Source organism: Camelus ferus, chromosome X, assembly GCF_009834535.1.
Source record: "Camelus ferus isolate YT-003-E chromosome X, BCGSAC_Cfer_1.0, whole genome shotgun sequence".
Taxonomy (NCBI): Eukaryota; Metazoa; Chordata; class Mammalia; order Artiodactyla; family Camelidae; genus Camelus; species Camelus ferus.
In genome coordinates, this window is record NC_045732.1 from 57,076,408 (window position 1) to 57,148,496 (window position 72,089).

The 72,089-nt window shown below is 35.9% G+C and overlaps 1 long non-coding RNA gene across 1 annotated transcript; it reads left to right on the forward strand.

Moving 5' to 3' along the window:
• Window positions 1-12,265: 12,265 nt before the first annotated feature.
• LOC116662077 lies at window positions 12,266-32,392 on the forward strand. The gene is made up of 3 exons (XR_004318071.1): window positions 12,266-12,439; window positions 18,076-18,078; window positions 32,382-32,392. It is a non-coding gene; the product is annotated as an uncharacterized LOC116662077 (long non-coding RNA).
• Window positions 32,393-72,089: the final 39,697 nt, after the last annotated feature.

The following is a 72,089-nucleotide window of genomic DNA, read 5'->3' on the forward strand; positions in this document are numbered from 1 at the left end:
TTCTGTTGCTCCCTGAGTAAAATAATGGCTCTTAAATTGTGAGGCGAAATAAAGAAGTGTCTTCAATGCATCAACTTCCAGTGGCATTTACTCTTCTATGTTGTGTATTTACATGCACTAGAACTTGACTGCACACAATTTACTGTGTGGATAGAAAACCTACTAAAATTAAACAAGTTTAGTGATTGATACAGAATAAGGGGAGGAGCATGGCACTTGATGCAGAATCTGGAGCTTTTAGTTTTTATTTTCGGTTCTAACTCTAGTTATGTGGTTGTCCTTTGCTTTTATTTTTTGTCTTTTTTTTTTTTCCTTCTAGGTGCTCAATTTTCTGATCTGAAAATGATTGGATCTGAACCAAGTGATTTCTTAAGAAGTTCATTTCCAATAGTACTATTTGATGAGAATAAACCTGCCTTATGAGTAACATTAAAGTTAGAGCTGTATTATTCCTCTGAAAGAAGCTACTTGAACATTTTAATCATAAAATATGCATAGTTAGATCCTTTAGGTAACGATCTCTGAAAACTTTGGCCTTCTGGGACAAACTCTCACAGGATTCACATGAAACGAGTAGCTATTTTGCTTGTGGAAATTTCCAGAAATTTTAAAACAGAGGAAGTAAGTGAAAAAAAAAAAAACAGGAAGAAAGTCAAGATCATGAAATGATGTGAGCATAAAGTCAAAGTTGTGTGTTAGGATATGATGTTCAGTCACCAAGGGAGTAAAGAATGAAGTGAAAAGCCTGAGAGCTAAAGCAACAGAAGCAACTGAGTTCCAAGTTACCTAAGGACATTCCCTGAAGGATGCAATGCTAGGTTGGAAGAATCCATACATTCTACAATTCAGGCCTAAGGCTCTCTGAGAAGTGTTTTCAGCTATAAGCCCCAAGTCCCTGCTTTGCTTTCATCATGTGATAGTCTTCAAATAGCCAACGTATGTAGTCATGGAACGCGCGGGCCCATGCCTCTCTGCTCACTATGATGATAAAAAGCAAGATGCCACTAATAATTAGGCATCCCTAAGAAAATATTTTTAGTGGACAATGGAATTATACCATCCAATATTTTCTCAATTATCCAAAGCTAAATGTAGACATTTCTTGCAGGGATTCCAGTAGCTTCTCTATTCATGAAGCTTATCTGGTTTCTAGAAAACTGTTGTTTTTGTTTGTTTGTTTGTTTGTTTGTCTGTCTTATTTTCATTTTGTTTTTCTGTTAACTAATGAAATCTTTCATATTGGGAACACACTTATTTTTCAATGTATCTTCAAATTAGGACATTGGGAAGGTAAGTAAGGATATTTGGCTGGAGTAGAGAGATTTTTTTATTTTGAAGAACTTACTTTGTGTTTTTATTTCCACATCTTGACATAGCCTTAGAAAAAAAATACAGCATTCTGTATTTTTTACAATAGCTCTAATTTCCTATGATAAATCAAAATAAAATATTATATCACGATTACAAATAATATATCAATTAAATTACTGAAACACAGAGAAATTGAAGAGTTCTAAGAGAAAACATTTAGGGGGCAATGTACCTAAAACAAAGATTTTTTCAGGCTGCAAATTACCAAAAACTCATTTTACTAAATAATACCCTCACCAAGACAAAGTGGATTAGCTGTTCAAGACTCTAATGAAGATAATTTTGTCAAGATCATTAGATGCTCAATAGAGTTTGGGAAGAGCTGTAAAAGAATTGCACCTGGCTGCTCTCATAATGGTTTATACATCAGGAAATGGGAAATGGTGTGCAGATTGGTTACCGATTATTTTCGAAGATTAGTTACAGCATTTGCAGATGCTTTTGAGGCACAATACCAGGCCGAGAACAGGTTCAGCATTGTCTGTTATAAATTCTAGTTTCACAACAGGCAGAGGCCCATCAATTTGTGTCTAATTATGCTCTTCCCTGTGAGATATAAAATACCTCAGGGTTTCTATAATAAAAGCTCATTAAAGTGGATGAGAAATAATTTTGAAACTCTTTCTGCCAGGGCTAATGTTAATACAGATGCTAATTGCTCTGATAGGCCTTTGAGGGCCCCATTTACCAAAGTGCTTTTCTTTTTGGCTTGCCTAGCTTTTGTAGCCACAATTACCTCCTGACAATGCAACTCCTATTGGAAATCTATTTGTTTTCCATTTGCAGATGGAATTGGACAGCTGTCATAAGAAATAAGAGTAATTATGGGATGCCTAGTGTACATGAAAAACAGAAAATATGACTCCATTACAAAAATTCTAAAGATATAAATAATTAAATGCAATGTTTATTCATCATCAAACCCAGCCAAAGACTCTCACAAATTGATTAATTTTAATCAGGTCATCTGAAATCTTGTGTTTTATAGTTTTCAATTCAAGTTAATTATTTCTCAAATGTCTCTTATGTGCCAGGTTCTCTGATAGAGGGACTTAAAGATAAAGAAGATGGAAGCTTGCCCTGCCCTCCTCCATGGAATTTCCAAATAAATGGAAAAGGTAGATAAGCACATAAGGAACTAACACAAGGCAGAGTCAGATAAACATTAAATGTTGTTCTAAACTAAATGCAACAGGGGATCATGGAGGGAGATGTAAACTATGGATGTAGAAAGGCCTCATGGAGGAGGTGGCATTTGAACAGCTCTTTGAGGTATGCATAAAACTTTAAGGTATTAAAGTTGGAAGGAAGGAAAAAGGATTGGCATATGTAAATGCATGGCTACAGAAACAAAGCACATGTTCGTCAAAGAGTGTGGCTGAAGTACTGATGAGTATTTGGAAGACATGGCTTAGACAATCTGATGCCAGAACATGAATGCCAAGCTAGAAATTTTGGATTTCATTTTGCCTACAATGAGGAATATCATTGCAGATTTGTGCTGAGCAGAGTGACAAGTTGGTATCTTCTTTGCTGGCAATGTGTAAGATGTGTTGGAGGAAGAAACGGCTAGAGATGGGGAGATCAATTAAATGGCTATTTAAAGAGGGATTTAAATTAAATTAAATTAAGGTAAAATAATTAGAAAAAATCATTTTGGAATTACTACACACTATCCACTTAGGGCTTCCTTATAGGCTTATAAAGAACCAGGAAGTACTGTTATGTTCATTTCTGTTCATGCTTTGCATCATATCACACATTTATAGGAGTAAAATGATTACGAGTTTCCACCACAAAATCTTGGGAAAAGCTGTGATAATTCATCAGAAACACGTAAAGAATCCAAAACCAAATTCAAAGAAAAATAAACACACAGTAACTACCTATTTCATTTTAACCTAGATTATAAAGCTACACTCAGCTTCTGCTGAAAACAAAACAAAGCAAATTACTTGTTGGGAATTTTTAGGGACTGAATAGTGCCCCACCAAAAATTCATATACTGAAGTCCTAATTCCTAGTACCTCAGAATGTGACTGTATTTAAAGGTGGAGTCTTAAAGAGGTAATTAAGTTTAATTCACTTTTTTTTTGATAGTGGAGGAGGTAATTAGGTTTATTTATATTTTTAAAGGGAGGATCTCATGCATGCGAAACAAGAACTCTATCACTGAGCTATACCCTTCCCAACACCAAGAGGTAATTAAGTTTAAATGAGGTCATTAGGTTGGGCTCTAACCCAATAAGGTAGGTGCTCTTTTAAGAAGAGGAAATTTGGGTACAGATAAGTACAGTGGGAAGGGGAGATGAAGACACAGGGAAATGGTCATCTATGAGTCAAGGAGAAAGGCCAGGAACAGATCCTTCCCCCACAGCCTTCAGAAAGAACCAAAATTACCAACACCTTGATCTTGGAATTCTAGTCTCCAGAACTGGGAACACAGAAATTCCCATTGTTTATACCACCATCCTGTGGTATTTTGTTATGACAGCCTTAGCAAACTAATACAGAAATAAATAGTTTGCTGTAGTTAGTCCAGATAAGGTGACTTTAAGAAACAATTATTGCAAGTCTATAATAATGGAAAATCTGGCTGGACATTTGTGTTGATAACTAGAAAAAGGTTGAACACAAATGAATACTGTGCCACCTTGGCGGCTGTGCAGTTCACCAAGATGAATAAATAATATTATAAAGATGTATGATAATATGGGATTCCTATTTAAGGAGTGTATGCATTTATATATCAAACTTAGCTTGATAAAGGAATTATAACAAAAGCATACATACAAATATAACAATATTCGACAACATAACTGTTGCAGAATTATTAGAATGAAGATCTTTTAGCTGATTCCCAAACTTCAACAAATGTAGTCAACCTATTTTAATTATTGTACTATATGCCAGAGGGACATTCTTAAAACACAGTTCTGGTTATATGTTTTCTCTGGTCTTTATTTTCCGTACATCATCCACTGCTTCCCTTCGTAACGTATTCATCGTGCTATAGGTAAACTCTAGACACTCAGCTGCAAGTTTGAGTAATTTTTTATTGTTTATCTTCTTCCTTCTCATCCCAGGTTCATGTTGGCCACAATTTTTAATGAGCTGCCTGGTTCTCCCTCTTTAGTTCCAATCAATCAGCAATCCTTCTATTTTAGGACTGGCGACTATAACTCATTTAGATTCTCCCAAGATTCTGTTCTCTTATGTCTAGTCCATTAGTCAGAATATGAATACGTATGGTAAACTGCTCCCTAATGATAACCTTCCGACCTGGTTCTAGATTAGCTGGCTGAATTTTCCCTTTTTTTCCCTCACTCTTTTGATTAGATATTTTGGTACCAGTTTCTTCTGAAATTAGGACTCCGGGACTTCTTCAGGTACCATTCTTGAAACATCTAGCTAGACTCTTGCCTAAATCAGAACCCTTTCCCTCAGGTCCAATTCAAAAAGTAAAATTCTACTTATATCGTGACAGCCTTGTTTCTCTGAAGACTCATTTTACCTCATGTCTAAGTTAGTCTAAGTTTAAATACATATTTTGAATTCTGTGGGGCCAATGGGGACTTGCTGTTTCCAGTTAATTAGAAATGGGAGTGAGGCATATACATTTCGACTAGTTTATGTTATCAGTAATAATTTAGGTAGTTTGGATAGCAAACAACAGACATAATGAGTATAGTATGTTTGATGTATTTAATGAAAATCTTTTTTATTTCCAGTAACTCCTGTTTCCTGGTTGTCATGTGGAGCCCACACCCAATGAATCAGTAACAGAATATATTTGAGAACAAAGGAGTCTTTTTTTGCCTCTCAATCTTAAAATAGACTTTTTAGAGAACTTATCAAGAAAGCTTAAATATAAGTACTCTTGATTTTTTGAGAAGCCAGGATTTGTTGAAGGAATAAAAAAAATTTCTATTTCTTCCACAGTTTGGCTTTTGTATATCAAAAACCTTGCTTGGTTAATTCAGATTATAGAATTTTTCCTGTGAATCAGAGTAAAAGAGAAGGAGGATGTTATGTAAGGGAGATACCTACACACTAAAAATTATAAAGTTCTTCTGGTGCTGGAAATGAAACCAGTATACATGTACCCAGTGGAGGTGGATGAAAATCTGAAGGCTAGACTCAGGCTAGAGGCCTTTTCCTTGTCGCCATAATATAACACGTACATCCCCCTGCATACAGTTGTCACCTAAGAAGGGGTAATGTGAAGAGAAGTAGGGTTAGTTGGAATAGAAACTCCTCAAATTTATTTTGCCCCCAAATAACTGAAATGAGTTGAGCATTAATTGAAATGAACTTGAATTTAACTAAACTAAACATATTTTCACTCCTTTAGTTAAGATGGGACTTCAGAGCAGAATGAAAAATCAAAATCAGAGAAAATAAAAAAAGTACTCTTTTGGTACATTTGAATTGCTGTGTGTAAATTTGCCTACACTTCTATGGCTTATGCAAGAAAAGAAAGTGTATGATAATGTATTGGAATAATATTCAGCTAATTCATAGAACTGAAGGAATTGTTAGATAATCAAGACTTGGGGAGAGTAAGAACCAGAATAGTCCTTTGGAAATGAGCAATAGAATTTTCTTTCTGGCTGCTTGTTAATTTTACAATGCTCTAAGGGCTCCCAATCTTTGTGTCTCTTCAGTCCTTAGATTTCTTGGGAAAGATAATCTGATTGGTCTACTCTGGGTTAGAGTTCTACCCTGGGATCAATCAATTATAAAGCACTGTCAAGGAAATGTCATGTACACATGGCCACTGAAGACTTCTCTGTACATTGAAGACTGTTTCCAGAGAAAGAGGATGTTTCAGTTACCTATTGCTACCTACCAAGTTACCCCCAAATTTAGTGGCTTAAAATGACTGCATGGTAACTGGGAAGATTATTGCACTTAGCACACAGGCAAGACATCTGGGGGACTGTCAGAACTCTGGGAGGAATCTGAGGGAGGCTGAAGTTTTCAAAAAGCACATAGAGGTAGATTCAGATACACAGAGGTTTGTGGTGATGATTGCTATACTCTTTCACTCCAATGCTTGTGGGGCTTAGAAAACATGAAATGAACTCTATTAAAGCACTTCATTCTATTTAAACAATAGAAGGAGATCTCAGCCTAATCAGAAATCTGTAAAAAATTACACATTGCAGTGGTTTGTATAATTTTACATTGGTGTGAACTAGATGGCCCCTAAGGTGGAATATAGTAAGACTGTTGGACAGGCAGCAATGTCAGAGCTCACAGAAGCAGCTAGTTGTCAAAAAGTTGCCATCAATGGCCAAATCATCAGTTAAGTGCATTTTATCATTACCATATAATGTATTTGTATGCATCATTACCTTTCCAGTTTAGAGACCTATATGAAAATTGGATGGTTTAGCGCCCCATTCAAAAAGAACAAAGAACGGAGAGCAGAAGCAACTTGCAGTAACTGCATGAGATGTGAAAGTATGAATTTCTTTACTAACAGAAGAACTGAACACTGACTTACCATCCTCTGGACAGACAGTGATCTTTTTCTTCATTAAGAAAAAGGCAACTCATTGTTCTCTGTGGAAATTGGTGAAATATCCAGTTCTGATTGCCAATATTGGCCTTATTCAGAAGTAGAATAAAGCTCTAGAATTTTATCAGTGGATATTAATGACTATGTTGAAAGAAAAGATGCTGTCTTAGACTGCTTCCCTTACAGAGTAAGTGAAAAAAAAAAAAGATTCAAAATACTTAGAGGGAAAAAAACCACAAAACACCTAGCACCTGAATTTTAATCTTATGTACTTGATTCCATAAATATTTATGAAACACCTACCACGTGGCAGACACTGTGATTGACACCAGATAAAGGACAGCGCAGAAACAGCTATAACTTTTCCTCATGGTGCTTACAATGAAAGAGGATGAAAATGTTTTAACACTGTGTTGATCTATCCTTCAAATTCCATATTTCTCGACTGCAGAAGCTATTTGAGTCTTTCTTTCAGGCTCCCAAGTCTCCCTAAGATCACAGAGAAATCTTGTAGTGAGTCAACCAAAATGTAGTGAATAACAGGTCAGAGGATCGACTCCATCGGAATTATCTTGAAAAGCCTTTTAAATTTCAAATTTTGAGTGTCCCATACTTTGAGCCTTCTGATTCCCAGTGTTCCCAGGATTCTAATGTATTCCCAATGGTCCCAGAATGTTCCTTGGGTGATAATGATGCCCAGTAAGACAAGAAAACCAATATTCCAGGCTACTCTTCAAAAGCATACTTTGCTTCAATTCCTCTCTTGATTTTCTTACCAAATATAGTATTGAAGTTTCTTTGGTTTCATTACTTATCAGACTAATGAACACTTTTCTATCTTCCCACTGTTTGAATTTGAGTTTGTCTGTGGGGACTAGCACTGTCGGAATGTAGCAGTAATTCCAAAAAACATTGCTCAATAGAAACTTGTGCTTCATTCCTTAAGGACCCCTTGATTTGGGGCTTTTAACTCATTCTTTATTTTAAACTGAAATATAGTCAGTTACATTGTGTCAATTTCTGGTGTACAGCATAATGTCCCAGTCATAACATATATATACATATATTCATTTTCATATACTTTTTCATTAAAAGTTATTACAAGATAATTGAGTATACTTCCTTGCACTATACAAAAGAAATTTATTTTTTATCTATTTTTATATATAGTAGTTAATATTTGCAAATCTTGAACTTCCAAATTTATCTCTTCCCACCCCCTTTCCCCCTAGTAACCATAAGATTGTTTACTATGTCTGCGAGTCTGTTTCTGTTTTGTAGATGAGTTAGTTAGTGTCTTCTTTTTTCTCTTTTCAGATTCCACATATGAGTGATAGCATATGGTATTTCTCTTTCTCTTTCTGGCTTATTTAACTCTTTCTGAAATGCACACCTGTCTGCCTGCTGAGATCCAAGTTTCTGTTCTGAGAGCCCCATTTTAAGTCCTTACTGAGAGCAAAACAATATGTCATGAAATTGCATCCGGATGACATAGTTCATCTCATCTCTTAGTTGTTAGTGGCTCTTAGGTGCCATAATTTGTTTAATTCTTGCAAGAAGTAAACATTCTGCTATAGTGTCCAAGATTTTATCCTATATCAGAAGATAGGAAGTACTATAGAATAGAGAAAGAATGAGAGTGACAGGGCAGTAGTGGAGTTGGTCAGGGTTAGACCTCACTGAGATGAGAAAGAGAAAGAGTGAGGAAGGAAAATATCTGAGGCATGAACTTTCCAGCTATAGATAATAGTGTAAACATCTTGGGTATAGTTTTCCTGACATGTTCAAGAAACAAGGTCAGTTTGACTGGAATAAAGTGAGAGAAGAATAGAGAAGTAGGAGATGAGGTTAGAGAGATAATGGGGGTCAAATTTTGTAGGGCCTTGGTAGACTATAATGGGGATTTCTAGTTTTTATTCTGGTTGAGTTCAGGAGCCACTGGAGGACTTAGAGCAGAGAAATATCTGATTTATGTTTCAAAAAGATCACTCTGGCCATTAGTTGAGATTAAACTATTGAAAAGCAAATGGGGAAGCAGAGAGGTCAAGTTATGAACCTTCAACAATGATTCATGTAAGGAATGGCTATGGGAGTCATTAGATTCTGAATATATTATAAAGGCCAATACACAGGATTTCCTGATGTATTCTATCAGAAAGATAAAGGGAGGAGTCAACAATAAGCCTGATGCTTTTGGCCTGCCTGAGTATCTTGAAGGATGGAGTTGCCACTAGCTTAGGTGGAGAAAACAGTAGGGTATGGGGTTGGTGAGAAAAGATTCAGCTTTGATATATTAAGTTGGATATGTCTATTAGAAATCCAAGTGGATGGTTGGATATTGGAGTAACAAGGTGAAATATTAGCTCAAATATCTGTTTAGAAATTGGGTAGATAGTAGTTCCATTCACTGATGGAGAGACCAGAGGGGACAAAGCCAGATTGCAGTAGATAGAGGAATAAATGGGAGGTGGCAAAGAAGAGAAAATGTAATTACATTTTAGAAGTGTGGCTGTGATATCAAAGAATGTTTTTTTTTTTTAACTTTTTGTTTTTATTTTGTTTTCTTAATATAGAAGGAAACAGGATGGTTATATGTGGTGGCAAATGATTTATTCCTTTTTCTTTACTACACCATTCTTGAACTTTCACGTTTTATGAAAGGATTTTTGGAATAGTTTTATTTTCCATGGCAATGAGGTTGTTAGAAATGAAGGTCTGAGGGTCAACTGTTAGTACATATGGATCATTCACAAGTCGAAGCCTGCTTGTAACTGCATATGTGATTAAAGTTGGACCACATTTTAGAAACAACTTATACCCAGACTATAAATTAGGTAGGCTAATTGTTGAATTTAAAAGCAATGATTTAAAAGCATTTTATTTGTTGAACTTTTTTTTAAACTAGTCATTGAAATCATTATTTTATTCCATCAGATACTTAGTGAAACATGCACAAATGGAACCTCTAATTGAGTATGTACATGTGATACCTAGGTGATTTGTGGTAATGAGTTTACTGTTAACTAAGTTAATAACAGGAAATACAGACTTATAAAAGCATTCTGGTATAAGGAAAAAAAAAACAGCCTTCTGCAAATGGAACTATCAATCTTTGGGAAGAAGATTCTCTACATCTCACTGCCATCAACCATGCTCTTGCTGAACTTTGGTCATTCAAGTGCTAATTTTATGGATAATTTAAAATGCTAGAGCATTAACAGAGCACTGAATACCATATAATGTGGCTATAATAGCAGGATTCAACATTCCCCTCCTTTCAGGCACTTCTAATCACGGAAAACAGACGGAGGTGATATTACTGGGTGGATAAAGCCCTTTAGTATGCTTAGGTAATGATATATAGACACTCGCTTATTCTGTCTCTGTACAAGGTTAATCCAGGGGTTGAATAATGAAAAGTGGCCATTTTGACAATGGATGTAGTTGATATAAATAATTATTGTATTTTATATTAGACAGTGTCAAGTAGTGATGATTATCCCTACTTTTCCACATGAAGACAGTGAGGCTGAGAATTTAAAAAGCTTATTCAGTTTAAAAAATGTAAGAGAGCAAATATCTAAATGCAAAGTTCCTAGATCCATGTTCAGTATTCTTTTCATTATTCCATTCTGCTTCCGATTGCATTTAGTCCTTTTTATTTACTTAATTATTTAAAGTGTAAAATAATGCATGCTTATGATTAAAAGTTCAAACATCGAGTAAGATATAACCCCAAAGTCAGAAAAAACCCAAATTCCTCACCTTTGCCCCTATTTTTATTCCTTAGAGGTAATTGATCAGTTTCTTGTTTAACTTTTCAGAATTTTTCCAAACATGTCTTCTTTTGTTTTTCTGATACTTATCAGATCTGGATCAGTTTGAACCCTGTGAGAAAGAGATGCAAATATGGTATTATATGTAAAAGAGATTTATTGGGGAAAAACCTGTAAATCATGAAGGGAGAAGGAGGAAAAGTAGGCAAGGAGGGCCTGTATCCTGAAATGTAGGTCTGATATCTGTGAAGATTGGGAAGGATGGGTTTCAAATCACACAGCACAGTTTTAATGGGGGATTCTCAGCTGGACTGATAGGGGATTTTCCAAACAAGAATAGTGTATGAGAGGAATCCCAGATTAGAAGTGGCCCAAATCTAGTCGCCCCCCATCATGCCATCCCAGGGGAAGTGAAGCCTCAGCATGAGTACCACAGTGAATCCAAAAGTTTGGCAGCTGGAAGCTGTAGGTCATCTGGGCTTATTACAGCAGGTTCTCTTGAAGGGAGATCTGCGCAAAAAACCTTTATGGCCTTCAAAGATCACACTATGCATAATGTTCTGCAACTTAGTTTTCTCATCATTAATAATGGTTAACATTACTAAATGTTTATGCATGGACCATGTTTTAAATACTTCACATGAATTTATGCATCAAATCATTACATCAAACCTTTGAGGTCAGCACTGTTATAATTGTGATCCTAATTTTATAGATGGGGAAACTCAGATTCAGAGAGATTAATAAGTAGCTCAAGGTCATATAACTACCAAAGACTCTCCTGACTAATGAGGTGTGACATTCCCCAATATCCAAGATCAGAAGATTGGAGTTTTATCATTGAAAAGTAAGGGAAATATTTATCATTTAACTACTGGTAAAGGAGGAGTATAAAGTTGGTGGTAGTGTTGATTTCAAAAGCATGTATTTATTACTCACTTTATTCCAAAATGATTGCAAATGACTTAAAAAAGAACATGTATAACAAAGAACATGTAAAATAAAACTCTTATTCATCAATCAGAGTAAAGAATTTATTTATTTATTTATTTATAATGGAAATATACTTGACATACAATATTATATTAGTTTTGGGTGTACTATATAATGATTCCACATTTGCAAACTTAAGAAATGATCTCCACAATAACTCTAGTAACTATCTCCCCTCATGCAAAGTTATTACAATATTATTAACCATATACCTATTACACAATACATCCCTATGACTTACTTACTGTATAATTAAAGGTTTGTACCTCTTAATCCCCTTCACCTATTTCTTTCACCCTACCCCTTCCTTTCTGGCAATTTATTGTCTGTGTCTGTGAGTTAGTTTCTGTTTGGTTGTTTGTTTTGTTTTTTAGGTCCCACATGAAATAAGATGATGCGATATTTGTCTTTCTCTGCTAACTGATGTCTCTTATAATACCATCTGGATCCATCCATGTTGTCACAAATGGCAAGATTTCATTTTTCATGACAGGGTATTATTCCAACACACACACACTCACACACACACACACACACACACACACACACACACACACACACACACACAAATAAATTTAAAATTTTTAGAAACTTCTATATTGTTTTCCATAGTGGCTGCACCAATTTCCAATCCTAGCATCAGTGCACAAGGGTCCAGTTTTCTCCACATTCTCACCGACATTTGTCATTTGTTGTCTCTTTGCTGATATCCATTCTTACAGGTGTGAGGTGAATCTCATTGTGGTTTTGATTTGCATTTCCCTGATGATTAGTGATGCTGAGTATCTTCATGTGCCTGTTGGCCATCTGTATGTCTTCTTCAGAAAAATGTCTATTCAGGTCCTCTGACCATTTTTCAAAGGACTTTCTTTTTTGATGTTGAGTTGTAAAAGTTCTTTGTGTATTTTGGATATTAACCCTTTATCAGATATATAGTTTGCAAATATCTTCTCCCATTCAGTATGCTGAATTTTTTTTCTTGATAGCTTCCTTTTCTGTGCAAAAGTTTTTCAGTTTGATGTAGTCCCATTAGTTTATTTTTGCTTGTTTCCCTTGCCTAAGGAGACATATCCAAAAAAATATTGGTAAGGCTGATGTCAAAGAGCATGCTGTCTGTTTTCTTCTATGACTTTTTTGGTTTCAGGTCTTACATTTAAGTTTCTAATCCATTTTGAGTTTATTTTTGTATATGGTGTAAGAAAATGGCCCAGTTTGATTCTTTTGCATGTAGCTGTCTAGTTTTCCCAACACTATTTATCAGAAAAGCTATCTTTTCTTCATTGTACATTTTTGCCTCCTTAGTCACAGATTAATTGACCACATAAGCGTGGGTTCATTTCTGGACCCTCTATTCTGTTCCATTGATCTATGTGTCTGTTTTCATGCCAGTATCATACCATTTGATTACTGTAGCTTTGTTGTGTAGTATGAAATCAGGAAGTGTGATACCTCCAGCTTTGTTCTTCATTTTCAAGATTGCCTTGGTTACTTTGGGTCTTTTGCATTTCCATAAAATTTTTAGAATTATTTGTTCTACTTCTATGAAAATGACATTGGTATTTTGATAAGGATTGCTTTGAATATATAGCTTGCCTTAGGGAGTATGTTCATCTTAACAGTATTAATTCTTCTAATCCATAAGCACGGTATAACTTTTTATTTGCTGGTGTCCTCTTCAATTTCTTTCATAAGTGTCTTATAGTTTTCTGAATACAAGCCTCTTACCTCCTTACGTAAGTTTATTCCTAGGTATTTTACTCTTTTTGATGCCACCTGGGGGGTCCCACGACCAGTGCAACCCACTGGCTGGCAGAGCCAGTTCCTGGCACAGGTGGCTGCAGGCACTGGATTGTCTAAGGGCTGGTGCTGGCCTGCTGTTTGGTGGGGCCAGGTCTTGAGTTGGCTTGCTATGGGGCCAGGAGGGCCAGGGTCTGGACCTGGGCTTCTGGTGGCAGGGCCAGGTCCAGGGATGGCTGGCTGTTGAATGTGAGGGGGTCAAGTCTGGTGCCAGCCCACTAATGGAAGTAGCTGTGTCCAGGGCACCTGGGTGGCAGGGCTGAGGGGACCTGAGTTTGGTGTCAGCTTGTTAGTGGGCAGGGTTAAGTCACCATGTGGCTGGCCTCACGTTCCTGGGAATCTTGGAACTGTGTGAGCCTGCTGGTGGACAGGTAAGTCCCTGGTGCTAGTAAGCCAGAGGGAGGACTCTAAAACAGTGCTTGTTAGCACCTGTGCCTTTTGGTAGATTGAGCTCCCCAAAATGGCTTCCACTGGTGTCTATGTGCCCAGCGGAAGTCCCAGTTGCCTCCTTGCTTCTCTACGAGGCTCTTCAAGATCAGGAAGAGGGTCTGACCGAGGCTTTATTCAAATGACTGCCTCTGTAATGGGTCTCAGAGCTTGTGAGATCTGGGGCATGCCCTTTAAGCATGAAGCCTCTATTTCCTACAGCCCTCTAGCTCTCCAGTATGCAAACCACACTGAACTCCAAAGCCTGACCTTCTGGAGGCTCCTCTTCCCAGTGCAGGATCCCTGGGCTGAAGATCCCGATGTAGGTTTCAGACCCCTTGCTCCTTAGGGAGACCCTCTACAATTGTTATTTCCCTCCCTTTTGTGGGCTGCCTACCCAGGGCTGTGGGTCTTGACTGTAACACATCTCTACCCCTCCTACTTGTCTTGTTATGGTTACTTCTTTATACCTTTAGCTGTGGAAAATCATTTATGCTAGTCTTCAGATCATTATCATAAATAGCTACTCTGTAAATAGTTATAATCTTGGTGTGCCCATGGGATGACATGAATTTAGGGTTTTCCTACTCTGTCATCTTGGCCACCCTCCCAGGTTGATCAAGAATTATGACCATTTAAAATTTTTTAAAGTAACCTTTAAAAAAAAATAGCTTATTGTTATTTATTTATTTATTTTGCAGAGGGGAGGTAACTAGGTTTTATTGTCTATTTTTAGAGGAGGCACTGGGGATTGAACCCAGGACCTTGTGTGTGCTAAGCATACACTCTACCACTGAACTATATACTCCCTCCATGATCACTTAAATTTAAAGAATGGAATGAGAAGTCTAAACTAAACTTTCTGTTGAACATAAAAGGTTAATCATACATCTTGCTTTTCTGCCTTATAAAACCTAACTAAAATTATAGAAAAAAGTGTACTTGTATACAAGGAAAATGAGTAAGGGAGACAGAGGAAAATGTCAAGAGATTTCATCAGACTTATAGAAAGCATGTGGCTGAAACAGTGGCAACTGATTTATCAGAGGAAAAACTCAAGCTCCTACAGAGAGAGATACTGGCAAGACACATGCCAAACTGCCCAGTAGAACTCTTCAGAGTTTTAGCCATTGGAAGCATCAGATATTATGGAAAGTGGGGGTGGGGTGCAGGCTGAAAGTAGATTGGTTGCAAATCTCTTTTAGGGTTATTTGATTTGCACCTCTGGAGAAACACAGCTTTCCCTAATATAAATATCTAAACTAATTAATTAATTCATAGAGGAGTGTTGATGGAAAACTTGTCTATTTTAGAAAGTGCATTAAAATATTCTTATATAACACTTTGAGAAATTTCAGGAGCTTGGTATAAAAATACAGCTCATTGAAAATAATTTGTGGTGATTAGGAGGAGAGTCATAGTATATGACATTGCTATATCATCTTCTGATGTATTAGTTAAAGAATATAAGTTTAAATATGTGGAGAACAGATAGATTTCATTAGAAAATTCCCCAGAATATCATTTATTTAAGCTAGTCATTTGATAAAGAACATGTACATTGAAGGTGCATTAGGCCATTGACTACTGTCTTTCAAAGTCTCACATACCTATTGCAACCAGATTTAATATATTGAGACAGAGATTTGTATTAGAGTTTCTTAAAGATTTGTTTAGTATATTATTAATTGGGAGCTTGTCAATAGATCATATTTGGCACTAATGTTTAAGTGAGTAGCCCTACCTGTACCTAACCATTATTTTCATTTATTAAAATTCTATAATAATGTGGCATGTTAGAAAAAATCTGGGACATGATGAAGAGCCCTGAGTCTGAGACAACTTTGTTACCAACTATGGAAGTCGTATTGGGTCACCTTGAAAATCATTCAATTTTTGTTAAATTCAGTTTGATTAAACATTATTAATCACTAGCATGGCAAGGTGATTGTTAAGAGCATTACTAAAACCTCTGTAGTTCAAACATTGATCTACTTAATATCTTTGGGTGTCTATTTGCAAATGAGAAAATTTAAGCACAGTATCATAACTCTCTGGCACTCAATTCCTCAATTCTCTAACATATTTAAACAAAAATATTGAATTCTAAAAGCAGCTACTGTCAATATTTTAAGGTAATCTTTTACATTTTTTCTTCAAAAAATAGGGGATATGAAGATGCCTACCTTAGTTCAAACCAATGTTTGTGTATTGTTACTCTTAATCTATGAGTTTGTTACAGAATAATTTTTTTTTACTTTGATGGATATCCTATACATTGATGTTTCTTTAGGTTTAAGATATTTTTAGTTACAAAATTATAATTCTAATTTTCATTTGCCTGAGGGATATAGAATCCTTCAATGAGTCACTCAAGGGGCCCTGACAGAGGAGGTAGTAATAACACAAATCCATAGAGATTAGCTCACTTATTTGTTTCAAATTATGTCAACTATTCAGTCTTTGCAAATGGGATGTAAGCTAGCACTGGCTTTCACTGCAGAAATAAAACTATGGTTATTTGAACCAGAAAAATATATTTGAATAAGCCATGTATAGGAAAGGTGATTTGGCCAAATTGATTGCCAAGAAAGATGAAAGATGTGCTAGTTATTAGAGCCATGCAACTTCCAAAGAGCTTAAGCTCAGACTTAAATTTATAATAAGAAGTTGAGCTTCACTCATTGGTAGAAATAATCTGGTATATAAGCTGCCAGCCATCAATTGAGTACATGAATATGTGGGCCAGGGGAAAGGATAGACTTTTCAGAGCCAAGATATCAAATATTTCTAGAAAATACCCAAGTGACAAAACCTAGTTAGGATCAGATATTCTGAATCACAAGGGAGGAGTCTCTGGTAGTACACAGAAGTTTGGTAAAATAAATGGGGTAGTAGAACTTTCTAGAACCGAAGCCAGAGGGGTATCTAGGAGAATGTGAAGAACTCTAGGAAAAAGAGTAGATAGTTGTAGCTTTAAGAAGTGTTGGAGGAAGGTATAGCTCAAATGGTAGAGTACCTGCCTAGCATGCATGAGGTCCTGGGCTCAATCCCCAGTGCCTCTGTTAAAAATAAACCTAATTACTTCTCCCACCCCTCCCCCCACCACACACAGTGTGAACTTTGATTGTATACTATCCATGTGTCAGGTACTATGTGAAGCATTTAAAAAAATTATGGTATTTAATTATAACACTGGAAATATATTTGTTTTGCATTTAGGAAAATTAAGTTGATAGAGTTTGTGGGGCTTGCCCCCAAAACACCTAGTTGATAAATGGCAGAGGTAGAATTCAAGAGGCTTGAATTCAAAGCCTTTTACCACACTTCTCTGTTGTTGAGGTAAATTGGATTCTTTGAACCCATGGAAACAAAGAAAGGAGATGTAGAAATTCCATGGGTCTCACCAGACAGGAAAACAGTAAGGTTTTTAATATAAAACTTAATAGTTTCATACTCTCCATTTAGATGTAGAGACAACACTAGTCAAAAGATCTTGGTTTGAACTTGAGAATTAGGTAAAGGTGTATTTTAGGGGCAGTATTCTGGATAAATCTCATTTATATCCATTGAGACATGCCTGTGGTAAATCCTCTCCAATTGTTTGAGTTCAGTGTCTGCCCTTTGGAATTGTCTGCTTTGTTAGCATCCTCAGAATTTGAAAGCTTTGTGGAGTCTAGAAGGGAAATCCTTTGCAATATATGCATTAACACTTCCCTTATGTCAAGGATGACTTCAGAGAAGGTACCTCTACACTTAGAGTGGTACTTAACATCAGTCTGAAACAGCAGAACTTGATTTCCATCTTTAAATATCTTGCAGGTAATATCATAGGGAGAATTTAGATAGGGAAAATGGATAAACGACTTTGCAGAACTCTCTAAATTAAGCTTTGACAATGTTATTTCAATAGTAGATTTGAAATTATTAGAAATTTAAACTATTATAATGGAAAGACAGAAACTATATGCTAGAGTAAATTAGAATTTTTCTTTAGATTATTTACACCTCAGTTGCTTTTCATTAGCAGAATTTTCTACACAATTTTAGCCTTTCAAGCTGAATTCCTTTGATTCCAACACTATTCAACTAATTCCAGAAAATTTTTCTGTTCTTATGTAAATTCTAATGCAACAGAAATAAAATCTAAACAGAAATAAGAAGAAATAAGCACTATGTATTAAGGCAGTTATGAGTATGTTGATTAAACATGATGTAATTATAGAAAAAGCACAGATCACTTGTACCACATAGCAGCTATGTGGATGCTACCTAAATTCCTTAAGCTCCAATTTTTGCATCTGTATAATCGGATTACCTCAAGAATGGTTTTGTATTAAATGAGATAATGCCTGTGAAAGGGCCTAGGTCATGATAGATGTTCAATAACTGTGATTTTTTCTCGCCTTTCATGTCATGTACTTCCATCATTGAATCAAGGTGTGTAATAGCTGGAATAAAAGACTATTATTATATTCTTTCAGAGACTGAGATTGGATCACTCTAGGTACTTAACCTCCATATCCACCTTGGGAATTCTGTCATATCAAAGAAGCACCTGGAATTCTGTATCAGAGAGCACCCTGAATCTCCAAAGAAGCAGGAAAGTCACTTTGAAGTAAGAGCAGAGAAAAATCCACATTCCTTAGGTTTAAAGTATTGATTAATCCCAGCATATAAAAACACATTTCAGGGCATCATTGGACGTATCCCAAATGTCCTCTGGCTAGTCCTTAGGAAACTGGTCCCAAATTCCTTTACTTGGGGGCCATAAATGTGAAAGAACCAGCATCCCTATGGAGGCCCTAAGAAGCTGCAGTCCCTGTGGCCAAATCATTGTTTGGGGAGAAATGAGAAATAGAGTGATTGTGAGAGTCTAAGATGCTCTAAAATCAAAAGCAGGGGTTGCTAACAGATGGCCCATGGAGCACATCTGGCTTTCAAACATGTCACCTTCGGCCCACGTAACTGGTTAAAAATGCCATTTACTTTATTATTATTTTTTAATTTAATTTTATCTTTTTGGGGGAAGGTAGTTAGATTTACTTATTTATTTATTTTTAGAGGAGGTACTGGGGATTGAACCCAGGACCTTGTGTATGCTAAGCATGCGCTCTACCACTTGAGCTACACCCCTCCCTGCCAAGATACCACTTAAATATAACTAAGAACTGTAAAGATACAGCAATATTTCTCAAAGTGTGCTCTGTAGAACTGGTTTCTCACAATGAGTTAATCATTTTCCTGAGAAAACGAAATTATCCCATTGTTGTAAAACAATGAGACAAAAACTAAATATGATCCTCCTATCTTGCAGATTCAAAACACATAATAGTTTTATTCAGTGACCCAATAATTATTGTAATAAAGGAGTCTATAACTTAGTGTTTTCAAATTATATTTGATGCTGACACCCTTTTCAAGGCATAATTGATAATATGGGTACCACACAGTTTGGGAAAATCTCAACTGACAATTTGGAGATGGATTCAGGGGATGGCGAGAGAATAAAATAGGACATAGGCAATATATAGACATCTGGTCCTACAGAGCGATTAGGGTAATGAGTAAAGCTTTGGTAGTGGTGGTAATAGAAGTGATGGCAGAAATATCCCAAACTTTCAGAGTATAAAAGAGAATTCTGGGAGTTTTGTTGTCGCAGTAATGCAACTGATTGGTAACTGAGAATCAAGTGACATTCTGATTGCTACCCAAAGACATGATTGTTATTTAGGCTTAGATGTTCCTGTAAAATGATGGTGACACTTGTGTTTGACACTGTACCACCATATTCTGGGAAGGAAGTAGAACATACTGACTAAAAGCATGACCTCTGGAGGCATATTGTATGGCTACAAATCCTGGCTCTGCTACTTACACTGTGTGACTTTGGTCTAGTTATTAAAACCACCTATACTTCAATTGTCTCATTTGTAAAATGGAGATAATAACAGAAACTAGTTCAGTGTTTTATTGAAATAATTAAATGTTATAATTCACAAAAATCTTAGAACAGTGTCTAGTATATAGATGTCCATCCCTGAAAATTAACTCTTATCACTGGTAATTGTATTATTATTATTGTTACTATTATCTCAGTGTGTTTGTTAAAAAAAAAAACAAAAAAAGTGACTGAGAAATGTAATTAAAACTTTCCATCACATGTCTGTGAGTCTGTTTCTGTTTTGTAAATAAGTTCTTTTGTGTCATTTTTTTAGATTCCACATATAAGTGATATCATAAGAGGGTGGGAAGGGATAAATTGGGAGTCTGAGATTTGCAGATACTAACTACTATGTATAAAATAGATAAACAATGAGTTTCTACTGTATAGCACAGGGAACTATATTCAATATCTTGTTGTAACTTAAGGAATATATGTATGTATATGTATGACTGAAACATACATGTATACCAGAAATTGACATAACATTCTAAATTGCTATACTTCAAAAAAAAAAAAAAAGAGAAAAAAGAAAAAAACAATTAAAACATAAAAAAACTTCCATTGCAAAATTTTGTTTTCCGATGAGTAATAAGTTACATCACAAAAGTTTGTTTGGCCTTAGCCTCTAAGACTCCTTGTTACTGTGTTAACTTTTAAGCTCTGAAGGACTTGTAAAGACAGATAAGGAAATTGACTCTAAAGGATCATCCTTGAAGACTATTAGAAGAAGGTGGTACAGTTTCTCCTTGGGTGTGTGTATTTTTGTGATTTCTCTGTATACTGCAAATTGACATTATTTTGTCAATTAACCATTCAAGATAGACTGCTAATAATGCTCGTGAAAGTAAGTTATGTTTCTTATAGTGTTATATGGCAGTAGAAAAGAATCTACTGCAAAATGGGAATATAGCTACTTATCATTAATTTGGAAGGGTAATAAAAAACAATATAAAGACAGTAGTTATCCTACCACATTATAGACTGCACATTTAGCTTCTTCGCTTAACCAGTTCCATTTATAAATTTCCTTAATTATCTCCCACGAGAGATTTTAGCAAAAACATTTTGAAAACTTACGTAAATTGGTAATACTCGGTCAACTTTATATGGCGTGAATTTATTCCAAGTATTTGGTTTTTGGAATCTACTTCTCTGGGCTAGTTTGCTTCTAAATGCATCACTTCAAGGAAGTGGTAATAGAAATGTACAATTTATTGTGTTATTCCCTTGATAGTGTTACACATTCTAAGAGAAATCACCATTAGGATAGTAGCATCCTCATGAGAACAGGAAAAAAGACATCTATTTTCTTCATAATCAATGCCCAGAAACTCTGTGGAAAGTTCCCCTTTGATGTTTTACCAATAGCTGATTTTATTAAGTACTTTCTTTCCACCAGGCACTTTACATATGTTATTTTATTTAATCCTTAAGTAATCTTATGAATCTGTAAGAGTCATCCTTGACTTGTCTTTTTTTCCCCCCTTAGGTCACATTTCATTTATCATCAAATCATGTCAGTTCTAATTCCCAAATCTATCTCTTTTTCATCCAATTCTCCCCATCTCTCATTCCAGTAATAGCCAACATAATCTATCACTTGAACTACAAGAAGGGCCATTTTCCCCTGTACAGTTCATTCTTTATAGGATAAGCAACATTCACCTGTGTTGGGTGAAGGGTGATCCAGGGAAGGTGGATTGAAAAGGTACAGTGACATACAGCAAGCATGTTATCTGATTCTGTGCTCAGTATTAATGTAGACAAATTTTGATGCCATGACATTTTCAATAATATCAGTGGTCTTTTGTTTTCCCTGGATTATTTCAACCTGTCGTTTTTATTCCAGTATGAATCTATCTATAAGTAGTGCTCAACTTTTTTCAGGTGTGAATAAAGATGAGAAATTTGTTGTTTAAATGTGCTTAGCCTCCCAGAAGAAACTGATTACAATTGATCCATTGCCTCTGTCATAAACCTATCTGCTGGCGAGGATCATTAAGTTTCGATAGTTTTATCAGACATCTGTACTGACACCTATGCTAATGTGTTCCTATCCTATATCCCCTATTTACTCTTGGCTGTTTCTGTCACATAGATCAAAATGTCCAAGTGTTGCACTAAATAATAGCCCCAGGAACGTCTGAGACCAACAACAAGAACAGATAATCCATAAAATGAAAAGATTTCTTTTCTTTTCTTCTTTCCTTTCTTTCTTTCTCTTTTAGTTAGTTTTGTTTTGTTGTTCTACCCTCCCAAGGAAGTGATCTAAGTACGGGCTCTTTTTGAAGTTAATGTGAATTGCAGGCATGATTCAGCTCCACAGGGTTTATAACAAGATGAAAATCAGAGTCTTAGTCTCATAGCAGAAAACACCGTAACAACACTTGCTGTGCTATTAAGGACTGCTTCCCTTTTTTGCTGTTTATTTTAAAGTGATGACACAAACTGTCAAGGAAGAGATTCTGTTACCAGCAGCTATTCAACATAGAGTTTACAGAAAAAAAAAAAGGGAGATATAGGATATATATTCAGTCTGTGGGATGAATGAAGGGCACACAATTGATTTAAACTAACACATATTTCAAGGTAGATTTTCAAACTAGAATCCGATCACTTATTTGAACTATTAGAGAAATTAAGTCATGGACCAGAATTTATAAAACTCAATTCCACACTACCTGTATTCATTTGATGCTTTCGTATATTTTTGCCTTTACTCCCTCTTTTAAAATCGAGGCTTTTTTAGAGCAAAGACTCTGAGTTTTAAGTCTATATTGCAAGTGTGCCTAAGCCCTGGACCATCAAGTTTCTAGTCAACTACTCACCTCATTCTCTATGAAGTTACTTTAATCCTTTACCACCTTCCCCAAATCCCTGAAGTCCTCGGTCTCTCCTCTTACATTTGCTAGATGATCAATCCTGTTACTTCACAAAGGTAATTTAAAAAATCCAGCTACAAATTTCCCTCTCTCCCTTCTCTGCCTCTCTCCCTCTCACTTTCCTGCCCCCTCTCCCTCTTCCTCTTTCTCTTTACCTACATGTCGCCCAACATCAAGACTCTTTTTTACCCTCTCTTCATGCATTTTAATATAGGTTTGGATAAACTAATGGACTTGGCTTCACGCACGAGTATTCATTGGCTTTTCTATGTAGAAAGTCCACCTACGTAGACAGTGGGGCTGAGAGTGTTTCTTCTGTTGTAGTTGAATCATCGTTTAGCACCAAATACCATAAATATGGCCCTATTACTGGATCTTGCAGGGGAAGGGACAAGAAGTCCTTTTCACTATTACTCAAAAGTGTCTTTTAGTTTCAACCAGGTGGTAGCTGAGCAGTTTATAAAGTGATATTGAGTTATCTAATACATACTATTTCTAAATGCATCATATACAATATTAGACTTGCCAGGCAGAAAACGCTTTCCTGTTTTTTGTATTGTTTTGTTCTGTTTTGTTTTGGAGGGGTGGTATTTAACATGTTTTCACTAGCCCACCTTTTTTTTTTTTCTTCAATTGGTATGTAGTTATTGAAAGTGATGTTTATGCTCTCTTCCTGATAAAAGTCAGGATATTTTCTGGTCCAAAGTATATAAATTGAATTTGAATGGGTAAAATGATGTAAGTAAAGCTGCAACTTTCGCAATGGAACAAATGAAAAGTGGAGTGAAAAGACAGCAAAAGCCATTTCAGAGTAAACCTTAGGCCGCAGAATATTAGTATTACAAGGAAATTTAGAGATCACTAATCCAAAGTCTCATTTTGCAGATGAAGACATCTGTGACATTAGAAGTGTCATAGGATGATGACAAAGCAAAATACATTGTAGACTCAAACCTCCATTTCCACTTTCATTATCTTTGCCCCATCATATGATAGCTGGAAGATTTCATTCCCAAAACAGAATTATTGTGGGATAATTAAATAACTGTGACTTGTTAATTTTTATTAAATGAAGTCAGTCATTAAAAGGATACCTCATGTGTACCTTAATTGTATTTCTGGCTAAGATTAATATTTAAATAATCAATATCGTTAAAACACTCATAGCACATATTTAAGAGCATATAAACATTGAGCAATGGAGAAAATTGTACTTAACATTGAGTTTTTTAAAAAATTCAAATAAGGACCTAGACTATATCAGAGGGGTTTTTATTGTGTGGTTGTCTTTTTGTTCTTTTCTTCTTTTGCTATAAACCTACCTCAAACATAAGTTGCCTGATCAACAAAATATGATGTATGATTTGAAAGAGCTAAAATAGTAGAAATAAATTAATCACATTTATGCCTCTCAAATGTTACAACAATGACGAATGGCAGCCCACAGAATGCTGGTGAATCACCCAGAGCATTATTTTTGATACTGTAGGTCTCACTCACAGACACACTGACCCTTCACTGTGTCCCTGACAAGTTTGGTTATCGAATTCTAGCTTTTGGACATTCATTCCAATTTTTCCAAGTCGTTACTTAATTTTTTTAAAGCACAGGCTCAGCCTGCCAACAGTTCTATTGATTACTCTTCTGTCGTCTTTCTTTCTTCATGAAACACAGGCAGTAGACACATTCTTGAATCTTAGTCATATTATAAATAGAATAAATTATTAATTTCAAGTGAGAGGAATAAAGGAAATTTTTTTGTATGTTAATATTAAAAGCTGAAATAGAAAGCCTGGGTTCGTTCTTTCACTCATTCAAGTACTGTTTATCCAGTATTTATTAGGATACTGATCTAAGCTCTGAGGATGTAGTGGTGAACAAAACAGGTACAGGTCCAGCACACTAGTGGATACATTCTAGTTGCCACAGGAGATAAAGGAGTCTTGTCTTGGGGATGGAGCACAGTTAGTAGAAAAATGAGAGAAGGGAAAGAGCCTTGTGTATTGGAATTTGGTCAAAAACCTCTGATGGCTAAGAATGGGGCAGTCTTTCCCTTGGTAATGGAGAAAGGAGTAAATGAAGGTCAGAACTTCCTTGTGGGAAACCACTCTCTTTAAGTTGTGAGTTCCTACTCATCTTTCAACATCCAGCTCTACTATCTCCTTTAGGAAGCCCATTTGGGTAAGCATTTCAGACACAAGCAGAAAAGAGAGGTGTTTGAGGAGAGGAGGGTACCATCAGATTCTAACTTAGACTCCAGATAATTTCCTAACTCCTCCCACCCTGTGCCCAAACGGCTTCTTAATATTCCTTCAGAATGATTCAACTTTGCAACCCGCTTAATTAGCTTTTTGGGGGGAGATGGGAGGAGGTAATTAGGTTTATTCATCTATTTATTTAATGGAGGTACTGGGGCTTGAACTCAGGACATTGTGCATGCTGGGCATGCACTCTGCCACTGAACTATACCCTGCCCCACAACAACCTGCTTAGAGACTGCTTCTTCCATGTACCTTCAAAATGGCAGATCTTAAGATAAAAACAATCCAATAGCTTCCACCATTTTACTTCCCTATAGAGCTTGGGAAGACATGCAGAATAACCAGAAAGTAGACATAGGATCATCTGGTCACTAGCATTGGGTGATTTGCTCAGGGATAGTGACTTTCTGCTTTCATGGAAATGAGTTAGAAGGTGTTTCCATATCTTTACTTTAGAACCAAGCTTTCAGATCAAGGAAAAAATTGTTTCAGCCAAAGTGAAAAGCAACAGTTTAAAAGGTGAGAAGAGGCTTGGTGTGTCAGAGAAACAAGGAATGCTGACAGCAGCTGTGAGCCAGAGGAAGTGCAGTAACGAGATGACACTGAACTGAATTTGGCTTGAAGGTGTAAGGGAACTTTTGAAAGCTTTCCCCTTCTTCCAAGAAACAAAAATCACTATGGGATTGGAGGAAAATATTATAAATTTTTAAATGTGATAACATTGTATCAATAGTTTTAAAGTAACATATAGAATGAGATATTATAGTCATAAGGTATGTATAGGTATACGAAAATTCAGCCTCCTACACACACACACATACACACACACACACACACACACACACACACACACACACACACACGTATACAATTTCTAAGCCAGGACTTCAAATTAAATTTTAATCCACATCATTTCCACACATTATTCAGAGTATCTGATTAGAATACGTCACATGGAAAATTCAAATAAGCCATGGCTATAGGGTGGTAGGTAGAAAGGAAGACAAAATAAGAGAATTCTTGTGGTCTAAGGTTGGTACTTGTTTTGTTTTGTTTTGTTTTGTTTTTGTTTCCCTAACCACCAGAAATAATCAATGATTTTTTTTTTTTAATTGGAAATATCAGCAGTTCCCAGGAAGGAAGCTAACTAAGATGCTGTGGGAAGAGGGTCACTTCAGTTCCCTGAAGGCAAGGTCCTAATGTGTTTAACATTTCTTTTTTTAAAGATATTTTTATTGACATATAGTTACTACAAGATATTGAATATAGTTCCCTGTGCTTTACAGTAGAAACTTGTTCATTTAACATTTCTAATTTCTTATTTTAGTTAGATCAACGTGGCTTTTGTGGATTTGATTGCCCAAAGAAATGTCTTTGAATATCTGGCTTTAAGAAGGTAGAGGAACTAGTATATCAAGGGCTCAAGTTTGGAAATCTGAGGCAAAATAGAAAATCTGGTCCCCAAATTTCTTTATCCTTTTTAATCTCTTAATCTATTTAAATCTCATTCTCATTAGGAATTGATCCGATTTGGTGAATCCTCTTTACTTGTTACCACCAGTGCAGTCTCATCAATCTAGTTTGGTATCATATTCTTGACTCCCACATGTAATAGGATTTATTTTAAATATGCTCCCAAAGTAAAACTCAAGCATAAAGAATGGACAATTATTACAATCATTGATAGTAAAGATATCAAATAAAAATGTTTCTTTGGTATACCTCATAGTTGGCAATGACCATCAGTATGTGGTATTTTCATACTTACTGAATTTATTTGAAGTGAAACAATACTTCATTGGCAATTTATATGAGATAACAGTAAATGATTACTGAATGAATGAGTAAATAACTACATGCATGTTTTCATACCAACTATGAACTTTATTCTAGCTGATTATTGACCGTTATCTTCCACAGCACTATTTGAGTTGGTGTAGATCTAAGTTAACTTGAGCCAAAAAGCCCTACAAGTGGGATGCAAATAGTTTTTCTTGGGAGTCCTGCTTCATGGGGATGTTAGGCATTTAGATAGAAATGAGCACCAGGCAGGGGGAGAGGAAGAGGAAAGGAGCAACCCAGAAAATAACAGGATGTCTGCACTCAGGTAAGGGGTTCCAAAAACATTTACTTTCTTTAAATGAAGGCCAGCAAAGAAGCCAGCTAAGATTCAATGCTGCAGCTGCTCAGTAGAGAGAAGGACCCGGCTTAACCTGACCCAATGTTCATTATAATGTAACTAACATTGCAGTTGGAGCCCCTCCCGTAGGTTTCTCTTTGTACATTATGGGTAAAAACATGTGTAAAAGAGTATCTTCTATTCCCCTCTTCCCTGTAATAGGAGGACTAGTTATACCTACTTACCATTACCTAAACTTGGTCGGCTTCTCCAATAAGTAGATGGCTATTGTAAAGAATTTTTTCTTATCATCCAGATTATAAACTATGTCTTGTACCAGCTTTAGCACACTTGCAGTTTCCTCCCATAGAGACTGTTCCATCTTTCTCTGGCCTTTCTGTTATCTCTTCAGAGTCAAAATCCTGTGCCATCAACCAAAAGCCTTTCCAGTACAAGATCTGATGAAGTCACCCTGGTTATAATGACCTTGGATACATGAGGATGATTCAAGTTCCTGACAAACTTAGAGACAGAGACTGCCTGCTTTAAGAGAAAGGCGTGAAAGGCATTCTCCTGTTGTTTTAGAACCAAGCTTTTAGGTTCTTGGAGCAAATTTCCCAGCTAGACTGAAAAACAAGAGTTCAGAAGATGAGAACAGGTTTGGTGTGTCAAGGAAACAGAGGGAAGTTGGACTAGACAAGGGATGAGCCTCAAAATTAGAATTAACTGCTTGCCCTGTTTATATTTCTTGTTTTGCTTTATTTTGACAATGTTTTGCCAAGCACAAGCTCTATATGACTTGCAGGTAAGTGTTTGTGCTGTGTGTGTGTGGAGGTGGGTAGGGGTGGGGGGCCTAGGGGCTGGGGGAGTGGAGCAAATGACATATTGTTCCAAGGCCCAAGTAATGAAACAATGCTTTGGCCATACTAGGTCATTTACCTCTGGGTAGAAACAGTCTTCCCTTCCTTCCCAGGTTTTCAGATGTTCACCTTGCTTAAATCTCTAACCTCCCTTCAGTAAATGTGTAGAATTAAGGGGCCTTAAGGCAATCAAAAGAAGACTCCTTGAGGTTGTTCACTTGTTGTGGAATCACAGACATCTCCGAGAAACAGATTAAAATTATGGACAACCTTACCCTCTCTTCCCTGGACAGAAAAAAACACACGTGCACACAAATCTTTGCCTGGTTTCAGGACATTTATAACTCATCTAAAAGTCATTCATGGGACCTTTAGGAGTATTTAGACTCCAGGTCATAAACTTCTAAACCCAAAGATCTCATAAATGGCAGCACAGGGTCAGATTAAGTAGGTAGGCGTGAGTTTTATTTTCTGAATTGTAACAGCTAAGACCACCTATGCCGGAGGCTCTGCTGCATTCTCTTTTCAATGTTCGTCTCTGTCAACTGTCTAGCGTCTAACTCAAGAACTCAGAAGAAAAATTCACCTTCATGCCTTGTTACTGTTTCCACTGTGACCTGTGCACCCTGCCCTTTCCCCTTCTCTTAGTGCGGAACAGACAGTCTTCATATCAGTTTCACCAGTGTGGACAAGATCCAAAGGTTTTATTTATTTGTTTTTCAATTTCTTTTTTTTTAACTTGAAAGTATTTCTATGTGAAAGCCACTCAAATGGGACATAAATCAAGGATATTTTGATGGAGTCAGAAGCATAGATTTCCCCGCTTTATCAAAGACTAAGAGTTGTCCAACATAACTGCTTCACTAAGAGGCCATTTTTGCTTCATTAAATGAGGCAACCAAGTGAAATGGTTGCAAAATACTGGGGAAAACATCATGACCTTTATTAGTGGTTCTCAAAATGTGGTCTATGCATCTGAATTACTTATCTGTTTTCGGCTCAGAAGTCTGCATTTTGAAAGCATCTCACATAATTCTGATGCTGGACTGCACTTTGAGAAACACTGGCCTAAACGATTCAGTCCTTAGGCAACTAGTCACAAAAACATGGAAAGCCATGGCCTAATGCGGGGTGGATGGGGGAGAGGAGGGTAATTGTATATCAGTATATAGACAGAAAGGTGCTTTTGTCTATAAATTGCCTAAGTTGGCAAAGTAGTACAGAGTTTTACCTGGGAAATGCTTCATTGTGTCCAATGGAAATTCTATAGTGACTGTCAGAGTCATTTACTGAAATCTCTAGTTAGCATTCTCGACTTAAATAAGAAATTCATATTTGAATAGGCTTTACGTTGTAATAAGGAAACTACAATTATTTGTGTTAGTGTACAAATATATTGAACTCAGATAAAAGACATTAGTTTTGCTCTTTAACTAGATATTATCCTGGTGCTTTAAGGGTAATTATTATCCTATTAAATATGCTGAGCCAATTATGCCAGTGTAATCAAAAAGTCAAATTAGGATTGAGGAAAATGCTACCTTGGTCATATTTCTAATTTCTTCATTAAAGACCAACTACCTTTGCAATCACTAAAAGAGATACTTAATAAAAGTCTATGGGATACTGAGCTAAATTGGCTTTCTCTTAGAAAGACAACTCTATAAGAACTATAAGAACTACTGTGAGTTTGGCCTTGTTCTCTGTTTATTTTGTATTTCCCCAGCTGCCTGACCAGGGAAAGAAGAGATCTCTTTCAGTAAAGAGCACACTGGTCATTAATTTACAGCAATGGCACCTGACATCTATTCTAACTGGGCCATGAAAAGATAGCTTCACAGTCCATTCTCTTATACACTCCCTAGTACAAAGATTCACTCTGTCCAAACAGGGAAAGACTGCCATTCTCAAATGCTGTGGATTTCTTTCTAAGTGAGGCAATTAAACAGAAAAGGAGAGCAAATACCATGTCTGAACAGTTTCGCTGCCTTTTTGGAGAATCGTGGACTCTTTGCTGCTTGTTCAAAATCATTCTAATTATTAACAGCCTATGCTGCTTTGAAATTTGGAGATGTTTCACTTTCAGTGGGGTGATTTCTGCCCCTTGGGAAAATTGCTTTAGTTCTTTTATTAACGGGAGGTATATAAAAATTGCTCCTGTGGTGTCTTATTTGGCACTGATCCAGGAGTTCATTGAAAAATCATTTATGAGTGCACAAGATTTACCAATAAAATAAATAATTGCCTTGGACATTAGCAATCATTTGCTTTTCATTACCGAGATCAAAGATTCTTGTCATTCCTTAGAATTTCTTCATCTCCATGATTTATTTTCTTTCTTTCCAAGAAGTGATGTAATTTGTGTAGTAGACATGCACTCCTTTTCAGCATACCCTGCCGAAGGGAAGATGTTTATATTGATTTTCTTCAAATATTCTACAGCGAAACCATCTGCAGGAAAGAAAAGGACTGCATTAGTGAGACTAAAAGGCACGTTTTTCAAATATTAAGGATGGCTACTTCTAGGTTTGGTTTTTCAGTGCTTTAGTTTACATAATACAAGGTCTATTTGTTTTTGGTTCCACAGAGACGTACAGATATATTTCAATCTCCTAGACAAAAAGTAGAGTTATCAATTATGAGGAGAAAATTTCCCCTATAGACTAGAATGCTGGCAGTGTTTCTAAAAATGTGTTTACTTGTAATATTTATTGGTCAGAAAAAAATGAAAGAAAACTAAGCCTTATAAAAACAACTTCTTCCTGCCTGCTCAAGGGGGTATAAGGGAAACAGTCTGGCATTGTGGAGCCAGATAGATCTGATTTTTAATACTGGCCCTATTCCTTACTAATTGTGTGATTAATGGCAGTGCGATCATTTGTCTGAGCTTCAGTTTCCTCAGCTGTAAAATGGGAATAAATCTTGTACTTGTCACAAGAGTCTGTTGTGAGTGTTAAGTAAGAGAAAAATATGAAACGGACATCTGGTAAGTCCTTGTGTTTTCTTTAAGATATTGTTTATTTAGAAATTAGAATTATGTATTCAAGCAGGTCAATTCATACATCCAAACACTTAATTATTAAAAAAAATGATTATTGAGCATTTCCAGGTTTCACGTACTATACTTGAGTCTGGTGCTTCAAAGAGAACAAGAGAAAAAATCTGGTCATCACAGACTTTACAGTAAACTGTAATAAATGAACCTAGCAAATGAACATAAAATTATAACTGTGGCAAGGACTAAGAAGTGGAGGCATAAAATGCTATCAGAATGTATAACAAAAGGATTGTACTTAACAAAGAGAGGCCAATAAATCTTCCCTATAGAAGTGATCTATGAGAGGCCATCGCAAGGATGAAAAGGTGGTAAATAGATGAAGAGGAAAGAAAAAGCATTCAAAGCACAGGAAACAGCTGGTGTAAAGGTCCCGTACTGGGAGGTAGGGTGGTGAATATGTGAGCCCTAAAGATCAGTGTCCTTGTAGGGGAGAAAACAAGCTGTGGATATTGGCAGATAAAACTGAGAAAGGAGACAAGAACAATGTCATAGAAGGTCTTGTAATACATGGCAAAGTTTCGTTTATACACTGAGGGTAATGGGAAACCACTAGAGAATTTTTTTCACCCCTTGCTATGAGAGGTGACATGATTGGATTCGTTCTCATGACAGAGGTCTGGAGAAGCAGTTGGAGAAGGGCCTGAGTGGAGGCAAGGAGACCAGTTATGGGGATATTTCTTTAATTCAAATGAGAGGTGATGGTGGAATTGGTAAAAAGTGGGTGGATTCAAGCAGCGTTGCGGGAAGGATTAGTGGCTCCCAAGGGTGATGGTTAAATACTTGCGTCCTCTCTACTTAGGCCATGCTTGAATTTGCTTGGGAATAAGTAAAAATTTTAACAAAACCGTGGGCATTCATTCATTTAATATGGAAATGAAATTTTAACAAAATTGCATGCTTTCATTCATTTCATACCAGTGACCATGCAAAATCGAGGTTAAAATTTTCTCTGATTGGCATCTAAGCAGCACCTACATACACTGGTTACCATACGTTTGCTATAACTTTAATGTCAACAAAAATATAGGGTTTAAAAATCAACCAAACATGAAGGTATGTTGGGTCTATGGGGTAAAAGAGAGTACGGTGTCAAGGATGACTCAAGGATGACTCAAGGGCTTCTGGCTCGTGTGCATGAATGGCAGGTGATACAATACAGTGAGATATAAGGAGAGCGTGTTTGCAGGGGAGGGTATAGCTCAGTGGGAGGGTGTGTGCTTAGCATACACGAGGTCTTGTGTTCAATCCCCAATGCCTCCATTTTTTAAAAAAAGTAGTAATAATAAATAAATAAACCTAATTACCTCCCCCACAAAAAAACAAATGAAAACCCCCCCCCAAGATCTGAGGAGAGCATGTTTGAGGTGAAGAGCATGTGATCAGTTTTGAACATAAGTCTGAGATCCCTTTAAGATATTCCAGAAAAAATATGAGTAGGTAATTGGATTTAAGGGTCTACTGCTCACATAAATAGTCCAGACTGGAGAAATCCATTTTGAGGCATTTTCAGGTAAGAGGTGATTAAAAGATGACCATGGAGGAGTCTTCTAGGTAAGAACTGAAGAATTCTAACAATTAATTGCTCTGTTAAGCTTGCAAAGGAGCCAGATAAAAAGTGACAAGAGATGGAGGGGGGGAAACCAAGAGAACGTTACTGACTCTAAGAGAAAAGTATTTAAAGGAGGAGAATGCTGCTGAGAGGTTAGGTAAAGACTGAATTATATCCACTGAATACAATGACCTAGAACTTGAACTTGTCAAGTACTGTTTCAGTGAATCTTGGGTTCGAAAGCCATGAGGTTAATGAGTGAGTGGTGAGGAGGGGGTGCTGCCTATGGGGGAAAATATGTATTGTTTCTCAGGTGTATTTGCCATATAAGACAATTATTTCACATGTAAATAATATACAGGGAAAAACTGTAATCTCTCCAAATGAGCCAACTTTTAGTAGGTTATATTAAAAAGTTGGAAGGTTTACCAAATTCACCGTATGAGTGTATGATTATATGGCCTATACTATGTGAGTAAACCTGTTTGAATTCTGACACACTTCTGAGGCTGGGTGGTAAATTGACACTGTGGAAACCACTTTTGCTGTATAAATACCAGATGAAAATCATTTTCTAGGTCAACTTTATCACAATATATATTGTTTGTTGCAGCCTCGGTTTCACCAGAGTTCTATTCTAATTTAAGTATGAACCAGTTCATAAAGCTGTTATGCTATATGTATAGGGCAAGAGATGGCATTTTTTTTTCTGTCAAGAGCCAAATAATAAATAGTTTTGGCTTTAGGTCTCTGTTGTAACAACTGAACTCTTACTGGAGTACGAAAGCAGCCATAGATGATAATAAACAAATGGTCGTGGTTGTGTTGAAAAACAAAACTTGACAACCTACCGGATGGGAGAAAATATTTGCAAATGATGAAACTGACAAGGGCTTAATTTCCAGACTATATAAACAGCTCATAACACTTAATAACAAAAAACCAAAAATCCCAATTCAAAAATGGGCAGAAGACCTAAACAAGCAATTCTCCAGTGAAAACATACAAGTTGCCAATAGGCACATGAAAAGATGCTCAATACTGCTAATTATCAGAGAAATGCAAATCAAAACTACAATGAGGTATCACCTCCCACCAGTCAGAATGGCCATCATTCAAAAGTCCACAAATGACAAATGCTGGAAAGGCTGTGGAGATCCTACACTGCTGGTGGGAATGTAGTCTGCAGCCACTGTGGAAAACAGTATGGAGGTTCCTCAAAAGACTAAAAATTGACTTACCCTATGATCCAGCAATCCCACTTTTGGGTATTTATCCAGAGGAAACCTTAATTCAAAAACATACATGCACCCCAATGTTCATAGCAGTACTATTTACAACAGCCAAGACAAGGAAACAACCTAAATATCCACCAACAGATGACTAGATAAAGAAGTTGTGGTATGTTTATACAAGGGAATACTACTCAGCTATAAAGAATAATAAAATGATGCCGTTTGCAGCATCATGGATGGAACTGGAGAATGTCATTCTAAGTGAAAGTAAGTCAGAAAGAAAAAGAAAAATGCCATAGGATATCACTTATATGTGGAATCTAAAAATCTGAGACAATGAACTTATTTGCAAAACAGAAACAGACTCACAGACATAGAAAACAAACTATCTTTGTCACTGACTTTTTCTAGAAAACACCTCACTGTGATATCCTTAAACTTTCTCTTAATTTACATATATATTTAAGTTTTATATTTCTATTATTTCATTCACATGTCTAAGCCATGCTAAATCCACCTCTTTTATGTTCATATCTATTGTGATTGCCCTGCTCTACTCCTATAATCAGCATTTCTTCTCCACTGTGACCATTTCACCCCAATTATATTGCTGAGTAATTTTATCTAACAGCTATTCTCCTATCTTAAGTGATCATTATGTTCAAAGTGAAAAGAAATAATATTATCTCCTTTTTCATCACTGAGATAAGATCTAGTAATGATGCTGAGTTTACAAAAAATATCAGAGCATCAGATTTATTTTAATTACACATTTAGTACATTTTGTGTTTTGTGTTCTAATTAAAATTTGAAAATCTGTCATATTAAAACCAAATTCTAGTAATGATGTGAGGAATGCTCAATGTGTACTTTGCCTGGCAAAGTCTGTTTTTAATCTTCACATTTCAGGGGAATTAGAAATAGCAACAATTTTATTAGTAGTTGCCTGATTTTTCATTTTTTATTAATAAAATGAAAAATGGTAGCAATAAATGTATTGTTATTATTAAGCTAGTCAATTGTGATGCTTCTCATGAGAATATCATTTGTGGAATGTTCATTTTCAAAACAAACTGAGAAAGAGCTGATGAAATTTTTAAAAAAAGATTAAATGAGGTTAATTTGCACAAACATTTTCCTTTAGAGTTACTATAAATCTTTCCAACTAATCTCTCACAAATACAGTGATAATAATTCAGACAGAGGAAAGTTAAGGATAATTTCATCTCTGAGTCTCAAAGGGTCCGTACTATAAATTTGCATATGAACAGCAATGCAGTTACTTTTAGAGACCAGGGATTGTGACAAATACAGATAAGCTTATCATTCTGGAGAAAGCACCAATTTGCTTTTCAAGCAAGATTCCAGTGTAATAATATGAGAAATTATTATTGTTTCAATCTGCTTATTGAAAGAAAAGGATGCAATCATATGTATTTAAATGCAACACATAAAGTCTTCATGTGGATGAGAAAGATTTCATAGCATTGCTATTTTAGAGAACAAACTATGTTGTTGTGTATATTAACCATTTTTTTTAAAGTATATTGCCTGTGAAGACATAGTATATTCGCTTCTGTGCATAATGACAAATGGCAGGTAATCTTCATTTAAGAGGCCATATTGATTTTAAAACCAGATTTTGTTAAATAGTTTCATTAAGAATGCATGCTTCTTGACTACAACTGACTCCAATATGTTACAGCTTTAACGATGGCAAATAAATCAATCAAAATAAATTAACAATGAAAAGCAAGCCAAAAATTGCAATAGCTCCTAATTCTCTATCACTCCCTAATCTAAAAGGAGGAAGAAAATGCCCCTAATTTAAAAATGATATTCATTGTTAGAACACGTTTTTTAAGTGGTTCATCTTTTTCCTCACCATTACAATCCACATTTGTCCTATTATCTATGTTAATAAATTCCTTGACTTCTGGGATCCATGGATTCATCTCTGGATTCCCAACAAAGAGCTTGGTCTATGCATATAACACTTAGTGAATATCTGCCAGGTTTAATTGAAGATGGCTTTATAAAAAAAGGAAAATTTCAAAACTTTTATCAATTTGCTGATGGTTTGGTCTGTTTGAGGTGAAGAAAACTGACTGAATTGTATAACTGACATGACTTGAATTAACTCTAACTTCTTTAATACAAATCTTCTTCAAAGATCTTACTCAAGTGGGAGAGAGTATGTGTCCGAGAATTAGGAAACACAGTAACAGATATCAGGTGGGCACCTACAGTGGGGGTATTCAACAGCTGGCAAAGGTTAGTCCTGATACAAGTAGTAAGAAGATCCTGTAGGTAAGTGATATGATGACAAGATATTTAATAAAAGTTATCTCACAGATTCAGAAGAATTGCTTCCAGAAAATCACTTTTAGAACTGAGATGATGGGTCCCGGGCTAAGCTGAAGAGAGACACAGGGTACCTGGGTTCAAATTCTGATCCTGTCACTACTAGCTATATGGTCTTGGAAATTTTTCTTATTCTCTTTAAGTTTCCTCACTTGAAAAACGGGGGTAGCAATAGTCCCTGCTTATAGGGTTGTCATCGGAGGTAATCCACATGAAATTTGAGCAGTGCCCCAGGCATGCATTAAATGAGATACATACTGGCTTTCACTACAGAGATGGACATAAATGGAGCCAGGGCAGCTAGCTACTTCTTCTGCATCTCTGTTACTTCCTTCACTCTTCCCATGCCTAGTCCCGAGTCACCACCATGCACCTCAAAATTCTCTGTTAGTGCTATTCCTAGATTTTCTCTACTTTTCTTCCTCAGAAGTATATTTATTGTATTTTATCAATACCATTTTGCCTCTCTAATCTTCATTATATCCTTGTCTTTCTCATCTATCTCCTTGTCTGTCTGTCTACTGCCTAAGACTTCTTACCATGAGAAACATGGTGTTTGCAAATTCTGTAGTAATTCTTTCAAATACTCAGAGAGCTACCTTCCTCCATCATTCCTTGATAGCCACCTCATCACTCCTACATTTATGCTGCTTATACACTTCTTTATGAGGCAGGAAAAAAAGAAGGAAGAAAGTTAGGGCAGGCAGGTGGGAGGGAAAAATATATCCTAAAATTTGTATAGGATTTAGCAGTTTACGAAAATACAATCACATAGAGAATTTTAATTGAGGTTCACAACAATGCTGTTGGTTATATAGGAAAGGTGTTATTATCTCAGTTTTGTAGAGAAAAGAAAAGAAATGGGAACTTTATTTTCATCTTTCCCCATCTGAAATTTAAAATAAAATAGTAAAGTGATCACCTTTTCTCTATTATTTTCGGTTTCAACAGAAAAGAAAGCTATGTTGTTGTACTAAACTATTCCAATTTCACCTATCTACTGCATCTGTTTTTAAATAGCTTCTTAAGTCTTAGATATTCTCCCCCCACGCACACTTGGCTATTTAAAAAGAAAACAAAAAAAAAATCAAAATTCATTGCTTTGCATTGGAAGCTTTATTCTGTCCTCCTTATTTATCCAGATATTAAAAGAAAGGAAGAAAAGAAGGGACAACAGCAAGGCAGAAATGAATCTCCCAAGAGATGCTTATCTACCCCATCATTCACTTTTAGAACAGTCTCTGAAGAAAAATAAAATCCAAAAGCCTCTTTGTATTCAATTTTTTCTTGCTGCTACTCACTAGTATTTTTAAAAAGATAAGCTCATAACAGAATATTAAATGACGCATAAAGATGTTCATGATCCATTAAATGAAACTTAAAAACCAGGGTAGGGGACAATATGACCAGCATAATAAATTTTTTTGTTGTGAAAAATTCAGACTAATGTATATATCTATAAAAAAAAAGGACTTGGTAGTAGTTGTCTTACCAAAGTGATGACAGATTGTCTAAGGTTGTGGACTAATGGGTGTTTTGTATTTTCTTCTTCTTCTTTTTTTTTTTTTAATTGATGTATAGTCAGTTTACAATGTTGTGTCAATTTCTGGCTTACAGCACAATGTTTCAGTCATACGTCTATTCCTTTTCATATTCTTTTTCATTATAGATAACTACAAGATACTGAATATAGTTCCCTGGACTATACAGTAGGGCCTTGTTGTTTATATATTTTATACATAGTAGTTAGTATCTGTGAATCCCAAACTCCCAATTTATCACTTTGTATTTTATTCTTATTGCTTATATGTGTTGGTTATTTTTTCCAGTGTGAGCATGTACTATTTTGTAGTAATAAAAAAAATAATAAAAGTTATTTTTGCTAAACACAAAACTAGACCTCAAAGAGCATGGTAAAATTTGTGTAGACAATTACACGTACAAGATGAAAGCGTTAACATTTAAAAGTCCCCTAATCATCCTTGTGTTTCCTATTTGTTTTTCAAATCTGGGTTTAGATGCCCCTACCCCAGAAAGCTTTACATGTAACTCTTGGCCTAGCTTGTTGCCTTTGCCATTTGCTTCCAGAACACCCTGTGATTACTTCATCTTAACACTCATTACTTTGTATTACAGTGACATGTATAATTATAGGTCTCCTTGGGACCATAAACTCTGTGATGTTAGGGAGCTCAATTTTTTTGGTCAACTCTTGTTAAAAGAGTGCCTGATGCCTTGTATATGTTAAGTAACTCTTTGTTGAATGAAATGTGTTGAAATATTTAACGTTAAACCAGAGCTTTAGCTTTCAATCAGAGTTCTGGGGTGATGGTGGCAGTGGGACAGAGAATGAGATATTTTTGCAAGTTCAGGGATTCTGTGGCTCCAGTAAATCCAGTCACTATGTTCTACCTTATGTTGTATTGACCGGTGTGTCGAACATACACTTAGTCATTTTCCTTCCAGAATAAGGTGACAAATTACATCAGCAGGTTTACCACTAACTGGCAGGCCAGTCAGAGATTTTTCAATGGACATGAGTCCCCTGAAGAGGCCGAGCAGTACACACCTGGAAGGACCCAAAGTCCCTCAGGGTTTGTCTGCTGAGTAAATAGGTCTGTCTGAAATGCCTCTGATATCTTGAAACCATTGTCAAACTTCTTGCTATGAAAGAGGTTAGAGCCCAGGGCTCCTTTGTTTCTTGCTGGCAGTTTGGGGATGAGAAATTTATTTCTGACAAGATCTGCATTTACACCAACCAGAATGCCATTGAGAAGATGCCAACGGAAGACCTGCTCACTTGTTGCAGCCTGGAGCATGGGGAAGGCTGCAATAGGAGCTTTCCTCTAAAACCTGATGATTCTGGCTTTTAGTGGCCTCTCTGATTCCCGAATGACCAGCAGACTCTATTCTATCTTCCACTTCTGTCAGTGGTTACTGTGTCCCAGTGAGGGAGAGAGGGGAGGTACTCCTAAGTGCAGAAAGACCTTCCTACTAAGAAGACAAACACTACAGTTACAGACCATACAATTGTACCTTCAAATGAGGAGACTATGATTGAGATCTCTAAGAATGGCTGGATTAGAGGGAACTTTCTGTACATAATGGTGATTTATTTTAATACCACTGTACCAGCAGTTCACCATCAGCATCCTGGGCTGAAGAGTAAAGAATGACACCCCCAACTGGCTTCCTGACAACTCCTAGAGTCCTTACTGGAGTGACAATGGCTTCTTTAAAGTCTTCTGAGGGTAAGTCCATCCACGTTAGGATGAGGCTAGGTAGTGGGCTATAGGGAATGCCTTTTATTCTCTTGATTTTTGATAAAAGGTGTATGGTTTTAGTAAATGACTGGTATGCTTCAGGCTTTGATATAAATTCCACTTTTCACATCAAAGCTGATCTGTTCTAGGGCGAGGCAGAGCTGTCTTTCACTGAAATTGTCTCTAACCTCCGGCTACCTCTCAAACTTCCCTGTTGATAGAGCCTCATGATGACACAAGTTTGACCCTGCAATTCTCTCTTGTTAAGGAGAGTAAGCCCTTTCAATTCACTAATAGGAACTTCCACAGAGATGAGTACTATATGTACAGCCTGAAACTCCAACTCCTGCTGCAATGAACCTCTACATCTTTTTTTTTCCACCAGCAGTATCCAGGGAGCAAGACAGAAGTAGAATTCTTCGTAAGAAAGACTGAAGTTCCTACATATAAACAGTGCTACTAAGCTAGTAGTTCCATTTTTGATTCAGAATAGGATTCTAGATTCCAGATGCAAAATAGAGGGAGCAATGGGAGAGGCAGTCTTTTATATGAAGAATGCAATTTTCCTTGAATCCTCAAATATATTTAGCCAAGCAGTGTGTTATATCACTGGTGTTCTCTTCTGTTATCCGATTTTTAACAATTAAGTTATGATTATTTTTATAATGCACATTGGATGATTATATAAAAGAAGAGTTCTAAGAGTTGCTGGAAAAGCCAAATCAATTGCAGCCTATGACTCCTACTCGTGAGGCTTAAAAACAAGAAAACAACAACAACAAACAATTGAGCAGGGATGACAGGGTGGACATTTGATTGACTGAGCACCACTAATACTGAAGTAAAATTCACATGGAAGAAATTAACTCCTTCTTCTCTTCCTGTTTCTTCATCTTGTTTACTGGTTTTCTTTGTCTTCTTTAATAGTGATTCTTTACTGGGTGCTCTAAATCTTTATATAATCACTTTATATAGTAAAATATGTAAGGTAAAATCAAGCCACAACTTGTTATGAAAACATATTTGATCTATAAAAATTAATAAAAAAATAAAAATAAAAAAATTTTAAATGAAGTCAGGAGGACAGAAGGAGATCTCATGCCCTACCACTTGATGTCAATTGCATATCCAACAGGAAGACACACCTTTGCATTTTCAATAAGAAGAAGGTTACTGTGTTACTACCCAGCAGGAATAAGGAAGAAATTCTACTTGCCCAGCAACAGCTCAGCCAATGAGAGAATGCTACAACTCGACCAATGAAAAGACACTATGATTCAAACTCCCAGTTTCCTCCAATGGACTCTTTGTTTATAGTGGCCCCTCTCAACTCCTCCTTCTCCTCTATAAAAGAATTTTTCTCTCCTTTGTTCTTTGGACTTCCTGCAGTTCACCACAGATTGTTTGTTCTGAATTGCAATTCTTTGCTGTTCCTGAATAATACCATTTTGCTGGTAAAATAACTGGCTGTTTTATTGTTTTAGGTCAACAGATCTAAAGCCTGGGGACCATGGCTGTTATTTAAGAACTCATGTTTACATGTCTTTGCTGTCTTTGTGTGCATTCTGTTATAAAAATTGCACGACTCAACTCATAATCTCTTCAAAGCTCATGTCATTGATGACATCTCACAAATGCTGATTTATTTTGCTGTCAGGACCAATCCAATGATTTTGTGAGCTATCTGAGCTGGTGTGGCCCCAACTATTTTCTTTTCGCAAGTTGTCATCGGCTTCTAGGCTAAGAAGATACAGGTTCATGATTTTTTCCCTCCGGGGTTTCAGCCCAAGCTGCTCTGTTTGATTTCTTTCCTTTTGGGTGTTTGCTTGAAGATACTCTGCTTGATTTTTAGAGATGAAGTTCTCGGCACCACATTTTTGACCTGAGAAAACTCTTGGAATATCAGGAGCATTTGACATATTCTATCATTCTCTCGTACTTGAAATACTTTCTTCATATTGCTGCCAAAATGCCACACTTTCTGATTTTGCTTCTACATCAATGCCTGCTCTGGCTCAGGTACCTTTTGTAGTATATCTTTTGGATGTTTCTTTTTATATTTTATATTGGCATATGAAGGTGAAATCCACAATTGACACTTGGATTTTTTTTAATGGAGATACTGGGGATTGAACCCAGGCCCTTGTGCAAGCTAAGCCCACGCTCTACCATGGAGCTATACTGTTCCCCCTCCACTTGGAATTTTTTGAGTGGGATATAGAGGATTCATTTATGAGACTAAGAAATGCCATCCAAACTCAACTGATAGTCCTTTCATGACAAGAGGGTGTCTGATAACAGCACTAACAGAAGTTTATCAATCTCAAAGCTAGATCTATGACTTAGTTCTGACATAGCCTATAACATGTATCCCATTATGGATCTTTTTTAGCTGTGAATATATGCAAATGTTTTTCATTTTCATGAATCTATATTTTACTTTGGTTCCTTCTTTCTGAGCATTCTGAAAGTTTGCTACTTGACATTTTAAGTAGCATTTCTTCAGGTCTTCCCTAATAAATGATTCTGTATCTTTTGTTTCTTTTTTTAAAAAATACTTTTTATCTTTAAAAAAATTACAAAAAGGAGTATTTTTTAACAAGTCAAACTACATAGAGATTTATAGAGAAAAGTTAATATTCCTCTATTCTCCTCTCTTCTCTCTCAATCCATCTCCACCTCACCACCCTACATTTTGATGAGGTAGCCAGTATTAATCAAGTGTTATATACAAATTTAAGAAGATACTATTTTTAAAGTAATTCCTAATGTGCTTCTCTTTTTAGCAATCCATTATTTTTCCATCATTATTGCCATTGGGAAGAAAAAGTTTAAATGCAACCTTGGGAAGAAATAAGCTATAATGTTCACAAAGGTCATAACAGGCAGGGACAGAAAGTATTCAATAGCACCTAAAGGGGAACCTTGGATAGTAGTACAGAAAGATAAGGACAAGAGAAAGAAGACATCACCTTGGAGACAAGTTTGGCATGACAGTGATGTCCAAGTGACCTATGGGCTTAAAGAAGCATGTGGAAGAAAACTGGGACATCGTCTTCAGCCCCCTGCCCCCACTCATCCCCTTGGATAAGTTACTTGGTGAGACAAAGTCACCCTATGAGAAGGCTTTGAGGTGGCTCTCTTTCTAGTGGTGAAGTAGAGTAGCAGACATGTTTCTGTAGCCTTCCTGATATTAAGGTGTTATGGGAAAGTCGTGGAGTTGGGTACCCAAAAGCATTACCAGTGCCACATGGTTGCAACCTCAACTAGGCATCACCAGTGCTTGAAACAAACCTGTCTGGAAACAACAGAACAGACCTTGTGAGTCATCATTTGTGCACTTTGACAGCTGATGGCATTTTGATGACCAGGGACAAAAATCAAACCAGTTAATCATATCACATCAGAAATCAATGAAAACTTACAAGGCAGGGTGTACCTACAAGTGTCCCTGCCCCCATCACCATGAGAACACATAAACGTTTCTCAGCACAGATGCTGGCACTGCATGGAGGGCCCAATCCTGAAAGCTTCAAAAATGTACTTCACCACAAACAATAAATGCTGGAAAGGATGTGGAGAAAAGGGAACTATGCTGCTGCTGGGAATATAGTTTGGTAAGCCGTGTCACTCATATGTGGAATCTAAAAAAAAGAGGGGGCACTGTGAACTCATCTACAAAACAGAAACAGACTTGCACACTTAGTAAACAATCTCATGGTTACTAGGGAAAGGGGGTGGGAAGGGATAAATTCGGGAGTTTGAGATTTGCAAATGTTAGCCACTATACATAAAAATAGATTTTAAAAAAGTTTCTGCTGTATAGTACAGGGAACTTTGTTCAATATCTTGTAATAACCTTTAATGAAAAATAATATGAAAGTGAATATATGTACATTTATGCACGACTGGAACATTGTGCTGTACACCAGAAATTGATGCTTTGTAATTGACTATACTTAAATTAAAAAAAAGAAGCAAAAGTGTACTCCAAAGAATAACCTAAAAGAATTAGTTTTTCCTGTTCATATGTGAACATGGAGAAAATCACTTAAATGCTCTGTACTGCATTTATGAAACTGGATGATAATAGTACCCACTTCCGAAGGTTACTGTGAGGATTAAATGTATTACACATGTAAAGCACTTATACTAGTGCCTGGTACATAGTAGGAGTTGGGGCAGACTTGGATGCCTTTATTTGACAGAAATAATTCTATCCCACCAAATCCTCTCTCTTTGACTACACAGGAGGAAAGAGACCGTAGTTTAGATGAGATATAGAAGCTAAAATTCTTTGAAGACCTAAGTTGTAGATTCTTATTCTCTATCTTAAACAATTCATTAACATATCAGGACATTGTCAATGTGTTTGAGTTCACACTATTCCTATCTTCCCATGAATTTTTAAATTTTAATCTTGTTTCTTTTTGCCTTTGTCTCCAGATGATCAAGTCCTAATATTTTTTATCTACCCTTTACATTAAATGCTTGTTTCCACAGCTATTAAAGGAAAATCATAATAATAAGATGTGGCAAATTCTAGCTTATATTTACTCCTAGATGAATAGAGACAGTCTTGCACAGGAGTAGTTGCTCTCGACAGAGATGTTTAAAATGATCAAAGACTGTTCTGGTTCCAATTCTTGTTAGTACAGTCTTTGAACACTGACCTGATATGATACATTACTTCCTTAATCAGGGCTGAGCTGCTGGATTTTCATTTGAAAATCAGTGTCAACTAATGAACCTACATTTATTTAACAAAGGGATGGCAGTGACAAATGAGAGCTGTATTCCTTAGGAGTACAGTTACTTATAAAAATCCTTAAAACAAAGCCAAAATTACTAACAAATGGAGAATGCTTTTTTCAAAAGTTTTTTTTTTTTTTTTTTTACAATTTGGTTGTAGCAATTTGAAAGTGTTCTAGGGAGGTCAAAGTTCATTCAGTGACGGACTGAAGAATAGATGATCTTAAGACTTTGAAACATGCAAATTCTTACCAAAATTCTGCCAGTATTTCTAGAAAGTGATCCGTCTAGACTTGTTATATAGACTTCTTATTTAGAAACTTAGTGGTAAGGAGACAATTTGGGGACTTCAAAGGAAATTTAGATAATGTGTTTATGAATAGCAAAAGATATTGGTTTCTGACTGGCTGCTTGGTAGCTGTTTTTGTTGGATGGTTTATGTGAAACGATTAAATATCATACTTAGTGTATCTGTTACTCAGCATTTCCATTAATTTCTATTTTCTATAGCTTTTTTAACAATGCAGATTTTTTTGCATAAGCAATTTATGTCTATTGTACAAACTTCAAAATTTCTTCATGTTATTCTCAAAACATAGCTATTTAATAATAACAGTTGTTAACGTTTTTTTGAGCACCCACCATATGCAAGACAATTTTCTTTGTAATTTACATGCATTATTTCATTTAATCTTAAATCTTATAATGGCCCCATGAGATAAGTACTATTATTATTCCTATGTTACAGAGGTGGAAAACAAGGCACAGAATGATTGGTTAACATGTCCAAGATCACCCAGGCATCATGCTGTGTTTATTAACTAACTTGTAATTATCATATTCCTAGGTTTTATTTTTCTAGGTTTTAGTTAGATGACTTGAGAATCAGAGACATTTGATACTTCATGAAGGAGATAGAAGAAAAGGTGTGGAGGACTTCCATCTATGCTTGTGTTTTTGCTTTTCTTCTACTTTTAGAAGGGAATATTTTGTTGTAGAGATGTTAGGAGTCTAGCTTCTGGGGGTCTGATATGTAAATCTGGCCTCCACCAGTTATCTATCTGGGAAAATTATTTCAATTTTCTGCACTTCTGTTTCTTCATCTGTAAAATGAAAATAAATAGTATTTACTTCATAGGGTTGTAGTGGTAGTTAAATAGTGAGTAAATGAAATTCTCCCATAAATTCCTTAGCTTTAACTATATTATTATTGTTATTGATATTATTATTATTTCATATCACTCAACCTGTGTCCTCACCAATTGGACAATAGCTTCTTAACTCTGTTACCTGTTATAGACATGCACTAATTTGAATACTGCTACCAGACCAGTGTAATTGCCCAAAGCTCCCTAGCATCATGTTGCCATCCTGCTAAGAAATTGTCTTGTTAAATGTAAGGCAAATTTAAAGACTTATAGGCCTTGGCTTGCATCCTGGGGCATCAGTTGGGTAACCAGTATCTAGCACTGTACTCATCAGAGAGTAGGCAAAAATAGTTATTGAGTGTATGGGATGAAAATGCAAATATTTTTAGGAGAAGAAATGCAACAGTGAGTCCCTCATATTGGCTATCACTGGTGTGAATTTTTATGGCCTTTGCCAGGAGATAACAAGACTAATAGAAGGCAGAATATATTCTCAATGTCTATCTCTGATGTTGGAGATTTGTGAAGGCATGATTGCAATTAAGTGAGCAAAACATTTTGAGTAATAGGAAAAAATCACCTTCTAAAAGATGTCAGGGATTCTTGGCATGGCCTACACAAATCAAAAATGAGAATCATGCTAAGTGCAATGCTATTTTTATGATACTTATGTCCATGTAACCACTGAAATAAGAGAAGAATGCAGGCTTTTTAAATATATATATATTTAAAATTTTATATATATATAAAACAGAAAACACAAACGCCAATGAAATGAACCAGTCATCTCCTCTTGAGTGGTAAATAGTCATCTCTAAAAGAACACTCTAAATTGAGCTCCTGATAGTTCAACCCTAATGAGACCCTGCCATAGTCTTCCTCATTTCTGTTAATGCAAGCTCTTCCTGCCATTTGCTCAGCCCCCAAATCGTAGTGTAACCCTTGGCCTTTCTCCTTTTTGCTTATGTCAACTCCATTAGAAAATCTTGTTTGCTCTGCCTTAACAATACATCCCTTGAACTTGGTTATTTCCATAATCTAGGATAGTAAGAATGGGCACGTTGATGATCTTGAACTTTACAAAGTCTCAAAGGAAAAAAAAAAATACTGTAGTCATGTGACAAGAAAGGAGAATAAGATAACCTAAAGAGATTTACAAAATTGGACCTTAATTTAGGATTTTTTTTTCCTTTTCAGTTTTCAAACAAACAACATCAGTTTTCTCAGGATTTTCATTCCTTCAAATATTCTAGTTAACTGAAATTTCACTGTGTCATAAGGACTGGACGGAAACTCCAGTCTATTATCTGTCCCTGGGCAGCATTCTCTTAAATTATTCCAGGCAGTGGACTTAAGATTGAACATGATTTTTAAAGATACTGCATTTAAAATGTCTCAAGGGAGAGATGGTCACAATCTGTTTTAGTAATTCATTCAGATGATTGCCATGTTTGAGTGTTCAGACCTGATGGTACATTTCTTGTCTAGGTTTCCTGTAGAGCTCAGTTCTTGCTCTGCATGCACGGTCATGTTCTTATTTTTGAGTGTCCATTTTTGCAAATCCTGCATTAACTTTGTCTAGACAAGTTAAAATAAAAATTTGAGTCCCCTGGTAATGTTCATGTTTCCTCTTAATGAGGCAACAGAACCTGTGGCTTTAAATCTGGGTTTTTCATAGTGAATGGCTGGTAAATTTTATTAGTTCGCTTTCTGCTTTTTTTCACTTTGTCTCCAGAAAAGGATTTAAGATCATTTCTAGGAGAGAAATTATGATCTCTGAATTGGGCAATTAATGTTACTTATTAAAACTGAGTCGTAGATTTTGAAGGTTAGCTAAGAAGCCCAATGAGTCTGTTCCTGGCTAATTGTGAACTGTATCAGATTGGAGATAAAATGATCGCCAGAGTAATATTTCCCACACAGAAAGAGGCAAATGAAAGGTTACCTTGTAATGGCTGTAAGAGTTTTCAGAAATGTAAACTGAGTCTGACATTTAAAATACATTTTTGGACTTTCCTAGAAACTCCAATTCTTTGAGAGAACCACAGGACATTTTAATTGAAATGCTGACAAAGAGCCAGAACACTGAGACAGCCTTGTAGTCTGTGGAATGATCCTGTATTTCTACTCTTTGCTCTGTCACAGATTTGCTGTTGCATTGGACAATTCACTTAGCAAAGTCAATTTAAGATAATTCAGTGTTTCATTTTTTTTTTTTTTCTTACATCTAGGAGGCTGCAAAACATCAAGTTTAGGGCAAAGGGATTGCTGTATCTAGTCAAAGCCTAGATATTGGTAAGATTACTAGCAATAGTTTTCCCATTGCCCACCTAATACCTTTGATCTTTCATCTTCCTTTTTGTCCCAGTTTTGATGTTTTGCATTTTTTAATGTGGTCTGGAAATACTGAACACTTGAATCTTCTAGATCTCAAAGGGGAAAAGCAATGCAAAGCAGTTTTGACTCTATGGAGACAAATTAAGAGAAGTTGAAAAACTGATCTCAGTTTTACGTGAATCAAGACACTGAAATTAGTGAAGTAATCTGACTTGTACTTTGGTGCTTGCTATTGTTTCATGTGCACAGTGATACCTGAAGAATGAATGCTTGCTTTCCAGAGTCACTTCACAAATATTTACTGAGACAATCCTAGGTGCTTGGTACTGTGGATGATATACATTTAGTAGAATATAGCTCGTTCTTTAGAAATCTTGCAAATAAGCAATGGAGACTACAGAAATATTTAAAAAAAATGGTTATGATACCAACAGCATAAGGTATTGTCAAAGCATTGTGCATGCATAATATTTAACCCTTAAAAGAACTCTGTGAGTGACAGCTGTTATTATAGCCAGTTTGAAGGGGAGGAAGGCGAGGATCAGAAAGATGAAGTGACTTTCTCGGGCTCCCATATTGAGGAGTATTGAGCTGACACTTGAACCTCCATCTGTCTGCCTTCAAATACCTCACACCTAACTGTTAGGCCATACTTCTTCCCTGGAGTGTTGTGTGGTAAAGGAAAACACATCTTTTGGGGTGATAGATAAAGACTTCCAAGAAGAGGTAACATTTTACTAGTGGTCTTTTTATGCGGCAGACACACCATGCTAGGTGTTTGTGGCATATTTCCTTCTTTCTTTCTCTCTCTCTCTCTTTTTTTTTTTTTTTTGCATGCCTTATCTAATTCATTATTTACAACAATCCAATGAGCAACTGTTATTAACTCAACCTTTTTTTGGGGTGGGGGGTTAATTAGGTTTACTTTATTTTATTATTTTTTTAATAGAGGCACTGGGGATTGAACCCAGGACCTCATGCATGCTAAGCATATGCTCTACCACTTGAGCTATACCCTCCCCACTTAAGTCAACTTTTTAAAGATTAAGAAGCTGAGGCAGGGGAGATGTTCCATGGCTAGATAGAAGCAGAACTAACATTTAGACTCTGGTTTTCTGACATAAACCTTTATGCTCTTTCTACTTCCCTCAGCTATTCCCTGAATTGTACTTTGCATAAAGTGGGCACTTAAATATTATTGAATGAATGAAAGGCTCTTAAAAGATATTTAGCATCTTGACAGGCAGAGATACATTCAAAAATCTTTCTTGGTAAAGTGAAAAAGTGATCACAAGCACAGAAGTGAGGTTTGGTGGACTATTTTGTGAAAAGTGAATTGTTCGATTTGGCTTAAGTTTAGACTCCCCGTACAAAGTCAGGAGAAGATAAGATTAGCCAGAAGATTAGTTAAAGAATGATTTGTCCAGAATAATCATAATTCTTGAGACTTTATTGGAAGTTAAATAAAGCAACTTAAGTTTCCTTAAGAAAAAAAAAAAAGAATGATTTGAAGACTGGTTAAATTAAGAATTTTTACTCAGTTCAATGTATTGTTTAATAACTAAAATGCAAAGACAGCGAAGGATTTTTAAAAGGGTGATGATGTGATTGTAGCTGCTTTAGTGCGATTAATACAGCAGTGAGCTGGATGGGCGGAGTAAAGAGAGACAGAAAGATGATAGTATTCCATGAGTTCAGGAAAGAGGGACTTGAAGGCCTAAAAAGAGGTGGAGGCATTGGAGCTGCAGTAGGTGCAAGAGACATTTCAAAAGGTAAATCTCTTCTAAGTGAAGTAAGCCAGAAAGAGAAAGAAAAACACTATATGATATCACTCATATGTGGAATCTAAAAAAAGAAAAAAAGAGGACACTAATGAACTCATCTACAAAAGAAACAGATTCAGACATAGTAAACAATCTTATGGTTACTGGGTTAAGTGGGAAGGGATAAATTTGGGAGTTTGAGATTTGCAAATGTTAACCACTATCTATAAAAATAGATTAAAACCCCCAAATTTCTTCTGTATAGCACAGGGAACTATATTCAATATCTTATAGTAACCTTTAATGAAAAAGAAAATGAAAATGAATATATGTATGTGTATGCATGACTGGGATATTATGCTGTATTCCAGAAATCAACCCATTGTAACTGACTATACTTCAATTAACAAAAAAAAAAAAAAAGGTAAATCTATAGGAATTAGCATCTGATTGGTGAAGGGCAGGAAATGTCCAAGAAGGTTCTGCAGTTTCACATCTGGGAAATGAAAGAAAGGATGGTGCCACTAACAATACTAGGAGATTTAAGAGGATTCTCTAGGGCAATAGGAATAATGAAGGATGATAATCTTAATAAAAATAAGATCAGTTTACTGAACATGTACTGTTTGACAAGCTCTATACTAAACTTATTCTTTGAATTATTTTATTTCTAAAAATAAGTCTATTTGGTTAAGTTGAATTTTAAACCCATTTTGTATGTGGGAAAACTGAGGCCTAGAGAGATTAAATAAGTTGCCCTGGTTCACACCAATAGCAACTAGGAAGCTGTGATCTTTATGCATGCTTGATTGACATTGGAGCCAGTGCATCTAACCACTGACAAGTGCAGTTGGAGATGCGCTGAATATACAGTGCTAGCAGGGTATCCAAATGGAAATGTACATTAGATGTATAGAAATGTATTTTGAAATTTCAAAGCAAAGTGGGGCAAAAGATTTAAGAGTATTCTTCACAAATGTTATTGTTTCAATCATAGAAATGCGTAAGGTACCAGAAACAGAATACAGAGGGAGAAGGTAAAGATTTCACAGGCATAACTATGCTTATACTTTGTAGTCATACTTTGAAGATTATGATTGCATCACAGTGTGTCTTACACTATGTTCTAGTATGATTGTACCTTTTAAAACAAAATGACAACAGAGTTTGATTAGTCTAGAGTTCAGGCTAAGACAGAATTAAACTAGGGTCCTAAGAGAGACCACAAGGTGTGGAAGTTATGGGAATGATGACCTAGTCTCTTATTGTTCCTGTTTTAAGTTTTTTTCCTGAACAATCAAACAAGAGAGATGATTTTTTGAGACCTGTCTTTGGCAACAAAGGTCCCTAGGAAGCCTTCTCAATAACGAAAGACAAGTTCTTTCTAGATAGGCTCACTGGTTGTTCCTAAGAGTTCTCAACACAAGAGGATGAGCTAACTGACAGTAACATTTATCATCAAGGTCATCAAAATGACAGCTACCACATAAGGATAACCGCCGCACAAATCTATTTTAAATGTTCTAATTAACTGAAAAGAAAAGAAATTGAAAAATATAGCTGATGATATAATGCAGTGAAAGGGTGTGCAATTACTCTGACACAAATGCTTTGAAATTTTTATTTTGCTTTTGGGAATTTTCTTCCATTTATCACTGAGTTTCCTAGTGGGTTTAAATAACCATCTTATTTCAACAATAATCCTCATCAAGTTTACCGCTAGATGGCAGTATGATTCTGTTAATAAAATGGAATAGTGCCTAATCATATACAGATTTATGATTAAAAAATAAATTAATGATAAATCAATTATTGCAAGGGAAATAATACAAAGAACCCTGATTTCTCCTGTTAGGCCAGTCAGAAGCACATTTTTGTTCATTTGGACCCATTTAATTAGCTTTTTTGGTTCTATAGTTGGCTAGTCTTAGAGGAGAGTTTTTCTCATTATTCCAAAAAGAACTTATATAATTTAAAGTTTCCTTTTACATCCTTTCTGTATACTCTGACAGACACTAGGAACCTTGAATGTTACTCGCTAAATAAAAATATTGTGCTAGTTGAATCCAGCAAAACAAACAAACAAAAGCTGGTGTTTTCAAGAAAATATATTGGCAGAAGGAAAAAATATATATATAGTCTAAGTGCTCTTACTATTTAAATAGATCTCAGTTTTCTGTCAGATTTAAACAAATTTTTATGAACATTATGCTACTACCGACATTATTTGTAACGGTAGGGGACTTTAAAGATCATCAAAAGATTTTTATTTTTACTTTTTTTGGTGGAAATATATTTTCTTCAAATCAAATACTAACCGGAAGTCTAATATGCAAAACAGATGCAAATGAAGCTGCTGCTGTTACAATGGAGGTGTCCTGGAGCCTTGCCATGTCTGAACTCCCTTTTCTTCTCCTCCTTTCCCTAAGTGGATTTGAGGAAAACAGCTTAAAAATCTCTGATGGTCTATCGTCCACACTTTTTAAACCTTCTAAGATTCACAGAAGATTAACGGGAGGAGGGGATACCTATCTACAAGGCCTCACTCAAGGTGATCATTGTTCTAGGAGCACAATCCTTCTTGGCCTTCCTAACCCGTGGCCCAATAATATATCCATTGGATCCTTTTGTAATCCTAGACTCAACTCATGTTGGAACTAAAATATGTCCTGATGGCTGTGTGCATTACTATCATCCTATTATAAAGTTATCACACTTTCTCATCTTCATGCAGTTGCTGTATGTGCAACACACACGGGGCTGAGATTTCAAGTGAAGCACTAGAGATATGATGTAATAGATGAGATGCTATAGAAATGTAGGATAAGGTGTGGTTTCAAATGGTTTTGCATTTTTAGCATCTGTTACTAATGGGAAAGCAAAAACAACACATCAACAAAATGATATAGCCAAAGAACACTGGACTGGAAGTCAGGAAAAAAAATTATGAGAGGAAGGACAGCATAATAGAAAGAGCAAAGACTTTGCACTCAAACTGACTTGGTTCATCAAAACTGAGTTGAGCTTTGGTGAGTCTCAGCTGCCTCATGGGTTTAATGTAGATAATAACAGTACTTAGCTCACCAGGTTGTGAGGAGGATTACAGGAGACAGTTTATACGAAGGACCCATTATCAGGACAGAATAAGAGGAAGGACTATATATTAATACCCTTTTCTTCTCTTAGTAGTTCTATTCTGTTTCAGTTCTGTTTTAAACCAGCTGGATGACCTTTTCAATGTCATTCATTTAAACTTCCTTAACTCCTTGTCCTTCCTAGTTCTGATATCCCATGGTTATAAAAATGATACTATTGACATACTTCAAATTTTCATCTGCTATTCTCTAAGCTGATTTTTTTTTTATGATGTGTAAGTAACAGCTGCACACAGGTAGTTAGAAATCTTGTTTCATTAGTAGAATTATTATTCATCATAAAACAAAGTACTAAGTATAATTTTCATGAATAATTTCTTTTCTATTTAAACCTTAAGAACTTTGTCGACTACATTGCACTGAACCTTCAGTTTGGGGTCATTTTTTAACTTCAATGAGTTAATATAATTCAGGCGTAAATCAACAAAAATATCTTTGTTTATTTTCTAGTGTCATATGATAAAATTAAAAGCTGAATGTATTCATAAATACCATCTCCCTTACTGATTTTTAAATTTAATAATTATTCTAAAGTTAAATAGCTTTCACATAAAAATATTAACTATGATTTACTGAAATCTGGGTACTTATTATAGTGTCCCATTATAATTAATTAGATAAGATTTCATGATACCATTAACTGGAGTGCCATTATAAAACCTACATGAAAAGACAGATCATGAAAAGACAGCCTTTTGAAGGATTCACAGATATAGCAGGTATGCTGTTTTCCCAAACAGCAGATAGTCATATTGGCCAAGTTTATGGGACATGAAAGTACAAGAATGAGAGGGAAAAGAAAGGTCAATGTTGCATATGTTTTAATGACAAAGTCAAGGAGGAGAAGCAAGTAGAAAGGAACAATGAACAGAATAAGGCCGAGAGAATCAGAACACTCACAAATTTTTATTCGAGTTTGAAATATATTAGAGCATAATGTTTTAAGAGGAAAATAAGATGACTTTTCTTGAGAAGTTTCCTGTCTTTCCTGTGATGGACTCAATACTTGCAAAGATTGTGACTCCATTATAAAGGCAGTCAGATAAATTGAAGGTGTGTAAAAGATTTTCAGAGTCTTTGTTTCAACACGTAAGATGTCCTTTTTTGCAAATATTTCCAAATATATTTTGCTGAGTTAAAGAACAGACACACTGTGCAAATGTTTTAAATGTATGTATGGCTACATCAGATTACCTTGAATTAGAATTGGTTACATTTCACTTTCTTAGAATTTGTAATACATAGTCCACACAGTACAAGTTGCCATAAGTAGAGAAGAGGTCCTTCATGGCAAGGCAAAGAAAATTTTGATGGTTTTCATATACACTCTATATTGATGGACATGATACAAGTGCATATTAATAAACAACAAAGTAGCATTCTATTTTAGTACAGACCTGAGGAATTTTGAGAGTTATTATTTACTAAAGTGTTTCATTGAAAAACTAGACATTAGCTGAATAGTCTCAATACAGCCTCCCCTTCATAATTTGTGACTCAAGTAACTTCAAGGTTGATCATTACCTCACATAGCTCAAAATTTGCTTCAGTAATTAATTTCCACAACAGGAAAATAACAACAATGGCAAGAACATAACAACAACATTGAAAAGTACCCAAAGGGTATTAATAATTTGCTAATGAATTTTATTTTTGTGTGTTGACAGGAAACTCTAATAGATTTATTTTGTGGTATATTGCAAAAATGATGATGTCTTTGGAGATTTTATTCAGAATAAGAGCACATATCAAAACAATGATTTCTTTCTTTAAACATCTCTCTGTGTTTTTTTTTTAGTTATTACAAGATTGATAACTCAGCTTTCCATAGAGATACCCAGTAATGACTTGATTCAAAATTGGAAGTTTTAAGACAATTATGAAGGTTTATTTCCATTTTAAAAGCAGATTAAAAAGAAAAGCTTAACTACAGGGCTCTACAAAGAAAACACAGCTGGGGAGTAAGCTTTTAAAAAAAAACCAAACCCTACAAATACATGTGGCTTCAGTAAAGCCTAATGAAAATTGTGGCACTTAAAAACATTTCTGGATTGGTTCCAAAGCTGACTCTATAATGTTTCCTCCATACTTTTGTGAATGCTTCTATGTCTCCTTAAACAATGTATAGTTGTGATGAATGACGAAAGTCACTCCCCTCAATTTAGATTGTTTAACATACTACTTATTTAAATATTACCATGTGATTCATTCATTAGAAGCATTATTGCATTAGAGGTTAAGTCAATCTATTTTATTTTATTTTCAAGATAATACCTCACTGCCTTGTTACTTTGAAATAATCTTGAGAGATAGTTTTTAATAATAAGAGATAGATTCCAAAATAGATTAGAAGGATAAGGAACCAATGGCATTTTGTATTTAAGAACAGATACTACAATTGTCATGCAAAATTTTTGTTAAGATTTTAAATATCACAACAGATTTTTAGGCTTTTTACTTTAAATCCCCCATTCATTTTTTTAGATATCTAGTGTTTACCAAATATTGTACATTCTACGTAGGATACATAGATGAGCAGGATAAAATTCTAGGGAGAGGGGAAATGAAGTAAAAAGTCTGATAAAAAATTGTTGTAATGAAAATAGGTTTTGAGAGACAGTTGACTATTTTGTAGAAATCATATTGATGTTTCATATTATTTTGAAAGGAAAGAGTTGTATTGGACTTTTCTAATGGAATATGATTAGATTATTTAGAAAGATGGAGAGTCTGTTGTTGTATAGCACTGATAGTTAAGACATATGACACTTGATTTAAGGGAACAAAAATCCTGACTCAAATTTAACACTTTTGAAATATCTGGATTGACCACACAATTCTGAAGCAGAAGTATTTTTGTTTCTGTTATCTTTCTCTTTTGCTATTGTTGTGTCTCTTCTTTCCCAACCAAAAGTGCTTGGTGTGTTCTCCCTATAGCCTACCTAGCACCAAAAGGTGCTCTCAGAAAAGGGTATCCCAGCAGTGTTAGGGCCCAAAAGTTTGCCCCCCTTCCCAAGTTCATATACTGAAGTCATAATCCCCAGTGAGATGGTATTTGGAGATGGGGCGTTTGAGAGGTAACTGATTCAGATGATGTCAGGATGCTCGGGCCCTCATGATAGATTGACAACCTTATAAGAAAAGACCCTGTTACCAAGTCCAAGCTGCTCGCCGCACAACAGGCCAATAAATCGAGAGACAAGTTGTTGCGGCAAGGAATAGTGACTTTATTCGGAAAGCCAGCTGATTAATAAGATGGTAAACTAGTGCCTTAAAGAACCAGCTTACCCAAGTCAGAATCCAGGCTCCTTTTATACTAAAAAGAGAGAAGGTGTGGTTGGTTGTTGCAGACTTCTTGGTTACAGAATCGTTTGTCTTGCAGCTGTCCACGTAGGTCAGGTCGCAATGTTCCTTTAAATCTCCAGCAAGACAAACGTTATTCTCTTTTCTGCAACTTTTTCTCTCTCTATGAATGGAAAAGTGTTATACCCTTAAAGGTCACAGCCTTGAGAATGGGCTCTCCTGTATATTTCAGGCTACGGGCAACATTCTTAATTCTAGTAAAAGCAGTAGACTACAAGGGTTAAAGTAAAAGAAACAGATCTAATAGGGAATCAGATTTGTTCTTCCCTACCAGGGACTTTGTTCTCTGTCTCTCTGTCTCTGTCTTTGCCTGTCAATCTGTCTCTCTCTCCATGTGAGAACACAGTGAGAAGCCATAAAAAGTCAAAAAGAAAGTTCTCACTGGAAACTGACCTTGCTGGCACTCTGATGTTGGACTTATAGCTTCCAGAACTGTGGAAAAATAAATTTTGGTTGTTTAAGTCGTCCAATCTATGATGTTTTGTTATGGCAGCTCAACAGACTAAGACAAATAGTGTGAAATTACTACTCAGTTACCTTTCCCAGGGATTTTAGAAATTAGGGAATTAACTCTGAAATTTTTGACCCCTGGTAAAGGGATTCTAACAGTGTTGAGATTATGAAGATGAAGGTGATCTTTAACATCATACAGGTTTGATACAGGCCCTCTCAAATTGTGTGTGCCCACCTTTGCTTTCCTTTCTCAATCCAAACATGCACTTGTTCATTTAAGTCTCAAGCTTCACTTGTTACAGTTTAAGTCAACATTTCTCAAACATGAAAATACATAATTATCTTTAAAATGACTTTTTCTATGTGTGAAATAAACTTGAGACCATTTCTCATTTGTCTTAGAACAAATTTACTAATCTAGAATATTTTTAATCTTTTTACTCAGGTTTTGGTACCAGCTACGTTTTTTCAACTGTGATCTTATGACTCTATAATATCATCTATTTTAGATAGAGACAAAGAGTGATTGTTGCTTAGCCCAATTATCTTTCAATGATCAATTTCGATTCAATTCAATCCAGTTCAGTTGAATGAATGTCTATGAAACATATATTCTAGGTGCTACTGAAAATAGGAAGATGCATATAACACTCCATAATGGTTCTTACAAGTTATGGATTTGTGTCATATCATCTGCAGTCAGTTATCCTTGTGAGTGATTGCACCAGTTTGCAAGATAGTTACAACCTCAGATATAATCTGAGACTGTGATAAAATGATGCTAACTAGCCTACCCAGGGACAGAACCTACAGACTTGGCTTCATTAATTAGTGACTGCACTCTCAACAAACATTTAAATCAGGATTATCTGTAAGTAGTTTCTTTTTTTCCTCATTTTGTTCTCTTTGCTGCTGGAAACTTCAAAAAATGAGAGGCAGGTTCATTCTTCTATCCTGAGAAAGTAAACAAGCCTGTTCTGAATCTTGGCTCCTTGCCTCATGAGCTCTGTCACAGCTTTTGTATTTCAGGACCCAGAACAGAAGTTTAGGGTATCAGGAAGGTCCCACTTTTTATTGGAAGGTAGGAGCTAATCCAATGTGAAGAAAGAGAGGAGAGTGTTGAAAGTCAAGGAAGCTTAAACGGTTTGTCTTGAAGTAGTGAACAGTGAGGAGATAGTTTAACTGAAAGTAGGAAAGCGATACACGTTTCAGGGTATCTATGACAAGTTTCTCACAGCTGGCATTATCCGGGAGACTTGACAAAAGTTTCCTATGCTCTGCAGAGATATGGAGAAAAGGGAAACAATGATCTTTCAAAATGGACCAAAGGGGCATAGACAATGAGCATTTCAGTGGCTATTTAAAAAGTAGAATGAACATAATAGGGACCTTCCTGAATTTTCGTGTCACTGTAAGACCCCAGTCTCAGGGAAGGGTCAAAATCATCAATGATATAGGTCATCTTCTCATCCTGACAAGTTGGAGCATACAGGCAGATATAATTTAGGATTTAGGAAAATGTAGAGGAATGGGACATTTCTTGCATATGAGCATTATGGAGAAAATGTATATCCTTTATAAATTGTAAGATGAAGATCTCTGTATTTTCTGCTCCAATTACATGTACGTAGAACTAAAACAACTTTTAAAAAAATTACATTAAGTGCAAGTAGGAAATAAATTTATTCTATGGGCAAGAAGACTTCCACTATGGCTGAGGGTTGACCTGACCCATATTACATTGATTCCATTATATGCTTGTGCAGCAATCACCCCAGAGAGAAATCTCTTCTAAGTAATGCAGACAGTTTTATTCTTGGGATTTCCATCAAATCAGTGTAATGTGAAACCAATGCGTTATTTAAAAATACTTCTTTATTGGGGTCTGGGTAACAGATCATTGCAGAATCCTTAAAGAGAAACGGTACTAAGACTATATGGCAGTGTAATTTGCAAGCTTTGCCTCTATGTTGTACAAACCCTCTTTTTCCTTTTCGAGGAGTAAGTTTTGTGTATCTTTCCAGGAAAAAAAATCATGGTCCTTGCTGACAAGCGAGTAAGGAGGAAGAGATGGTCACTATGTCGATAGGTTGTTCAATATCAATAACATTTTAATCAGCACTAAAGCAGTCTCTGCAGAGACAGCTTCACAGGGCCACACTCCTTAAACTATGGAATGTTTGTCTACTATTATTCTTCCATCCAAGTGCTCTGCCTGAAATTTTCACCATGAGGGCCATTCTTTTGGGTAACAAATGTGAGGCAGCAAATCTGGAAGGACTACATTCAGAGACATGAGCCTGCATATTCTCTTCCAAGATAGAGGAGCCCCTTTGCTTTCTTGTCCTATCTTAATATTGCATTTAATGCCAAAAATAAAAGCCCTGGAAAACATTCCATTAAATGAATAGGGAAAGGTTAAGCAGAGAATTAGAAAGCGAATAAGAATAAACCTCACAATTGGTTAGAGGATTTGTCTTGAATAAGCCCTAAATATCTTATTTCAAAAAATACCTGAGAATGATAATTTAAAATGGCCTCCTTCAAGGTAGTATAATACCTTGTACCATCTCCCCTGCCTCTTAATGACTGGCAACAGTTTGTGTAAATAATTTACAGACAGCATAAATACCTGTAATGAATGCAAAGAAGGGTCATTTGCTGTGATAGAACGTCTTTGATAAAAGTGATAGGAATTATTGAAAGTTGCCTGATAAACTTAAAACAGGTTTTGTTCTTCATTCATACAATTCCATCAACGACAGCTTGTAGAGAAGCGAATGCCTGAACTCTTATTGTTTTCTTTGTGGTGAGGAATTCATTTTATGCAAGGATGCTAGAAAATGCCTTTGTCAAAGGAGACATCTTCCAGAAGTTCTGCTTTCATGATGTGCTGTTCATTAAGATACCAGAATCAAGACTTTTTAAAAAAGTGTGTGTGTGTTTCTTTTTTCCCTATCTTTTCTATTTTGAGAGTCCACTTTCATCTTTTATCTTTTAATACTCCTCCTATGTGAAGATCGTATAGGAGCAGTCCATGTGTTACTGCTGAGTCTTTCTGAAAAGAGATTGAAAAAGCTGTTTCTCTATTGCTTTTTCACTTGGTAAAAGTGTGAATGCTTCATTAACACTTCTTAGGCTGTAAGTGAAATGTCTTTTTGAAAAATGATGAAGAATCTGCGTCCCACAGCTCGCTACCTAATCTGGCCCAAAAAGCCCCTCTGCATTCCCTAGGGAACAAGTTCATTTTATGTTTGTTGGTTTCTTTACCATAAAGCAATGAAGACAAATTCTGATATGAAGGTCTAAGAGCTCACTGTTCCCATCTCTGTCCAAGATCGGGGGCATGGCCCTTTTTACTTGCATTCTGCTGCGGGTATTGAAGCAAGCCCAACAATGCCTGTTGCCGGGAGAAGATTATTGCTCAAGTTTTTCTTCTTTATCTTTTTGTCTTAACTTCTTCCCTATGAAAGTATTTACATACTGCTCAAAAGTTGAAGGGAAGCATGCAAATGCTGAAGTTTTACGCAATAAAATAATCTGGTCATAATTCAATGGAAGGAGGAGGATGATTATTATTTCCAAGTTACGTCTCCCTAAACCTAAGTAGGAAACAAAAGAAGTGGGAAAAGTCATGGTAAATGAGCTTCGGTATTAATACATTACTCTGCTCTAAGCCCAACGTAATGTTATAACTGAGACCAGATTTCCATTATAAAATCTGTATTTTCAGGGGCTTATAACTTACTTCTACATAATATATACAGAAAAAAAACTTGACCTATAATGTCACATTACAAATATTATTGAGTCTATAGCAAGATATTGCTTGGTTTAATAAAGCAATTTACAGCATTAATTCTGGAGTCAGGTTCAAATCCTGACTGTCTTTTACACTAGTTACTTCTCTGAGTCTTACATTCCTCATATCTAAAAGGGAAATAATCCAAGTACACCTACCTCATAGAGCTGTTGTTAGAATTAAATGAGTTTGGATATGTAAAGGCATTTAGAAGAGTCCCTTACACACAGGAGATACTATGTGAATGTTAGCTGTTATTATTCCTATCTTCCAAAATTGCTAGGAGCTGGAAGAAGGGAGGAAACATCAGAATTACTGAGAGGCTTTTTCAAACTATGCAGTTAGCAAAATCATGATACACCCTCTATCTGGCGGGGAGAGGGTGCCCAATCCAAATGTAAATAACAACTGTCTTGAAACATAGTTACTGTGTTATGACCCTGGGGTGTGTAGGTGGCAGAAAATAAGTTGAAAGATACTGACATAAGGGAGCGTATATGTATCACAGCATGCATATAACCTCTGGGTCAGATGCTTCACCCTGTAACCTGAGATGAATGTGTTATCCTTCCCATTGTACACAGAAGGAAACAATAAAGGAAGAGTGGATGTGAATTTTCCAAGGTCACGCAGATAATAAATAACCAAACTGAGATTTGAACCCAAGTCTCTTCATCTCCCAAGGTTTTTTCTTGTTCTTTTTTGTTTTTTTTTAACTCCTCCAGGCAGCTTTAAAAAAAAGGTCCTGAGCAACAAAGCAGAACAGTATACAGCTGGGAAATAAATGAACCACTGAATCATCACCCTGGAGTGTGACTTTAAAGAATGGGATTTCTTTTTATTAGCAAAGGTTTCAGACCAAGCAAGACTGTCAAAGATAGATGCAAAACCAACACAGGCTCTTTAAATAACTGCAGACAAGATTCTCAAGGACTGTGTTTGTGTGTACACAGTGTGCAAAGGACTGACATTTTCTGGTCTGACATTAGCCTTCCCAGTTACACCTATACTCACAGATGGGAGGATATCTAAATGTAAATAGAGACATGTGTTATCTCTAAAGATCAAATGGAAGCTGATGTCTGTAGCAGAAAATAATTAGCAAGTGTACAAATCAGGGGCTTCTTCACATCTTATATGAAAGATGAGTTTTTTTTGTGAGTATGAAGATTTTTCTCCTCCTCCTCCTTCTTTTCCTTCTCTTTCTTCTTCTTTTTATCCTTCTTTTTTTCTTCTCTTTCTTCTTGCTTAAATGAGACCTGTGGTTTATTTACAAGTGTTTTAATTTACTGGCCAGCACGAATTACTGAACATTGCAGGGGAACTCAATTTCATAGAGCCAAAGAGAAAAAAAATACAAGTTCATAAACTTTCAAATCAATATTCTCTGCTGTGGAAATCACAAATATGCTCTCTAGCCATGATATGTGTCTATTTTTAGTAATTTGGAAACCTTATTTTTATTTATTTGTTTCCTATTACTTAAACTTGTGTGTGTGTGTGTGGTGCCAAGTAACAGAAATGGACTTTACCTAACTTAACAAAAGGGATTTTAATGGAAGTGAAATAGGAGGGAAGGGGGCAGGGCACAACCATTGAAGGGATGATACAGCAGTTGTGGACAAGACAACTGGTAGAACCAAGAGGGTGGAAAATCTGACTTCCAATAGACCTTGAGTCTCATGGTACACCCACAGGTGCCATGATAGTTCCTAGGCTGACCATAAAAGGTCAAAAAGTGGGCAGGCCAAGTTCCTGGAAATCCCCACCCTTTCCCCAAAGTAGTTGGAATAATCCTTCTACTCATTAGCGTATAAAATTACCAAACCCATGAAAATTAACTCCACACCTCGTGGTCACTCTCTCTCTCTCTTGCCTCCTGAGATAGCCTGCTCTTTGTCTATAGAGTGTGTATCTTTTACTTTAAATACCCACACCTCTCAGTCTCTTTCCCTCTCAACTTTCTGAGATGGCCCAGATTCTGCCTATGGAGTGTGTATCTCTTAAGCCATTTTTCCTTCTGAGTGAGATAGACCCCACTCTCTGTGAAGTGTGTCTATCTCTAAATAAACTTGCTTTCACTTTACCATGCTTTGCTCTTGAATTTGTTTCTGTGCGAGGCAAGAATCTATTCTCCCACAACAGAAGGATTTTGGGAAACATTTCAGGGAATCCAAGGTCAAGGTAACCAATGAAGCCTTTTAAAGTGCAGGAATCAGAGGAGGTCTATAGATTCAGCAGCAGAAATTCTTGGACTTATTGCAAAGACAGAAAGGCCCTGCAAAGTATGATTGATTGTGGTGATCCTTATTCTTTGTATTTCTAAATTCAAATTTCTCAGCTTTGGGGCGGGGTCTGAGCCACATATATTTGAGAGTTCTTCCTAGAGAAAATGGTGGGGTTAGTGTGAAGGGGTCAGCTCTCTGCCATATGTCAGTTACAAAAACTACTTCATTTAAAAATGCTATATCATCATCTATATTCCCAACACTATATTTCAAATTTTTTCAAATACAGAGAAAAATTGAAATAGTAAAAAAAAGATTTACCTCCCACCTAGTTTCCATAATTAATATCTTGCAATATTTTCTTCATATATCTATGCATACCACACACATATATACATCACACTCATATTTTACTGGCTCATTTGAAAGTAAGTTACAGTCATCATAACATTTCAACCCTAATAATTTGTCATTAACCTCCTAAGAACAAGGACATTTTCCTATCTCCCCACATCATCATTGCACAGAAAGAAATTAGCCATTTTATGACATTATTTAATATCTATAATATTGATTAATTAATTCTAATACCTAGGCTTTGCTCAAATTTCCCCAAATGTTCTTAAATGTCTTTTTAAATTGTGTTTTTGAATCAGTATCCAATGTAGGTTCATACATGAATTTGGTTACTATGTAATTTTATTCTATTTTTAATTTGGTATAGTACTCTCATTTTGCTTATTATTATTATTATTATTAGTAGTAGTAGTAGTAGTAGTAATAGTAGTAGTAGTAGTAGTAGTAGTAGTAGTAGTCATAACAGTGATATATTGAAAAGCTCGAGTCAGTTGTATTACAGAATGTCCCTCATTCTGGGTATGTCTGTGTGCCTGGTATTAATTTATTGACTCTCAGATCCACAATCAAGTTCAGTATCTGTTCTGAGATAAGGGACTGAATATGTAGTGTTTCTCTTTTACAGTGAGCGCAATGTTAAACTTTGTCAATGGAGGGTGCTAGAGGGACATTGCAGGAGGGTGGTGCCATCTCCCTTATGAGATATTCTGCATTTTGCTTTATTTGTTGCTTCTGCTGCATGGTTGGTCAGAGGTACATATGTAAAAACACTTGGTGGAACCCTGCCCCAGCCACATGCCCAGAGTGTACAGTCCCTCAGCAGCTTCAGAGCCCTCCCCTAGGCCTGACAACCATCTTGTCACTGCTTTTCCTATGAAGCCATTGCACACTTAGGCCTCACACGATCACTCTTTCTGTGAGCCCACCCACTAACCTCAGTTCCCCAACATCTAGAGGGTTTCCTTCTTGCCTAGTGACTGTGGACTAACTTTCTCTAGATGATCCAGAGGACTGCTCCATCATCTGTGAACTATATCTATACCTTCTCCAACAAGGTCTGAATGCCAGACTTGGGGAGGATAACCTCCCTTTCAAGTTTGCCCTTTCTTGGGTACTCTCCCTCAGAACTAGGGTAACCCTTATAGTGTTCTTTCTATCTTTAAAATTATTTTCCTCTAATAGCTTAATCATTATTTATATTAAAGTTTCCCTCTTTAAATTTACTGTATGGTTTCTGTCTTCTGAATGGACAAAGATTAATACAATCTGTTTAATTATTTGTGGTATTGTGGTATTTAATTTGCCTGTTTATCCCAAGTATTTCTTGGAAATTAGGTCTAAATACTTGACTAGATTCAAGCTTAATACTTTTGGCAAAAATGATCTTAGATTCTGAAATAATCCATAGCTCCAAGCCCTCTTCTTTTTAGCAAGAAGTGGCATTTGGAAATGAATAAATATGCTATGTGTTAAATGAAATAATTCTAGTGGATCATCATTTCTTGATCATCACTAGATCTTTCAGTGAACAGACATTTAAAAGTTAATGAGTTCATACTGCTATTTCCAATTCAAATTGAACATTAAATACTTTTCTCTCAATTTACTTAATTTTATAGAGTTTCTCTCTATATAAATGCATATATATAAATACATTAGTTTTGTTAAAAATATAGATCTTTTTACTAAATTAATGACCATGTTATTTATTTCTCCATTACAAATTATACCAAAATTTAGCAGCTTTAAACAACAGGTCACATCAGGTCACATATCTTCTGTGGTTCAGAATCTAGGAGTGAGTGATTCTGGCTCAGAATTGTTTATGACGTGGTAGTCAAATGGTCAGCCAGGGCTGCAGTCATCTGAAGGCTTGACTAGGGCTAGAGGATGTGCCTCCAAGGTGACTTTCTCAGAAGGCTGTTGACTAGAGACCTCAGTTTCTCACTGGCTGTTGGCATGAGGTCTCAGTTCCCTGCCAAGTTACCTGTCAATGATTATTCCCAAGTAAGCTTGTGACTTGTCAGCTGGCTTCCCGATACAGTGTGATCTGAGAGAAAAGCAATGAAGAAGCCACATTCCTTTTAAATCCTAGTCCCAGAAGTGGCACACCACCACATTCACCACATTCTATCCGCTAGAGGCAAGTCAGTAAATCCAACCCACACTCCTAGAGAAGAAAATCAAGCTTCACCTCTTGAAGCTAAGAGTATCAAATTATTTATGGACAGACTTGCAGACATAGTAAACAATCTTATGGTTACCAGGGGAGAAGTGGGTGGGAAGGGATAAATTTGGGAGCTTCAGATTTGCAAAGGTTAACCACTACATATAAAAATAGATAAAAAACAAATTTCTTGTGTATGGCACAGGGAACTATATTCAATATCTTGTAATAACCTTTAATGAAAAAGTATATAAAAATGAATCTATGTATATATATGCATGACTGGGACATTATGCTGTACACCAGAAATTGACACATTGTAGCTGGCTACACTTCAATTAAAAAATTAGACCGAATCTAATGCAAAAAATTTACTTATGGGCATAATTTAAAAACATCGTATTTGCTTATTTCCTTACCCTACATCATAACATAAAATAGTTTTAAGTTTGCCATATTTATATTAGTAAAAATATAACTAGTGAATCAGGAATACAATTGTATTGCAGTTTTTTTTTTTTAATTTTAGAATATATCCTACTAAGAATGCCTACTCAGAGTATTGTGTTCAAAAGTCACTTGAAGCAATTATTTTCTCTGTATGATTATGTTACCAATTTGATATATAGTTAAGTTTTTTCCTCTTTTTCATTTTTAGAATGTTTAGTTTTTGATGCAACTCTATTTTTTGATGAAGCAAACATATGTATCATTTAAGCAACACAACTATTTTAAAAGATACTCAAAGATACCTTGGTTTTCAAGCAAGACAGATCACCCCTACTTTATCATTTTCTCTGCCCTGTTTCCATAGAGAACCATTTTAATTTATTTTTTGGGTTATTTTTCTTATATTTCTTTTTTCAAAACAAGCCTTACAAAAGTCAAATGTAATGAATCCCCTCTTGATACTATCTATCTATCTATATATATATATGTGTGTGTGTGTTTTGGGATTTATAAAAGCCAAACGGTTACTAATTCATTTTCCCAGGAACAGGAGAGGGAGATTGTAGTCCCTTTGTATTCCATGGCCTGGCTGGATTCCTCAGGTTGGCAGCCATCATGAGCAGCTCACTCTTTTCAGAAGGTGTCCTGCCAAATGAAATGTACCTTAGAGACACGGGACATGGCAGCAGCACAAATGGTACCATGTTCCTTTCACACAGTTCTGGTTGATGAACCAAAAACAATCACCTTGACAGTGAAATCTATGCCAACTCTATTCAAAACTATAAGACAGGAGAGAGAGTATAGCTCAAGTGGTAGAGTGCATACTTAGCATACACAAGGTCCTGGGTTCAATCCCCAGTACCCCCCCTAAAAATGAACAAGTAAACCTAATTGCCTCCCCTCCAAAATAAAATAAATAAATAAATAAAGATTTAAAAAAAAAAACCCTGTAAGACAGGCAAACGTACATTTCCTCTTGGCTAAAACAAATTTAAGTTTTCCATGCAGATTTTTGCATGATGTACTTTAGAGGGAATTCCTAAAGAAGTTTCTGAATCTGCATAAATAGTTTGATTTTGCTGGCTTGCAAAGGTGGGAGGAGTTAAAAAGAACTACACATCAAGATGGTGCATTGGAGCCTTTTAAAAAAAGTCAAAAATATTTTCTTTGGGTAATTTTAAACATATAAGCATTAAAGTGACATAATGATTATATGTTTTAGTCATCAAGGTGTTGTCAAGATTGCTTCACACTACAGACAAATTACAAATATCTTGTTTTAGAGGCAGAATTGTTTAGGGAAAATGCCAGTGAATTACAAAATAGGGTGCATGAGATGATTTTTATTCTGGCAGGCTTGTTATAGTCAGTGTTTCACTAAAGCAGCAACTAAAGCCATGGCTGAAGGAAATTGGGATTTTAGCCTGTTTTTGAATCACTGAGTGACAAATAGGCCTAAAGGGACTATATAGTGTAGAAAATAGCCCTTGTTATCAATTAATAGGTTGACCAGTTATATATCTGTTTTCTTTTCTTTCCTTCCTTCCTTCTTTATTTTTTTCTTTCTCTTATTTGTTCATTTATTCATTTGCTCACCCCTTCTTAATTAATTCATTTATTTGTTAATCTTTTCCATTGCTTATTGATTTATTTACTAGTTCATTTCTTTTTTTTAATTTTCATAAACTTTTTATTTTTCATGTTTTTTTAATATTTTTTATTGATTTATAATCATTTTACAATGTTGTGTCAAATTCCAGTGTTCAGCACAATTTTTCAGTTATTCATGGACATATACACACTCATTGCCACATTTTTTTCTCTGTGAGTTATCATAACATTTTGTGTATATTTCCCTGTGCTATACAGTGTAGTCTATTCTACAATTTTGAAATCCCAGTCTATCCCTTCCCACCCTCCACCCCCCTGGTAACCACAAGTCTGTACTCTGTCTGTGAGTCTATTTCTGTCCTTTATTTACGATTTGTTTTTGTTTGTTTGTTTGTTTTTGTTTTTGTTTTTTAGATTCCACATATGAGCGATCTCATATGGTATTTTTCTTTCTCTTTCTGGCTTACTTCACTTAGAATGACATTCTCCAGGAGCATCCATGTTGCTGCAAATGGCATTATGTTGTCAGTTTTTATGGCTGAGTAGTATTCCATTGTATAAATATACCACTTCTTCTTTATCCAGTCACCTGTTGATGGACATTTAGGCTGTTTCCATGTTTTGGCTATTGTAAATAGTGCTGCTATGAACATTGGGGTGCAGGTGTCATCCTGAAGTAGATTTCCTTCTGGATACAAGCCCAGGAGTGGGATTCCTGGGTCATATGGTAAGTCTATTCCTAGTCTTTTGAGGAATCTCCACACTGTTTTCCATAGTGGCTGCACCAAACTGCATTCCCACCAGCAGTGTAGGAGGGTTCCCCTTTCTCCACAGCCTCTCCAGCATTTGTCATTTGTGGATTTTTGAATGACAGCCGTTCTGACTGGTGTGAGGTGATACCTCATTGTAGTTTTGATTTGCATTTCTCTGATAATTAGTGATATTGAGCATTTTTTCATGTGCTTTTTGATCATTTGTATGTCTTCCTTGGAGAATTGCTTGTTTAGGTCTTCTGCCCATTTTTGGATTGGGTTGTTTATTTTTTTCTTATTCAGTCATATGAGCTGCTTATATATTCTGGAGATCAAGCCTTTGTCGGTTTCACTTGCAAAAATTTTCTCCCATTCCGTAGGTTTTCTTCTTGTTTTACTTCTGGTTTCCTTTGCTGTGCAGAAGCTTGTAAGTTTCATTAGGTCCCATTTGTTTATTCTTGCTTTTATTTCTTCTAGGAGAAAATTTTTGAGATGTACGTCAGATAATGTTTTGCCTATGTTTTCCTCTAGGAGGTTTATTGTATCTTGTCTTATGTTTAAGTCTTTAATCCATTTTGAGTGGATTTTTGTATATGGTGTAAGGGAGTGTTCTAGCTTTATTGTTTTATATGCTGCTGTCCAGTTTTCCCAACACCATTTGCTGAAGAGACTGTCTTTATTCCAATGTATATTCTTGCCTCCTTTGTCAAAGATGAGTTGACCAAAAGTTTGTGGGTTCATTTCTGGGCTCTCTATTCTGCTCCATTGGTCTATATGTCTGTTTTGGTACCAATACCATGCTGTCTTGATGACTGTAGCTCTGTAGTATTATCTGAAGTCTGGGAGAGTTATTCCTCCAGCCTCTTTCTTTCTCTTCAGTAATGCTTTGGCAATTCTAGGTCTTTGATGGTTCCATATGAATTTTATTATGATTTTTTCTAGTTCTGTGAAATATGTCCTGGGTAATTGGATAGGGATTGCATTAAATCTGTAGATTGCCTTGGGCAGTGTGACCATTTTAACAATATTGATTCTTCCAATCCAAGAGCATGGGATATCTTTCCATTTTTTAAAGTCTTCTTTAATTTCCTTCATCAATGGTTTATAGTTTTCTGTGTATAATTCTTTCACCTCCTTGGTTAGATTTATTCCCAGATATTTTATTACTTTGGGTGCTATTTTAAAGGGGATTGTTTCTTTACTTTCTTCTTCTGTTGATTTATTGTTAGTGTAAAGAAATGCAACTGATTTTTGAACGTTAATCTTGTAACCTGCTACCTTGCTGAATTCTTCAATCAGCTCTAGTAGTTTTTCTGTGGACCTTTTAGGGTTTTCTATATATAGTAACATGTCATCAGCATATAATGACACTTTTACCTCTTCTTTTCCAATTTGGATCCCGTTTATTTCTTTCTCTTGCCTGACTGCTGTGGCTAGGACTTCCAGGACTATGTTGAATAGGAGTGGTGATAGTGGGCATCCTTGTCTTGTCCCAGATTTTAGTGGGAAGCTTTTGAGTTTTTCATCATTGAGTACTATGCTGGCTGTAGGTTTGTCATATATAGCTTTTATTATGTTGAGATATGTTCCCTCTATACCCACTTTGGCGAGAGTTTTTATCATAAATGGGTGTTGAATTTTATCAAATGCTTTTTCTGCATCGATTGAGATGATCATGTGGTTTTTGTCCTTTCTCTTGTTGATGTGATGTATTACACTGATTGATTTGTGTATGTTGAACCAGCCTTGTGTCCCTGGGATGAACCCCACTTGGTCATGATGTATAATCTTTTGTATGTGTTGTTGGATTCTATTTGCTAAAATTTTGGTGAGGATTTTGGCGTCTATGTTCATCAGTGATATTGGCCTATAATTCTCTTTTTTTGTAGTGTCTTTGCCTGGTTTTGGTATCAGGGTGATGGTGGCTTCATAGAATGAGTTTGGGAGTATTCCCTCCTTTTCTATCGTCTGGAAGAGTTTGAGAAGGACTGGTATGAGTTCTTCTTTGTATGTTTAGTAGAATTCCCCGGTGAAGCCGTCCGGTCCTGGACTTTTATTTGTAGGGAGGTTTTTAATTGCTACTTCTATTTCCTTTCTAGTGATCGGGTTGTTCAAGTGTTCAGATTCTTCTTGATTCAGTTTTGGTGGACAGTATGTTTCCAGAAACTTCTCCATCTCCTCTAGGTTATCCAGTTTGGTTCCATATAGTTTTTCATAATATTCTCGTATGATATTCTGTATTTCTATTTTGTTTGTTGTAATTTCTCCATTTTCCTTTCTTATTTTGCTAATTTGTGCTCTCTCTTTTTTCTTCTTTGTGAGTTTGGCCAGAGGTTTGTCGATTTTATTTACTTTTTCAAAAAACCAGCTTTTGGTTTGGTTGATTTTTTCTATGGTCTTGTTAATCTCTATTGTATTTAATTCCTCTCTGATCTTTATTATTTCCTTCCTTCTGCTGCTTTTTGGGGCTTTTTGTTCTTCTTTTTCTAATTCATTCAGGTGGTGGGTTAAATTGTTTATTTGAGATTGTTCTTCTTTTTTGAGGAAGGCCTGTATCGCTACAAACTTCCCTCTTAGCACTGCCTTTGCTGTGTCCCATAGGTTTTGAGTGGTTGTGCTTTCATTATCATTTGTCTGAAGGTATTTTTTAATTTCAGCTTTGATTTCCTCATTGATCCATTGTTTTTTCAATAGCATATTGTTTAATCTCCATGCTTTCCTTTTTTTCTCCTTTGTTTCTCTGTTGTTGATTTCCAGTTTCATGGCATTGTGGTCAGTAAAGATGCTTGAGATAATTTCTATTTTCTTAAAATTGTTGAGGTTTCTTTTGTGCCCAAGTACATGATCGATCCTGGAAAATGTTCCATGTGCACTTGAAAAGAATGTATATCCTATTTTTGGGGGGTGTAATGCTCTGAAAATATCCACCAAATCTAGTTTTTCTATTGTAGTATTTAATTTCTCTGTTGCCTTGTTTATTTTCTGTCTGGAAGATCTGTCTAGTGATGTTAATGCAGTGTTAAAATCTCCAACTATGATTGTATTCCCATCCATATCCCCCTTTATCTCTGTTAGTAATTCTTGTATGTACTTAGGTGCTCCTATATTGGGTGCATATATATTAACGAGTGTAATATCCTCATCTTGTATCACTCCTTTAATCATTATAAAATGTCCTTCTTTATCTTTCTTTATGGCCTTTGTTTTAAAGTCTATTTTGTCTGAAATCAGTACTGCAACACCTGCTTTTTTGGCTTTTCCATTTGCATGGAATATCCTTTTCCATCCTTTCACTCTCAATCTATATGTGTCCTTCTCCCTAAAGTGGGTCTCTTGTATGCAGCATATTGAAGGTTCTTGCTTTATTATCCAGTCTGCCACTGTATGTCTTTTGACTGGAGCATTTAGTCCATTAACATTTACAGTAATTAATGATAGATGTGTGTTTGTTGCCATTTTGAACTTATCTTTGCAGTTGAATTGGTATATCCTCTTTGTTCCTTTCTTCTTCCTTTTGTGGTTTGGTAATTTTCCTTTGTATTATCATGGATTTTATTTAATTTTTGTGACTCCTTTGTAAATTTTTGGCTTGTGGTTACCCTTTTTTGTAAATCTATTAACCCATTACTGTAACTGTTTTTATTAAACTGATAGTAACATGATCTCAAACCCATCCTACTGTTAAAAAAAATTAAAAAAGAAAGAAAAAAATATTCTTTATTTCCCTGCCTCCCTCTCCCACTCTCAGTGATTTGTATGTCTTCTTTTATAATTTCATGTTTACTTTATTTGTAATTCATGAGTTATCACCTTTCCAGTTGTGTGTTTCTCATTTCTGTAGCATCCTGCTGCTTTTCTATTTAGAATAGCCCTTTCAATATTTCTTTTAGCATGGGTTTAGTGTTGCTAAACTCCTGCAGCTTTTTTTTGTCTGTGAAACTCTTTATTTCTCCTTCTATCCTAAAGGATTGCCTTGCTGGATAAAGGATCCTAGGCTGCATTTTTTTTCATTCAAGGCTTTGAATATATCTTGCCACTCCCTTCTGGCCTGTAGTGTTTGTGTAGAGAAATCAGCTGAGAGCCTTATGGGGGTTCCCTTGTAACTTACTCTTTGCTTTTCTCTTGCTGCCTTTAGAATCATTTCTTTATCCTTGACTCTGGCCATCTTGATTATGATATGTCTTGGTGTGGGTCTATTTGGGTTCTTCCTGTTTGGGACCCTCTGAGCTCCTGTACTTGGATATCTGGTTCCTTCTTTAAGTTTGGGAAGTTTTCAGTCATGATTTCTTCAAAAACCTTTTCAATCCCCTTTGATCTTTC